The following is a 72,089-nucleotide window of genomic DNA, read 5'->3' on the forward strand; positions in this document are numbered from 1 at the left end:
ACTGTCTCTATATGTTGCCGACTTGTACTTCCCAAGTGCTTAGTACAGTGCTCTGCACACAGTAAGCGCTCCATAAATATGATTGATGATGATGAAGTCACTTCACTTCTCTAGGCCTCAGTTCTCTCATCTGTCAAATGGGGATGAAGACTGTAAGCCCCCCAGTAGGACAACCTGATCACCTTGTAACCTCCCCAGCGCTTAGAACAGTGCTTTGCACATGGTAAGCACTTAATAAATGCCATTATTATTAAGTCACTTCACTTCTCTAGGCCTCAGTGACCTCATCTGTCAAATGGGGATGAAGACTGTGAGCCCCCCCGTGGGACAACCTGATCACCTTGTAAGTTGTAAGTTGTTAGTATATTTGGTTTTGTTCTCTGTCTCCCCCTTTTAGACTGTGAGCCCACTGTGGGGTAGGGACTGTCTCTATATGTTGCCAACTTGGACTTCCCAAGCGCTTAGTACAGTGCTCTGCACACAGTAAGCGCTCAATAAATACAATTGATTCCCCAGGGCTTAGAACAGTGCTTTGCACATGGTAAGTGCTTAAAAAATGCCATTATTATTATTAAGTCACTTCACTTCTCTAGACCTCAGTTCTCTCATCTGTCAAATGGGGATGAAGACTATGAGCCCTGCCATGGGACAACCTGATCACCTTGTAACCTCCCCAGCACTTAGAACAGTGCTTTGCCCATGGTAAGCGCTTAATAAATGCCATTATTATTAAGTCACTTCACTTCTCTCGGCCTCAGTGACCTCATCTGTCAAATGGGGATGAAGACTGTGAGCCCCCCCGTGGGACACCCTGATAATAATAATAATAATAATAATAATAATGATGGCATTTATTAAATGCTTACTATGTGCAAAGCACTGTTCTAAGCGCTGGGGAGGTTACAAGGTGATCAGGTTGTCCCACGGGGGGCTCAAAGTCTTCACCCCCATTTTACAGATGAGGTAACTGAGGCACAGAGAAGTTAATAATGATAATAATAATAATGATGATGGCATTTGTTAAGTGCTTACTATGATCTGCACATAGTAAGTGCTTAATAAATGCCATTATCATTAAGTCACTTCACTTCTCTCGGCCTCAGTGACCTCATCTGTCAAATGGGGATGAAGACGGTGAGCCCCCCCCGTGGGACAACCTGATAATAATAACAATGATAGCATTTATTAAACGCTTACTATGTGCAAAGCACTGTTCTAAGCGCTGGGGAGGTTACAAGGTGATCAGGTTGTCCCACGAGGGGCTCACAGTCTTCATCCCCATTTTCCAGATGAGGTAACTGAGGCACAGAAGTTAATAATGATAATAATAATAATGATGGCATTTGTTAAGTGCTTACTATGATCACCTTGTAACCTCCCCAGCGCTTAGAACAGTGCTTTGCACATAGTAAGCACTTAATAAATGCCATTATTATTAAGTCACTTCACTTCTCTCGGCCTCAGTGACCTCATCTGTCAAATGGGGATGAAGATGGTGAGCCCCCCCCATGGGACAACCTAATTATAATAATAATGGCATTTATTAAGCACTTACTATGTGCAAAGCACTGTTCTAAGCGCTGGGGAGGTTACAAGGTGATCAGGTTGTCCCTCGGGGGACTCACAGTCTTCATCCCCATTTTACAGATGAGGGAATTTAGGCACAGATAAGTTAATAATGATGATAATAATAATAATAATAATGATGGTATTTGTTAAGTGCTTACTATGATCACCTTGTAACCACCCCAGCGCTTAGAACAGTGCTTTGCACATAGTAAGCGCTTAATAAATGCCATTATTATTAAGTCACTTCACTTCTCTTGGCCTCAGTGACCTCATCTGTCAAATGGGGATGAAGATGGTGAGCCCCCTGTGGGACAACCTGATAATAATAATGGCATTTATGAAGCGTTTACTATGCGCCAAGCACTGTTCTAAGCGCTGGGGAGGTTACAAGGTGATCAGGTTGTCCCTCGGGGGGCTCACAGTCTTCATCCCCATTTTACAGATGAGGTAACTGAGGCACAGAAGTTAATCATGATAATAATAATAATGATGGCATTTGTTAAGCGCTTACTATGATCACCTTGCAACCTCCCCAGCGCTTAGAACAGCGCTTTGCACATAGTAAGCGCTTAATAAATGCCATTATTATTAAGTCACTTCACTTCTCCCGGCCTCAGTGACCTCATCTGTCAAATGGGGATGAAGATGGTTAGCACCCTGTGGGACAACCTGATAATAATAATGGCATTCATTAAATGCTTACTATGTGCAAAGCACTGTTCTAAGCGCTGGTGAGGTTACAAGGTGATCAGGTTGTCCCTCGGGGGGGGGGGCTCACAGTCTTCATCCCCATTTTCCAGATGAGGTAACTGAGGCACAGAAGTTAATAATGATAATAATAATAATGATGGCATTTGTTAAGCGCTTACTATGATCACCTTGTAACCTCCCCAGCGCTTAGAACAGCGCTTTGCACATAGTAAGCGCTTAATAAATGCCATTATTATTAAGTCACTTCACTTCTCCCGGCCTCAGTGACCTCATCTGTCAAATGGGGATGAAGATGGTTAGCACCCTGTGGGACAACCTGATAATAATAATAATGATAGCATTTATTAAATGCTTACTATGTGCAAAGCACTGTTCTAAGCACTTGGGAGGTTACAAGGTGATCAGGTTGTCCCATGAGGGGCTCACAGTCTTAATCCCCATTTTCCAGATGAGGTAACTGAGGCACAGAAGTTAATCATGATGATAATAATAATAATGATGGCATTTGTTAAGCGCTTACTATGATCACCTTGTAACCTCCCCAGCGCTTAGAACAGTGCTTTGCACATAGTAAGCGCTTAACAAATGCCATCATTATTATTTTTAGACTGTGAGCCCACTGTTGGGTAGGGACCGTCTGTATATGTTGCCAACTTGGACTTCCCAAGCGCTTAGTACAGCGCTCTGCACACAGTAAGCGCTCAATCAATACGATTGATTGATTATTAAAAAGCTAGTCAGGGTTGCGGGCCTAACCAAGATGGCGCCGTCAGCCTCCCTGAGGGGGCCGGAAGAGAAGGCCTTCCACTTCCGGTTGCCGCGAGCCCGCCCCCCCCCGCCCCGCGCCGTTTCTATGGAAACGGCCTCCCCCGCCGCCGAGATCTCGCGATACTCGGGCGGCCGGAAGTGACGTCCGGCGGGAGCTGGCGCGGCCGTGCGGTCGGTCACCGTCGCCTCCCGCCTTTCCCGCTGGAGGAGCCGCCGCCGCCGCCGGGGAGGCCATGGCTTCCGCCCTGGAGCAGTTCGTCAACAGCGTCCGGCAGCTCTCCGCTCAAGGTGAGGGACGACAACACCGCCACCGCCGCCCCTCGGGCGCATGGCCGGTCGGGGCCCGCCTCAGCGGGGAGAGGGAGGCCCCGGCCTGAGGGGACGGGGACAGGGAGGAGCGGGCCCGCCTCACGCCGCCTCACCTCGCCTCAGGGCCGCTTGACAGTTGGCGCGGCCGCGTCTTCCGCTCTGCCGGCGCCCCGCGCTCCCATTGGCCGAGGCCTCCCCACGCCCCGCGCTGATTGGCCGGTCCCTCTGTCCATCACTCCGCCCCCCCCCCCCCCCCAGTTCATTCCCTCATGATGGCATTTAACATCAGCATCATCATCCGTCGTATTGATTGAGCGCTTACTATGTGCAGAGCACTGTGCTAAGCGCTTGGGAAGTCCAAATTGGCAACATCTAGAGACGATCAATCAATCAATCGTATGTATTGAGCGCTTACTATGCGCAGAGCACTGTACTAAGCGCTTGGGAAGTACAAGTTGGCATCACATAGAGACGGTCCCTACCCCACAGTGGGCTCACAGTCTAAAAAGGGGGAGCCAGAGAACAGAACCAAACATACCAACAAAATAAAATAAGTAGGACAGAAATGTACAAGTAAAATAAATAAATAGAGTAATAAATATGTACAACCATATATGCATATATACAGGTGCTGTGGGGAAGGTCAGCATCAGCATCATCATCCATCGTATTGATTGAGCGCTTACTATGTGCCGAGCACTGTGCTAAGCGCTTGGGAAGTACAGGTTGGCAACATCTAGAGACGGTCAATCAATCAATCAGTCGTATTTATTGAGCGCTTACTGTGTGCAGAGCACTGTACTAAGCGCTTGGGAAGTACAAGTTGGCAACATATAGAGACGGTCCCTACCCCACAGTGGGCTCACAGTCTGAAAAGGGGGAGACAGAGAACAGAACCAAACATACCAACAAAATAAAATAAGTAGGATAGAAATGTACAAGTAAAATAAATAAATAGAGTAATAAATATGTACAACCATATATACATATATACAGGTGCTGTGGGGAAGGTCAACATCAGCATCATCATCCATCGTATTGATTGAGCGCTTACTATGTGCCGAGCACTGTGCTAAGCGCTTGGGAAGTACAGGTTGGCAACATCTAGAGACGGTCAATCAATCAATCAGTCGTATTTATTGAGCGCTTACTGTGTGCAGAGCACTGTACTAAGCGCTTGGGAAGTACAAGTTGGCAACATATAGAGACGGTCCCTACCCCACAGTGGGCTCACAGTCTGAAAAGGGGGAGACAGAGAACAGAACCAAACATACCAACAAAATAAAATAAGTAGGATAGAAATGTACAAGTAAAATAAATAAATAGAGTAATAAATATGTACAACCATATATACATATATACAGGTGCTGTGGGGAAGGTCAACATCAGCATCATCATCCATCGTATTGATTGAGCGCTTACTATGTGCCGAGCACTGTGCTAAGCGCTTGGGAAGTACAGGTTGGCAACATCTAGAGACGGTCAATCAATCAATCAGTCGTATTTATTGAGCGCTTACTGTGTGCAGAGCACTGTACTAAGCGCTTGGGAAGTACAAGTTGGCAACATATAGAGACGGTCCCTACCCCACAGTGGGCTCACAGTCTGAAAAGGGGGAGACAGAGAACAGAACCAAACATACCAACAAAATAAAATAAGTAGGATAGAAATGTACAAGTAAAATAAATAAATAGAGTAATAAATATGTACAACCATATAGACATATATACAGGTGCTGTGGGGAAGGTCAACATCAGCATCATCATCCATCGTATTGATTGAGCGCTTACTATGTGCCGAGCACTGTGCTAAGCGCTTGGGAAGTACAAATTGGCAACATCTAGAGACGGTCAATCAATCAATCAGTCGTATTTATTGAGCGCTTACTGTGTGCAGAGCACTGTGCTAAGCGCTTGGGAAGTACAAATTGGCAACATCTGGAGACGGTCAATCAATCAATCAATCAATCGTATGTATTGAGCGCTTACTATGCGCAGAGCACTGTACTAAGCGCTTGGGAAGTACAAGTTGGCATCACATAGAGACGGTCCCTACCCCACAGTGGGCTCACAGTCTAAAAAGGGGGAGACAGAGAACAGAACCAAACATACCAACAAAATAAAATAAGTAGGACAGAAATGTACAAGTAAAATAAATAAATAGAGTAATAAATATGTACAACCATATAGACATATATACAGGTGCTGTGGGGAAGGTCAACATCAGCATCATCATCCATCGTATTGATTGAGCGCTTACTATGTGCAGAGCACTGTGCTAAGCGCTTGGGAAGTACAAATTGGCAACATCTAGAGACGGTCAATCAATCAATCAATCAATCGTATGTATTGAGCGCTTACTATGCGCAGAGCACTGTACTAAGCGCTTGGGAAGTACAAGTTGGCATCACATAGAGACGGTCCCTACCCCACAGTGGGCTCACAGTCTAAAAAGGGGGAGACAGAGAACAGAACCAAACATACCAACAAAATAAAATAAGTAGGATAGAAATGTACAAGTAAAATAAATAAATAGAGTAATAAATATGTACAACCATATATACATATATACAGGTGCTGTGGGGAAGGTCAACATCAGCATCATCATCCATCGTATTGATTGAGCGCTTACTATGTGCCGAGCACTGTGCTAAGCGCTTGGGAAGTACAGGTTGGCAACATCTAGAGACGGTCAATCAATCAATCAGTCGTATTTATTGAGCGCTTACTGTGTGCAGAGCACTGTACTAAGCGCTTGGGAAGTACAAGTTGGCAACATATAGAGACGGTCCCTACCCCACAGTGGGCTCACAGTCTGAAAAGGGGGAGACAGAGAACAGAACCAAACATACCAACAAAATAAAATAAGTAGGATAGAAATGTACAAGTAAAATAAATAAATAGAGTAATAAATATGTACAACCATATATACATATATACAGGTGCTGTGGGGAAGGTCAGCATCAGCATCATCATCCATCGTATTGATTGAGCGCTTACTATGTGCCGAGCACTGTGCTAAGCGCTTGGGAAGTACAGGTTGGCAACATCTGGAGACGGTCAATCAATCAATCGATCATATTTGTTGAGCGCTTACTATGTGCAGAGCACTGTACTAAGCGCTTGGGAAGTACAAATTGGCAACACATAGAGACAGTCCCTACCCAACAGTGGGCTCACAGTCTAAAAGGGGGAGACAGAGAACAGAACCAAACATACCAACAAAATAAAATAAGTAGGATAGAAATGTACAAGTAAAATAAATAAATAAATAAATAAACAGAGTAATAAATATGTACAACCATATAGACATATATACAGGTGCTGTGGGGAAGGTCCCTACCCAACAGCGGGCTCACAGTCTAAAACCGTAATTTAGCATTAACAGTAACATTTAACAGTAATAATGATGAGGCTGTTTGTGCATTCATTCATTCCCTCCTCATCATCCTAATGCTTGTTCGTTCATTCATTCCGTAATTAGAATAATGACGATGGCATTTAATAATGATGATGGCATTTAGACTGTGAGCCCGCTGTTGGGTAGGGACCGTCTCTAGATGTTGCCAATTTGTACTTCCCAAGTGCTCAGTACAGTGCTCTGCACACAGTAAGCGCTCAATAAGTACGATTGATGATGATGATGGTGATGGTGTTTGTTCATTCATTCATTCCGTAATTAGAATAATAACGATGGCATTTAATAATGATGATGGCATTTAGACTGTGAGCCCACAGTTGGGTAGGGAACGTCTCTGTATGTTGCCAATTTGTACTTCCCAAGCGCTTAGTAAAGTGCTCTGCACATAGTAAGTGCTCAATAAATATGATTGATGATGATGATGATGGTGTTCATTCATTCCATAATAATAATGATTGCATTTAACAATAATAATGGTGATGGCATTTGTTCATTCATTCCATCATAATGATAATGGTGATGGTGCTTGTTCATTCATTCATTCCGTAATTAGAATAATGACGATGGCATTTAATAATGATGATGGCATTTAGACTGTGAGCCCACTGGTGGGTAGGGACTGTCTCTATGTATTGACAATTTGTACTTCCTAAGCACTTAGTACAGTGCTCTGCACACAGTGCTAAGTAAGCGCTTAGTACTGTACACAGTAAGCGCTCAATAAATACGATAAATACGATTGATGATGATGATGATGATTTTGTTCATTCATTCCGTAATAATAATGATGGCATTTAACAATAATAATGGTGATGGCATTTGTTCATTCATTCATTCCATCATAATGATAATGGTGATGGTGTTTGTCCATTCATTCATTCTGTAATTAGAATGATAATGATGGCATTTAATAATGATGATGGCATTTAGACCGTGAGCCCGCTGTTGGGTAGGGACCATCTCTATATGTTGCCAATTTGCACTTCCCAAGCGCTTAGTACAGTGCTCTGCACACAGTAAGCGCTCAATAAATACGATTGATGATGATGGTGATGATGATGGTGTTCATTTATTCCGTAATAATAATGATGGCGTTTAACAATAATAATGTTGATGGCATTTGTTCATTCATTCATTCCATCATAGTAATAATGCTTATGGTGTTTGTTCATTCATTCCGTAATTAGAATGATAACGGTGGCATTTAATGGTGATGGCATTTGTTCATTCATTCATTCCATCATAATGATAATGGTGATGGTGTTTGTTCACTCATTCATTCCATAATTAGAATGATAACGGTGGCATTTAATAATAATAATGATGATGGTGTTCATTCCATGATAATAATGATGGCATTTAACAATAATAATGGTGATGGCATTTAACAATAATAATGGTGATGGCATTTGTTCATTCCATCATAATAATAATGGTGGTGGTGTTTGTTCATTCATTCATTCCGTAATTAGAATAATAACGATGGCATTTAATAATAATGATGATGGTGTTCATTCCATAATAATTATGATGGTATTTAACAGTAATAATGGTGATGGCATTTGTTCATTCCATCATAATAATAATGGTGATGGTATTTGTTCACTCATTCGTTCTGTAATTAGAATAATAATGATGGCATTTAATAATAATAATAATAATGATGATGGTGTTCATTCCATAATAATGATGATGGCATTTAACAATAATGTGATGGCATTTGCTCATTCATTCATTCCATCATAATGATAATGGTGATGGTGTTTGTTCACTCATTCATTCCATAATTAGAATGATAACGGTGGCATTTAATAATAATAATGATGATGGTGTTCATTCCATGATAATAATGATGGCATTTAACAATAATAATGGTGATGGCATTTAACAATAATAATGGTGATGGCATTTGTTCATTCCATCATAATAATAATGGTGGTGGTGTTTGTTCATTCATTCATTCCGTAATTAGAGTAATAACGATGGCATTTAATAATAATGATGATGATGGTGTTCATTCCGTAACAATAATGATGGCATTTAACAATAGTAATGGTGATGGCATTTGTTCATTCCATCGTAATAATAATGGTGATGGTGTTTGTTCACTCATTCATTCCGTAATTAGAATAATAATGATGGCATTTAATAATAATAATGATGATGGTGTTCATTCCATAATAATAATGATGGCATTTAACAATAATAATGGTGATGGCATTTGTTCATTCCATCATAATAATAATGGTGATGGTATTTGTTCACTCATTCATTCTGTAATTAGAATAATAACGATGGCATTTAATAATAATAATGATGATGGTGGTCATTCTGTAATAATAATGATGGCATTTAACAATAATAATGGTGATGGCATTTGTTCATTCCATCATAATAGTAATGGTGATGGTGTTTGTTCATTCATTCATTCCGTAATTAGAATAGTAATGATGGCATTTAATAATAATAATAATAATGATGATGGTGTTCATTCCATAATAATGATGATGGCATTTAACAATAATGTGATGGCATTTGCTCATTCATTCATTCCATCATAATAATAATGGTGACGGTGTTTGTTCACTCATTCATTCCGTAATTAGAATAATAATGATGGCATTTAATAATGATAATGATGATGGTGTTCATTCCATAATAATAATGATGGTATTTAACAATAGTAATGGTGATGGCATTTGTTCATTCATTCATTCCATAATAATAATGGCATTTAATAATAATAATGATGGTACTCATTCCATCATAATAATAATGATGGCATTTAACAATAATAATGATGGTATTTGTTCATTCATTCATTCCATAATAATAATAATAATAATAATGGCTTTTAATAATAATGATGATGGTGTTCATTCATTCCGTAATAATAATAATGATGATGGCATTTAATAATGATGGTGTTCATTCATTCCGTAATAATAATAGTGATGGCATTTAATAGTAATAATGATGGTGCTGTTTGTTCATTCATTCATTCCATAATAACAATAATGATGATGGTATTTGTTCATTTATTCATTCCATAATTAGAATAATAATGATGGCATTTAATGATAATAATGATGATGGGGTTCATTCATTGCATAATAATAATAATGATGGCATTTAACAATAATAATGATAGTGCTTGTTCATTCATTCATTCCATAATAATAATAATAATAATAATAATAATGATGGCTTTTAATAATAACGATGATGGTGTTCATTCATTACATAATAGTAATAGCGATGGCATTTAATAATGGTAATGATGATGTGAGTTGTTCATTCATTCCGTAATAATAATAATGATGTCATTTAATAGTAATAATGATGATGGTGTTTGTTCATTCATTCCATAATAATAATAATGATGATGGCATTTGTTCATTCATTCGTTCCATAATAATAATAATGATGGCATTTAATGATAATAATGATGATGGTGTTCATTCATTCCTTAATAATAATAATGATGGTATTTAACAATAATAATGATATTTGTTCATCCATTCCATAATAATAATAATTATGGCTTTTAATAATAATGATGATGGTGTTCATTCCATAATAATAATAATGATGGCATTTAATAATGATAATGATGTGGGGTTTGTTCATTCATTCCATAATAATAATAACGATGGCATTTAATACTAATAATGATGATGGGGTTTGTTCATTCATTCATTCCGTAATAATAATAATGATGGCATTTAATAATAATAATTGATGTTGGTGTTCATTCATTCATTCCATAATAATAATATTGATGGCATTTAATAATAATAATAATGATGATGGTATTTGTTCATTCATTCCATAATAGTAATGAGGGCATTTAGTAATGATAATAATAATAATGGCATTTATTAAGCGCTTACTATGTGCAAAGCACTGTTCTAAGCGCTGGAGAGGTGACAGCGGGATCAAGGTTGTCCCACGGTGGACTCACAGTCTTCATCCCCATTTTACAGATGAGGGAACTGAGGCACAGAGAAGCTAATAATAATGATGATGGCATTTATTATGTTCGTATGTATTTATTACTCTATTTTACTTGTACATATTTATTCTATCTCTTTTATTTTGTTAATATGTTTCGTTTCGTTCTCTGTCTCCCCCTTCTAGACTGCGAGCCCGCTGTTGGGTAGGGACCGGCTCTAGATGTCGCCAGCTGGGACTTCCCAAGCGCTTACTACAGTGCTCTGCACACAGGAAGCGCGCAATAAATACGATTGGATGAATGAATGAACAGTCCCTGTCCCACATGGTCACTGGGGTAGATACAAGCCGATCACGTTGTCCCACGTGGGGCTCACAGTCTTCATCCCCATTTTATAATAATGATGGTATTTATTAAGCGCTTACTATGGGCCAAGCACTGCTCCAAGCGCTAGGGTAGCTACAAGGTCATCAGGTTCGACAACAGTCCCTGTCTCTCGTGAGCAGTGGGATAGATACAGGGTTAATCAGGTTGTCCCACCGTCTTAATCCCCATTTTACAGGCGAGGCAACTGAGGCACAGAGAAGTGACGCCACACAGCAGCCCAGTGGCCGAGCCAGGATTAGAACTCGTGACCTCTGACTCGCAAGCCCGGGCCCTTTCCATGGAGCGCTTCCGGCGTGCAGAGCACTGTACTAAGCGCTTGGAAAGGCCAATTCGGCCGCAGGCAGGGACGGTTCCTACCCAACAACGGGCTCGCAGTCCAGAAGGGGAGAGGAAACAAAACAAGACGAGCGGCGTGGTCGTTGCTGAGGACGATGTCCTCGGAGAAGCAGCGTGGCTCGGTGGAAAGAGCCTGGGCTTTGGAGTCAGAGGTCATGGGTTCGAATCCCGGCTCCACCACAAATCAGCTGTGTGACTTTGGGCAAGTCACTTCACTTCCCTGAGCCTCAGTTGCCTCCTCTCTAAAAATGGGGATTAAGACTGTGAGCCCCACATGGGACAACTTGATCACATTGTATCCCCCCCAGCACTTAGAACAGTGCTTTGCACATAGTAAGCGCTTAACAAATGCCATTATTATTATTATTATTATTATTATTATGTCGATGCCGGGCGCCCAGCTTTGCCCCCCACTGCTGCTGCTGATCACAGCCCCCGGCCCCCGCTGCCGTAGTCGCAAGGTAGATTGAGTGGCTCCGCCACTTAGCAGCTCTGTGACTTTGGGCAAGTCACCTCTCTGTGCCTTAATCAGCATCATCAATCGTATTTGTTGAGCGCTTACTGTGTGCCTTAATGTAAAATGGAGATCAATAATAATAATAATTATGGTATTTGTTAAGCGCTTACTATGCGCCAAGCACTGTTCTAAGCACGGGGGGGGGGGGGATACAAGGTGATCAGGTTGTCCCACGTGGGGTTCACAGTCTTAATCCCCATTTTACAGATGAGGGAACTGAGGCCCAGGGAAGTGAAGTGGCTTGCCCATGGTCACACAGCAGACATAATAATAATAATAATAATGGCATTTTATTAAGCGCTTACTATGTGCAAAGCACTGTTCTAAGCGCTGGGGGAGGTTACAAGGTGATCAGGTTGTCCCACTGGGGGCTCACAGTCTTAATCCCCATTTTACAGATGAGGTCACTGAGGCCCAGAGAATTTAAGTCACACAGCTGGCAATCGGCAGAGCCCGGGATTTGAACCCACGGCCACCGCCTCCCGAGCCCGGGCTCTTTCCACTAAGCCACGCTGCTTCTCGTCATTCATTCGTTCATTCAGTCGTATCTATTGAGCGCTTACTGTGTGCAGAGCACTGTACTAAGCGCTTGGGAAGTCCAAGTTGGTAACATAGAGATGGTCCCTACCCAAACAGTGGGCTCACAGTCTAGAAGGTTTCTTGTTACCATACATTCTCCAAAAGCACAACTTCTCTCATTCATTCTCCTCCCGCAGCCCTCCCCGAAGTGTTGAAACACATGCTCAGAACAGTGCTTGGCACATAGTAAGCGCTTTACAAATACCGTCATTATTACTTAAAGAGGGCAGGAAGTAGTGAACACGTAACGCACACCATTCAAAAAAAAAATACCCCACGGGTATTGAGTAAGCGCTCAATAAATACGATTGATTGAATCCCCATTTTTGCAGAGGCGTGGAGAGGTGAAGCGACTTGCCCAAGGTCACGCGGCAGGCGAGTGGCCGGAGCCGGAGATCCGAACCCGGGTCCTCCGACTCCCAAGGCCGTGCCCTTTTCGTCAAGCCACGCAGCTTCCCTTGGGCAGGTCGCGAGCCCGGGCTTTGGAGTCAGCGGTCATGGGTTCAAATGCCGGCTCCGACACCTGTCAGCTGTGTGACTTTGGGCAAGTCACTTCACTTTTCTGGGCTTCAGTTCCCTCACCTGGAAAACGGGGATGAAGACTGGGAGCCCCCCGTGGGACAACCTCATCACCTTGTAACCTCCCCAGCGCTTAGAACAGTGCTTTGCACAGAGTAAGCGCTTAATAAATGCCATCATTATTATTATTATTATTATTATTATTAAGCATTTGATTGTAAACTCCCTTGAGGTCAAGGACCGTGTCTGTTATTTCTGTTGTACTCAGCTAAGTGCTTAGTACAGTGTTTGGCACACAGCAGATACTCAGTAATGTGTAACTGATTGATTGATTATTTATACCCTGCCAGTTCCCCTTTCTGTAATTTTGTTTAATGTCTGTCTGTCTGTCTCGTATGTATATATGTTTGTACGTATTTATTACTCTATTTATTTATTTTACTTGTACCTATCTATTCTATTTATTTTATTTTGTTAGTATGTTTGGTTTTGTTGTCTGTCTCCCCCTTTTAGACTGTGAGCCCACTGTTGGGTAGGGACTGTCTCTAGATGTTGCCAACTTGGACTTCCCAAGTGCTTAGTACAGTGCTCTGCACACAGTAAGCGCTCAGTAAATACGATTGATTGATTCCCCTACTCCTCCCAGCCCCACCACACTTCTGTACATGAGAAGCAGGATGGGCTAGTGGATGGAAATCCCATCAATCAACCAATCAATCGTATTTATTGAGCGCTTACTGTGTGCAGAGCACTGTACTAAGCGCTTGGGAAGTCCAAGTTGGCCACATCTCGAGGCGGTCCCTACCCAACAGCGGGCTCACAGGCTAGAAGGCTAGAAATTCAGCCGGGGAGTCAGAGGACGTGGGTTCCAATTCTGACGCTGCCACTTGCCTGCTGTGTGATCTTGGATAATCAATCAATCGTATTTATTGAGCGCTTACCGCGTGCAGAGCACTGTACTGTAAGTCACTTCGCTTCTCGGTGCCTCGGTTTCCTTGTGTGTAAAGGGGGCGTTCAGTACCTATGTTTCCTCCTGCTTAGATTTTGAGCCCCATGTGGCACAGGGACGGTGCCCAACCTGATTATTTTGCAGTTCTTGGCATATTCATTCATTCAGGCGTATTTATTGAGCGCTTCCTGTGTGCAGAGCACTGTACTAAGGGCTTGGGACGTACATGTTGGTCATTCATTCAGTCATATTTATTGGGCGCTTACTGTGTGCAGAGCACTGTACTAAGCGCTTGGGACGTACAAGTTGGTCATTCGTTCAGTCGTATTTATTGAGCGCTAACTGCAGAGCACTGTACTAAGCGCTTGGGACGTACAAGTTGGTCATTCGTTCAGTTGTATTTAGTGAGCGCTTCCTGTGTGCAGAGCACCGTACTAAGCGCTTGGGACGTACAAGTTGGTCATTCGTTCAGTTGTATTTACTGAGCGCTTCCTGTGTGCAGAGCACTGTACTAAGCGCTTGAGATGTACAAGTTGGTCATTCGTTCAGTCGTATTTATTGAGCGCTTCCTGTGTGCAGAGCACTGTACTAAGTGCTTGGGACGTACATGTTGGTCATTCATTCAGTCGTATTGAGCGATTCCTGTGTGCAGAGCACTGTACTGAGCACTTGGGATGTACGAGTTGGTCATTCGTTCAGTCATATTTATTGAGTGCTTACTGTGTGCAGAGCACTGGACTAAGCGCTTGGGGCGTACAAGTTGGTCATTCATTCAATCGTATTTATTGAGCGCTTCCTGTGTGCAGAGCACTGTACTAAGCGCTTGAGATGTACAAGTTGGTCATTCGTTCAGTTGTATTTATTGAGCGCTTACTGTGTGCAGAGCACTGTACTAAGAGCTTTGGACGTACAAGTTGGTCATTCAATCGTATTGAGCGCTTCCTGTGTGCAGAGCACTGTACTAAGCACTTGGGACGTACAAGTTGGTCATTCATTCAGTCATATTTATTGAGCGCTTACTGTGTGCAGAGCACTGTACTAAGCGCTTGGGATGTACAAGTTGGTCATTCGTTCAGTTCTATTTATTGAGCGCTTCCTGTGTGCAGAGCACTGTACTAAGCGCTTGGGATGTACAAGTTGGTCATTCATTCAGTCATATTTAGTGAGCGCTTACTGTGTGCAGAGCACTGTACTAAGCGCTTGGGCAAGTTTGCAACATATAGAGACGGTCCCTACCGAACAGCGGGCTCACAGCCTAGAAGGGGGAGACAGACAACAAAAGAAAACATGTGGACGAGTGTCAAGTCATCAGAATAAATAGAAATAAAGCTAGATGCACATCATTAACAAAATAAATAGAATGGTAAATATGGACAAGTCAAATAAGTAGAGTAATCAATCTGTACAAACATATATACAGGTTCTGTGGGGAGGGGAAGGAGGTAGGGCGGGGAGGAGGAGAGGAAAAAGGGGCTGAGTGTGGGAAGGCCTCCTGGAGGAGGTGAGCGCTCAGTAGGGCTTTGAAGGGAGGAAGAGAGCGAGCTTGGCGGATGGGCAGAGGGAGGGCACTTAAAAATCGCAGTTATTATCACACAACTTTATACTCTGCTGCTTCTGCAGAGAAGCAGCGTGGCTCAGTGGAAAAGAGCCCGGGCTTTGGAGTCAGAGGTCATGGGTTCCAATCCCGGCTCCGCCAGTTGTCAGCTGGGTGACTTCGGGCCAGTCACTTCACTTCTCTGGGCCTCAGTTCTCTCATCTGGAAAATGGGGATGAAGACTGTGAGTCCCCCGAGGGACAACCTGATTGCCTTGTAACCCCCCCTGTGCTTAGAACAGTGCTTTGCACATAGTAAGCGCTTAATAAATGCCATCATTATTATTATTACATTCTGCTACCTGTAATTTATTTTAATGCCTGCCTTCCCCACTAGATTGTTAGCTCCTATAGGATAGGAATTAGAGTAGGCGCTCAGTAAATACCATTGATTGATTGTAGTGTACTCTCCCAAGCAGGCAGTACTGCGCTGTACGCACAGTGAGCGCTCAGTAAGTACCATTGATTGATAACTCACCTTTGCATTGACTGACGGTTGGAAAGCCGCCTAACGTTTTGGACTTCTCTCTTTCCCGCTTACAGAGTAATGTTTCTTTTCTTTGCTCCCGGGGTTCAAAAGGGGAAGAAGTTAGCAATTTAAGGAGAAATTAGCTAGAAATCCAATCCAAATTAATTAAGCTTAGAAGAACATTCTTTTTTTTCCCGTGTTTCTCAGTTAAACTGTAAAGTCTGGAACTCTAAAGTCCGGTATGTGCTGATGTGGAGAACACAGAGGTTTTCCCCCCGAGGTGCAGATTATTGGGTATGGGATATTTTATCTATGTCCTGTTACTGGTAAAGTAAGATCAGTCAATCAATCAGTGGTATTTATTGAGCGCTCAGTACAGAGCACTTTACCAAGCATTTAGGGACAGTACAAAGCTCACAGTCTATGGTGGCGGGAGGAGATAATAAAGTAAATTACAGATATAATGTATAATCAGTTCCAGTCAAACGCTTCGTTGCAACCACAGTGAGCCATTACTAAGGGCAGCGTCACATAAAGTCTATTAAGGAAGATAATTGTGACTAAATCAATCAGTCAATCAATCAGTCATATTTATTGAATGCTTACTGTGTGCAGAGCACTGTACTAAGCACTTGGGAAGTACAAACTGGCAACATAAATGATTTTGAGGCTTAAATAATCAGCATAAAGGAGCCTAGTCATTGGAGCAGATTGATGGGGAATGAAGTCTTACGAATATAATCCCCTATTAGAAAATAGTGAAACTAAAATATTTTCCACTGAATTAGAAAGTTTAGGAGGCTCCAGAGACATAGAGGAAGAGAGACTCCATAAGCATTCATTGTCACTTTCAAAATAGACATAGTAGTGCCCTAGGGCCCGTTGTTGGGTAGGGACCGTCTCTATATGTTGCCAACTTGTACTTCCCAAGCGCTTAGTACAGTGCTCCGCACACAGTAAGCGCTCAATAAATACGATTGATGATGATGATGATGATTCACCAAGCCACGCTGCTTCTCAACTGGTAAAACTTCTCAACCGGTAGGCTCAACTGATGAAAGCGACGATATGAAAAAGCTAGATGCGCATCATTCATTCTTTCATTCATTCATTCAATCATATTTATTGAGCGCCTCAATAAATACAGTTGAATGAATGAATGAATGGGGATGAAGACTGTGAGCCCCCCGTGGGACAACCTGATCACCTTGTATCCCCCCCAGCGCTTTTAGAACAGAGCTTTGCACATAGTAAGCGCTTAACAAATGCCATTATCAATATGATTTTATTATTTAATACTTCCAATAGTCCAAAATGTTGGACTGGTTTCAACACTTTTTTTTTTTCCCCTCCCGAATAAGGGTAATTCTAAAGTGCGCCGCACTTCCGTCTAGTAGGCAGGCGGTTATAACCTAGCAGTCTTGATCTAGTTTCTTACAACACTTTAAGAAAATGTTGGAAATCGAAGAGCCTTTTCGTCTCTATTTATTTTTTCTTGTGGTCGGAAGCCTGCGAGCACTTGCTGTTTGCATTCCCGCTTCAGAGCTCCCTTCTTATGATCTGCTCTTTTCAGGTCGGGTGACGGGCTAATCGAACGCACTGGTATTTCATATTTTCCAGGGCAGATGACCCAGCTGTGCGAATTGATCAACAAAAGCGGGGAGCTGCTAGCGAAAAACCTGTCCCACCTGGATACCGTGCTTGGTGCTCTGGATGTTCAAGAACACTCCCTGGGGGTCCTTGCCGTTCTGTAAGTGACGCGCCATTTCTTCCGAGAGAGCCGTGATGTTAACGTTCAGCGTCGGTTAGCGTGTTTAAATGCCAGAAAACATCAAGGGCTCAAAGTCCAGGGAAAACGCACGCGCCCGGTGACGGTACTTTCCGTGCAGAATGATCTTGTTGAGGCGCAGGGGAGCGTGTCCTGGTACTTTTATTTGCCGGTTGTGTTTTCACTGGGGCGTGGAGACCGTCGAGTGGGTGGACTGTGGCTTTTAGACTGTGAGCCCACGGTTGGGTAGGGACTGTTGCCAACTTGGACTTCCCAAGCGCTTAGTACAGTTCTCTGCACGCAGTAAGCGCTCAATAAGTACGACTGATTGATTGATTGATTGGACTGGCGGTGAGGCAGCACACGGGGTGGAGGGCACAAAGATTTTTGCAGCGCAGGACCCGTCTACAGCCGTAGCAGCGGGGCCCAGGAGATAGAGCGGGGGCTTGGAAGGCAGGAGGACCGGATTCCTATCCCGGCCGGGAGACCCTGCGCAGGTCACTTCCCTTCTTTGTGCCTCAGTTCCTTCATCTGAAAAATGGGGATTAGGACTGTGAGGCCCATGTGGGACAACCCGATTGAGTACCTTGTATCTTCCCCAGCACTTGGAACGGTGCTTGGCACATTGGAAGTGCTTAACAAATGCTGGAATCACTATTATTATTATTATTATATTATATTAGCAATATAATTATTATTAATTATAATATTATTAATATTAATATTATATTAATATTATCAACAATAATTATTATTAGCTCTCCCGGTTTCCGGAACTGTGCTATATCTACAACAGCAGCGCTGCTGATGACAGGATAGCGAATGACCCTGTAACGTGGCAATAGTATTCAATCGTATTTATTCCGTCGTATTTATTGAGCGCTTACTGTGTGCAGAGCAATAATAATAATAATGATGGCATTTGTCAAGCGCTTACTATGTGCAAAGCACTGTTCTAAGCGCGGGGGGGGGGGATACAATGTGATCAAGTTGTCCCACGTGGGGCTCACAGTCTTAATCCCCATTTTTACAGACGAGGTAACTGAGGCTCAGAGAAGTTAAGTGACTTGCCCAAGGTCACACAGCAGGCTTGTGGTGGAGTCGGCATTCGAACCCGTGACCTCTGACTCCAAAGCCCGGGCTCTTTCCACTGAGCCAATAGTCGCACGTAGTCTGGGAATTCCATCACTTGAGGTGGACAGACTGTGAAGAAAATGTTAGAATCGTCAAGGGGAGGAGGAGCCGTGGATTAAAAATGTTGGTAGTGGAAGAGTCCGTGTTATCGTTACGGGCAGTTAACATTACGTAAGCGGCAGTAGTTAGAATGGAGAAGCAGCGTGGCACAGTGGAAAGAGCCCGGGCTTTGGAGTCAGAGGTCATGAGTTCAAATCCCGGTTCCGCCAATTGTCAGCGGGGTGACTTTGGGCAAGTCACTTCACTGGGCCTCAGTTACCTTATCTGGAAAATGGGGGTTAAGACTGAGCCCCCCGTGGGACGACCTGATCACCTTGTAACCTCCCCAGCGCTTACAACAGTGCTTTGCACCTAGTAAGCGCTTAATAAATGCCATTATTAAAATAGATTTAAACCTCTCTCTCTTCATCCCTCCCATGCTAGCTGTCTTAATCGGCATCTCACGTTGGCTCTCCTGTCCAGCGTTCACGCCTGCCTGGAATTCCCCTTCAGATCTGCCATCCCGTGCTTCAAAGACGTCCTCAAAGCTCGTCTCCTTGGGCCCTCCCAACTAATTTCCACCACTGTTAGTCTCGTCATTGCGACGACCCCCCCCCCCCCCCCGTAGCATTTGTATATATATCAGTGTGTATATGGCACATATTCACTTTTTCATATCGTCGCTTTCATCAGTTGAGCCTAGCGGTTGAGAAGTTTTACCAGTTGAGAAGCAGCGTGGCTTGGTGAATCATCGTCGTCAATCGTATTTATTGAGCGCTTACTGTGTGCAGAGCACTGTACTAAGCGCTTGGGAAGTCCAAGTTGGCAACATATAGAGACGGTCCCTACCCAACAGTGGGCTCACAGTCTAAAAGGGGGAGACAGAGAACAAAACCAAACATACTAACAAAATAAAATAAATAGAATAGATATGGACAAGTAAAATAAATAAATAAATGAGTAACAGATATGTACAAACATATATACATATATATGCATATATGAATGGAGCAAGGGCCTAATCCCGGCTCCACCACTTGGCTACCGTGTGACCTTGGGCAAGTCACTTAATAATAATAATAATAATGGCATTTGTTAAGCGCTTACTATGTGCAAAGTTCTGTTCTAAGCGCTGTGAGCGCTTAGTACAGTGCTCTGCACATAGTAAGCGCTCAATAAATATGATTGATGATGATGATGGGGGGATACAAGCTGATCAGGTTGTCTCACGGGGGGCTCACAGTCATCATCCCCATTTTACAGATGAGGGAACTGAGGCTTCCAAGAAGTTAAGTGACTTGCCCAAGGTCACACAGCAGACACTTAACTTCTCTGTGCTTGTTATCTCGTCTGTAAAATGGGGACTCAAAGTGTGAGCCCCATGTGGGACAGGGACTGGGTCTAACCTGATTACCTTGTATCTACCCCAGTGCTTAGAGCAGTGCTTGGCACATAGTAAGCGCTTAACAAGTGCTATAATTGTTATTATCATGATATTTTCCCTCCTCCTACTGAGCAAGCACTGCGTATGCCTTCCAGTCATCCCCGTTAGATGGTAGAATCCTCAAGGCCGGCATTACGGCTTTTTACTTTTGTTGTATTCTCCTAAATGCCTAGTACACAGTAGGCGCTCAGTAAGTACCGCTGAATAAATTTAATGATGCAGGTTTTCGGGTCCTAGCATCTTCAGAAGTAAGTTGTACCGTAAGTTGTACCAACCCAGTTTTTACAATGAGCTGTCCCCCCCAAAATGCGCCGAGTACCTAAAACCATTTCTTCAATCCGATTGGCAAAATCCCATGTTGACCGTGAGTGGATGGCCTTGATATTTGGTCGTATTTAGTGGTTGCGTTGTTTTGAAATTTTGTTATTTAAAGCAGTCACGGTGCTGTACACGTAGCTCGACTCATTTTTCTACATGTGAGCCCGCTGTTGGGTAGGGACTGTCTCTGTGTTGCCGACTTGTACTTCCCAGGCGCTTAGTACAGTGCTCTGCACACAGTAAGCGCCCAATAAATACGATTGATTTGTTCAGTGCATATCAGGTACCTTACGGAGCCAGGAATGCGTCTTAGTGTATAGGACTTTTGAAAGCTCAAAGTAGTTTTAAAATGTGTTTTAGGGGCCTACTTTTAGTATAGATTGCCCTTGCAAATGCATCTTTTCTAGGTCTCTTCACAGGAGTAGTAAAAGTAATTATTATTGCTTTTGTCTCTTTCCTCTAGGTTCGTGAAGTTTTCTATGCCCAGCGTCCCTGACTTTGAAACGTTATTCTCACAGGTTCAGCTTTTTATCAGCACTTGTAATGGGGAACACATCAGATATGCAACAGACACCTGTAAGCTAAATATGAATTTGGGATTTCATGTGGGGTTTTTATTACATTTACTGTCTTCTTTTGGAATGTTTACCTGTTTATTATTATTACCTAGTTGCTGGCCTTTGTCACCAGTTAACAAACGCTCTTGTGGAAAGAAAACAGGTAAGAGATTACTATTTAGTTCGAAGTTTCATGTTAGATTATTTTTTAAAAAAAACAACCCACAACTAACTCGATTAAATTCAAGAGTAGAACTAATAATATCACCTTCTTATATTTGTGCTGTACTTCCTTCTGAGCAGCTTTAAGTGCTTTATAGAGCATTTCCCCTAGCTTCACATAGCCTGTGAGAATAGGAAAGTTATTGTTTATTGTTTATGTTGCCAATTTGTACTTCCCAAGCGCTTAGTCCAGTGCTCTGCACACAGTAAGCGCTCAATAAATACGATTGATGATGATGATGATGATGATGGGGGTGTTCATTCATTCCATAATAATAATGATGGCATTTAACAATGATAATGGTGGTGGCATTTGTTCATTCATTCATTCCATCATAATAATAATGCTGATGGTGTTTGTCCATTCATTCATTCCGTAATTAGAATAATAACGATGGCATTTAATAATGATGATGGCATTTAGACTGTGAGCCCACTGTTGGGTAGGGACCGTCTCTGTATGTTGCCAATTTGTACTTCCCAAGCGCTTAGTACAGTGCTCTGCACACAGTAAGCGCTCAGTAAATACGATTGATGATGATGATGATGATTGTTTATGGAAGTGGAACAGAGAGGTTGGCTGATTTACCCAGTGTTTCGCAGGTAGGAACAGGAACAGGACTTGTGTCTCCTGATTTTTCTCCCTTGCCCTTTCCCCTGGCTGCCTGTCTGTCTGCTCTTAACGTGCTTTAAAAGTTAACGGACTTGTAGATTTTAAAAGTGATTGAGCGAGCTTGAGAATAAAACCTGCTAAACAACGCATGATTTTATAAGAAAAATATTCACAAAATCAATCGTGCTAGGAGAGTGTGGGTCATTGAAGTGGAACGCTAATGATGCGTAGTACAACAGTGCTACTGGTCTAGTCTAGTGCTTCTAGACTGTGAGCCCACCGTTGGGTAGGGACTGTCTCTATATGTTGCCAACTTGGACTTCCCAAGCGCTTAGTACAGTGCTCTGCACACAGTAAGCGCTCAATCAATACGATTGATAATAATAAATAACCGTTTATGTTCATGACACGTGATGTTGGTTGTAATCTCATCCCATGAGATGTGAAATACTGGAAACTAATTTAGATGGGCTATTGTTTTTAATTAATCAATCAATCAATCAATCGTATTTATTGAGCACTTACAGCGTGCAGAGCACTGTACTAAGCGCTTGGGAAGTACAAGTTGGCAACATATAGAGACGGTCCCTACCCAACAGTGGGCTCACAGTCTAAAAGGGGGAGACAGAGAACAAAACCAAACATACTAACAAAATAAAATAAATAGAATAGATATGCACAAGCAAAATAAATAAATAAATAGAGTAATAAATATGTACAAACATACATATGAGATCTGAAATATCGAAAACTGATTTAGACGGGCTCTTGTTTTTAATTAGACTAACCAAAGAAAAAGTCAGCTCCCCTTTCGGGAATTTTATCATCTTAGCAATTTAATTTCCTTTTAGTTTGTGAGCCCCACCTTGGGTCCGGGTGTCCGCTTCCCATTCTTTCCCAGTGCTTAGTATAGTGCTCAGCACCCAGTTAGCTCGTAACGAACAGTATTAACACTACTACTTTAACTGAATTAGTCTTTGTTGTGTGAAAATGGCGTGAGGTGCAAGGATCTTTTTAAACTAATAATTGCCAATACAAATCATTGAAGATTAGGAAGAGAGAGAAAAAGGAGACAGAAAGTGACAGCTGTGTGCAAGCATATTTGTCTCTGTGTTTTTTATTTGAGTGCGTGTTGGTGTATGTTCTTTCTAGAAGTGTGTGTGTTTGTGAGAGAGAGGAGAGTCTTGAGTGGGAGTGAGAGGGAGAGAAGAGACTTGAGTGGGAAGGTCATCATCATCATCAATCGTATTTATTGAGCGCTTACTGTGTGCAGAGCACTGTACTAAGCGCTTGGGAAGGACAAATTGGCAACATATAGAGACAGTCCCTACCCAACAGTGGGCTCACAGTCTCAGATGAATTTGTATGTGTGGGAGGGAGTAATCTGTATATCGATAGTTTGTAAGTGTGTGTCCGTAGGTATACACTCATGTGGGTGTTGATTTGGAAGAGGGAACGAGTGGGTGATGATTTGGGAGTGGCTGACGGGGAGGGGACTGGGATTTTCCTCCCACCTGTCGAGTCGGAGAGATTGGTGAAATAGTCTTTTCTCTGCCTGGAGGCAGTTCAAGCCCTGGCCAGAAATCCTATTTCGCCATAGTCCCGTGGTCTTCCAGGGTAGTATGGATTCTTGTGCCTGGTCTACGTGCCCCCTCTCCAAAGAACGTCCTCTCTGGGCAGGGGGAGAGAGTCCAAACTCCCTTCTAGGCCCTGTCTGCCCTGCAATTTCTATTTTTATAAGTATAAACGGCAGGCTTTTGAAGAGTTCCCACGGCTTTTGAAACCTGGAACTATTCTGCCGCTTCGTAGAAGCGATTTCAGTGGTCCGAAACCAAGAGCACAAGATTGTCAAAAGAGTTGAATCGAGTAATGGGTAAATTGAGGCCTTCTGTTTGGGAGAGAGAGCAGTTTTCCCGAACTCAGATTAATTGTTATTTAAAGGAACCTATCAATTAGTGTTATTTTTTATTTGTAAGTGACAACCTAAGATCCAATGTGCTGCCATCTATGAGAACTTATCTGAAAGAGATGTCATTTCCGACAGCCCCTGCGAGGAATTGGCATTCTCAGACAAGCCATAGACAAGATGCAGATGAACACAAACCAGCTGACCTCAATACATGCAGATCTCTGCCAGGTAAGAGGCAGTGGGGCTGTTGATTTATGAAGCCAATTTAAAGACTGCGAGATGCGGGCATTTCACTTGTATTTCGGTTGTGTGGTGGGTAAAAGGGTTGGGTACTGTCGTAGCAGATAGTGATGCTTTTTTTTATTAGGGAGCTGTTTGTATCGAGTAATAAAAAACGTGCTAACGACCGAATATAATTGATCAGACTCCCAGAAAATGTACAATACACGTAGGACCGAGAGAAGGGCTTAGACACGTGGAGTACATCCCCCCACACGGCACGTGTAGCTTTTTAGAAACTGCACAATTGGGTAAATATGCAGTGTTCGAATAACTCTGATTCTCCGTTTTTTAACAGTAGGACCGGAGAAACCCTTCTCAATACTTCCGTGCTAGTTACTAAGACTCTAATTTCCACCGATGCACCTCCTTTAGAAGGAAGGCATCCACTCTTTCGGCTGTGAGCCAGATGGGTTTTCAGAGTAGAAACTAGCAAGTTTTAGCAAATGACCAGCTGCTCAACTTTAAAACTCAATTAAGGTGCCAGTTGCCGCCTTTTCTGAGTTTTTTTTTAATGATATTAATAATAATAATAATGATGATGGCATTTATTAAGCGCTTGCTGTGTGCCAAGCACTGTACTCTGGGGCAGATACAATCTAATCAGGTCGTACACAGTTCCTGGCCCACGAGGGGCTCACAGTCTTAATCCCCATTTTACAGAGGAGATAACTGAGACACGGCGAAGTTTTGGGACTTGCCTAAGGTCTCGCAGCAGACAAGCAGCGGAGCTGGGATTAGAACCCATGTCCTCTGATTGCCAGGCCCGTGCTCCATCCCACTACATCATGCTGCTTCTGAATTGTAGCAGCTCAACCGGCTAGCCTCCTGATCCCACCGTCTTTAAAGGGAAAACTCAAACGTTTTTCTTTAGCGGCTAATTTCGTGCCTCTCCTTTTTGGACCAAGACGTGCGTTACGTTTAGCTTCTTAAATCAGGGTACGCTTGAATCTTTTTTTTAATGTCTACACCGTGAGTTTTCTGTTTTAACCCAGTGATTTAAACCATGTACTTATAACGCTTTGGTTTGATTTGCTTGTAGCTCTGTTTGCTGGCCAAATGCTTTAAGCCTGCTCTCCCATATCTGGATGTGGATATGATGGACATCTGTAAGGAAAACGGGGCCTATGATGCAAAGCACTTTTTATGTTATTACTACTATGGTGGGATGATCTACACTGGGCTAAAGAACTTTGAAAGAGCACTCTACTTTTATGAGCAGGTAATTATTTCCTCCAAGGTAACAGTCGTAGTGAGGGTCACTTTTTACCTCCTTAGAAGAAGAACACAATAATTACGGTATTTATGCACTTACTCTGTGCCAGGCACTGTAATAATGATAATAATAATAATGGCATTTATTAAGCGCTTACTATCATCATCAATCGTATTTATTGAGCGCTTACTGTGTGCAGAGCACTGTTCTAAGCGCTTGGGAAGTACAAGTTGGCAACATATAGAGACAGTCCCTACCCAACAGTGGGCTCACAGTCTAAAAGGGGGAGACAGAGAACAAAACCAAACATACTAATAAAATAAATAGAATAGATATGTACAAGTAAAATAAATAGAGTAACAAATATGTACAAACATATATGTTATGATATGAGCACTGTTCTAAGCACTGTACTAAGCGCCGGATGAATGGGGCCACACGCTAGTGTTCCCAGAACTTTGATTTTTGGCAGATTGACTTTTGGAATTGTATTGTCGAAGCCTGTTTCTGAAGCAACCACATTTTTCATGATTGAAAAAGTGAATGGTTGGATTTATTGTATTTTTTGGTCCTTTTCAGTATGATGGGTTTTCATTCCAATTTTGAGTGTCGGCGCGCTTAAGGCCATAAACCGTTTAGCAGACAAGCCCACTGTTGGGTAGGGACCGTCTTTATATGTTGCCAACTTGTACTTCCCAAGCGCCTAGTCCAGTGCTCTGCACACAGTAAGCGCTCAATAAATACGATTGATTGATTGAAACTGGAGCTTCTCTGACCTCATCCCGTCTTTATAGGTCTTGTTATTTAAATGCATCTAATGTGTTGTGGGATTTCCTGAACAGGTTAGGTTCGGGAGGTTTTACTAAGGGTGCTAGAGCTCAAGAAGAAGTTTTAACTGTGTGAATCCATTTTGGTGGAAGGTTAGGACAGCTTCGGTGGCACCTGTCTTTTGACAATTTTAGGTGGGTGTAGTATTCAAGATGACTTTGTGGCAGTGACTATTAGTCTTCATGTTCATGTTCATTTTGACAAATCCTGGCTTACTTTCAGCCGGTCAGATTTAGGCATTTGATCCTCTTCATCATCATCAATCGTATTTATTGAGCGCTTACTGTGTGCAGAGCACTGTACTAAGCGCTTGGGAAGTACAGATTGGCAACATATAGAGACGGTCCCTACCCAATAGTGGGCTCACAGTCTAAAAGGGGGAGACAGAGAATTTTTGTGGGTGAATGAGTAAGCTTACACTCTCATTGTAACTGCAAAGGTGATGTTAATCAATCACCTTTGATTAATTGAGTGCTTACTATGTGCAAAGCACTGTTCTAAGTGCTGGGGAGGTTACAAAGTGATCAGGTTGTCCCATGGTGGGCTCAGAGTCTTAATCCCCATTTTCCAGATGAGGGAACTGAGCGGCCCAGAGAAGTGAAGTGACTTGCCCAATAACTTCTCTGGGCCTCAGTTACCTCATCTGTCAAATGGGGATGAAGACTGTGAGCCCCAAGTGGGACAACCTGATCACCTTGTAACCTCCCCAATGCTTAGAACAGTGCTTTGCACATAGTAAGCGCTTAATACGTCATTATTATTATTATTATTATTATTGATTAATTGAATGCTCACTATACTAAGTGCATGGCAAAGTATGATACAACAGTTGACAGATGGGGTCCCTGCCCATAGCAAGCTTTCAGTCTACTGCAGCGTGGCTCAGTGGAATGAGACTGGGCTCGGGAGTCAGAGGTCATGGGTTCAAATCCTGGCTTCACCACTTGTCAGCTGTGTGACTTTGGGCAAGTCACTTCACTTCTCTGTGCCTCAGTTCCCTCGTCTGTAAAATGGGGAACGATACTGTGAGCCCCACGTGGGACAACCTGATCACCTGGTATCCTCCCCAGCGCTTAGAACAGTGCTTTGCACTTAGCGCTGAACAAATGCCATCATTATTATTACTATTATTACTGATACAGCGTGGCTCAGTGGAACGAGCACGGGCTTTGGAGTCAGAGGTCATGGGTTCAAATCCTGGCTCCACCAATTGCCAGCTGGGTGACTTTGGGCAAGTCACTTCACTTCTCTGGGCCTCAGTTCCCTCATCTGGAAAATGGGGATGAAGACTGTGAGCCCCAAGTGGGACAACCTGATCACCTTGTAACCTCCCTAATGCTTAGAATAGTGCTTTGCACATAGTAAGCGCTTAATAAATGTCATTATTATTATTATTATTGAAATATGTGTATCCTCTAATGTAGCTGTCCATGCTTTTTCTCAGTGTGTGTAACTGACTGATTAAGCTCATGTCTGACCTGCATTATCCTAGTTACCAAGTGTCCATAAATTGCCCCTCTCATCCTTGTCGTCTTTGCTACCTCAGCAACTGTCCCTCTTTAATAGTAGCAGTAATAATTGTGGTATTTGTTCACTCATTCATTTATTCAATCGTATTTATTGAGCGCTTACCGTGTGCAGAGCACTGGACTAAGCGCTTGGGAAGTCCAAGTCGGCAGCATCTAGAGACGGTCCCTGCCCAACAGCGGGCTCACAGTCTAGAAGTGAATCTGTAGCGTAGCCTGGGAGGCTGAGAACCTGGCTTCTAATCCCGTTTCTGCCGTGTGTCTGCTGTGCGACCTTGGGCATGTCACCTAACTTCTCTGTGCCTCAGTTCCAGCATCTGTAAAATGGGGACTAAATCCTCCTCCTTCCTACTGAGACTGAGTCCCGTGTGGCACAGGGATTACATCTGACCTGATTAACCTGCCTCTAACCCAGTGCTTAGAACAGCGTTTGGCACGTAGTTCAAGCGCTTAACAAGTACTGTAGCTATAATTAATAATAATAATAATAATGATAGCATTTATTAAGCACTTACTACAGGCAAAGCACTGTTCTAAGCGCTGGGCGGGTACAAGGTAATCAGGTTGTCCCACGTGGGGCTCATCCCCATTTTACAGATGAGGGAACTGAGGCCCGGAGAAGTGAAGTGACCTGCCCAAAGTCACACAGCTGACAAGTGGCGGAGCCGGGATTTGAACCCATGACCTCTGACTCCAAAGCCCGGGCTCTTTCCACTGAGCCACGCTGCTTCTCCTCCGTTTGTTAAGCACTTACTATTCGCCCAGCACTACAGTAAGCACTGGGGTGGATACAAGCAAACTGCAATGGACACATTCCCTGTCCCACTTGGGGCTACTAGTTTCAATCCCCGTTTTTCGCTGAGGTGACTGAGGCCCAGAGAAGTGAAGTGACTTACCCAAGGTCACACAGCAGGCGTGACAGAGCTGGGATTAGAACCCATGACCTTCTAATTCCCAGGCCTGTGCTTTATCCACTGTGCCATGCTGCTTCTTTAGCTTTTTCCTTCTCTGTACCGTGATCTTCTTAAAGCATCTCTTCCAAGAGAGTGACCCCGGTTTCATATTGGGGTGCTCCCTTGGGCTGGCTCCCTGCCGTCCATAGCCAAAGCACGTGATTTAAGCGTTTGCTTCACTCTCTTTCCACAATCCTGGATGGGTCTTGCCGTTTCTGCTCACCTAAAATGGTCAGAGAAGGTATTTGGCTCCCATCCATTCTCCTTGATGATGATGATGATGGCATTTACTAAGCGCTTACTATGTGCAAAGCACTGTTCTAAGTGCTGGGGAGGTTACAGCAGAAGCAGTTTTGCTCAGTGGAAAGAGCCCGGGCTTTGGAGTCAGAGGGCATGGGTTCGAATCCCGGCTCCGCCACATGTCTGCTGTGTGACATTGGGCAAGTCACTTAACTTCTCTGGGCCTCAGTGACCTCATCTGTAAAATGGGGAGGATGACTGTGAGCCCCACGCGGGACAACCTGATCAACTTGTATCCCCCAGCGCTTAGAACAGTGCTTTGCACATAGTAAGCGCTTAACAAATGCCATTATTATTATTATTATTATTATTATTATTATTATTACAAAGTGATCAGGTTGTCCCATGGTGGGCTCACAGTCTTAATCCCCATTTTCCAGATGAGGGAACTGAGGCCCAGTGAAGTGACTTGCCCAAAGCCACACAGCAGACAAGCGGCGGAGCCGGGATTTGAACCCATGACCTCTGCCTCCAAAGCCCGGGCTCTTTCCCCTGAGCCACACTGCTCCTTGTGTGTCTCGCTCAGCGAAAGCGGGCCGCAATAGGCATCACCTCGGTGCAGTCGGACTGATGTTATATGTATATAACATGTATATATGTTATATACATATATACATATGTATATATGTTATATACATGTATACATATGTATATATGTTATATACATGTATACATATGTATATATGTCCTGTATATATGTTTGTACATATTTATTACTCTATTTATTTATTTATTTTGCTTGTGCATATCTAGTCTATTTTATTTTGTTAGTGTGTTTGGTTTAGTTCTCTGTCTCCCCCTTTTAGACTGTGAGCCCACTGTTGGGTAGGGACCGTCTCTATATGTTGCCAATTTGTACTTCCCAAGCGCTTAGTACAGTGCTCTGCACATAGTAAGCGCTCAGTACGACTGATGATGATGATGATGTTATCGAAGTTCGATGGCACTTCAGATCAGATGGGGACACTGTGGTAGGATTGGATAGCGACAGAAGGTTGGATGCCAAAGTTGGGGCTTCATAGTATTGTAGCACTTTGTGAGCCTCCTAAGTGGCATTCATTCATTCATTCAATTGTATTTATTGAGCGCTTACTGTGTGCACAGCACTGGACGAAGCGCTTGGGAAGTATAAGTTGGCAACATGTAGAGACAGTCCCTACCCAACAATCAATCAATCAATCATATTTATTGAGCGCTTACTGTGTGCAGAACACTGTACTAAGCACTTGGGAAGTACAAGTTGGCAACGTATAGAGACAGTCCCTACCCAACAGTGGGCTCACAGTCTAGAAGGGGGAGACAGAGAACAAAACCAAACATACTAACAAAATAAAATAAATAGAATAGATATGTACAAGTAAAATAAATTGAGTAATAAATATGTACAAACATATATACATATATACAGGTGCTGTGGGGAAGGGAAGGAGGTAGGACGGGGGGATGGAGGGGGGAGGAGGGGGAGAGGAAGGAAGGGGCTCAGTGTGGGAAGGCCTCCTGGAGGAGGTGAGCTCTCAGTAGGGCCTTGAAGAGAGGAAGAGAGCGAGCTGGGCGGATGGGCAGAGGGAGGGCATTCCAGGCCCGGGGGAGGACGTGGGCCGGGGTTCAACGGCGGGACAGGCGAGAACGAGGCACGGTGAGGAGATTAGCAGCGGAGGAGCGGAGGGTGCGGGCTGGGCTGGAGAAGGAGAGAAGGGAGGGGAGGTAGGAGGGGGCGAGGGGATGGATGGACAGCCTGGAAGCCCAGGGTGAGGAGTTTCTGCCTGATGCGCAGATTGATTGGTAGCCACTGGAGATTTTTGAGGAGGGGAGTGACATGCCCCGAGCGTTTCTGGACAAAGACAATCCGGGCAGCAGCTTGAAGTATGGATTGAAGTGGGGAGAGACACGAGGATGGGAGATCAGAGAGGAGGCTGATGCAGTAGTCCAGACGGGATAGGATGAGAGATTGAACCAGCAGGGTAGCGGTATGGATGGAGAGGAAAGGGCGGAGCTTGGCAATGTTGCGGAGCTGAGACCGGCAGGTTTTGGTGACAGCTTGGATGTGAGGGGTGAATGAGAGAGTGGAGTCGAGGATGACACCAAGGTTGCGGGCTTGTGAGACGGGAAGGATGGTAGTGCCGTCAACAGAGATGGGAAAGTCAGGGAGAGGGTAAGGTTTGGGAGGGAAGACAAGGAGTTCAGTCTTGGACATGTTGAGTTTTAGGTGGCGGGCAGACATCCAGATGGAGATGTCCTGAAGGCAGGAGGAGATGCGAGCCTGGAGGGAGGGAGAGAGAGCAGGGGCAGAGATGGAGATCTGGGTGTCATCAGCGTAGAGATGATAGTTGAAGCCGTGGGAGCGAATGAGGTCACCAAGGGAGTGCGTGTAGATCGAGAACAGAAGGGGACCAAGCCACCTTGGACTTCCCAAGCACTTAGTCCAGTGGTCTGCACACAGTAAGCCCTCAATAAATACGATTGAATGAATGAATGAACGAGTAGGATTTATTCCCCATTTTACAGTTGCGGGACCTGAGGCGCGGAGAAGGGAAGCGACTTGCCCAAGGTCACACCGCAGACGTGTGGCAGAGCCTGGGAGCAGAACCTGGGTTCCGTGGCTCCCCAGCCCACTTGCCCACTCTGCTTCTCTAGTCCTCCTCCCTTTCGTTCGGAAGATGTCGATGGTGGCTTTTTGGGGAACGTTGTGGCATTTCCTCGGCATGCCGTAAGTTGAGGAAGAGGATGTGCAGGGGCCTGAACAGGACATCTCAGCCAGGGTGCCGTCAGATCGGCTAGTTGTTACCATCTTTCTTGGCTCAGACGGCACCGGTGACATCATAAAATGTCGGTGTGAAAGCTGTGTCTTCACCCACTGGCCGATGAACTATTCTTGGAGCGGTGGAATGTGGGTTGAGGAGATATTGGAAGTGTTGTTTCCATCTCTTTATGGTTCCTTTCGTGTCTCTGTTGGCAGGCAGTTATTTCTACTCTTCAGGGGTGCGGTGAGGACGGCCGTTGTTCAGGAAAGCCCTTGGTAGGGTCTGCCTCGCCTTGAAGCTCCTTAGCCTTGGTTTATTTCTTAACTAATTTCGCAAGTAGGATCTCTGATGGTTAGGGTCTTGGCGCCGCAGGATGGTGTTGACGTGATGCTCTCGGGGCCATTCACATTAAATCAGGTCTAACGACGACTGCCTTACTGGACCTCCTCCAGGAGGCCTTCCCAGACTGAGCCCCTTCCTTCCTCTCCCCCTCGCCCCCCTCTCCATCCCCCCATCTTACCTCCCTCCCTTCCCCACAGCACCTGTATATATGTTTGTACAGATTTTTTCACTCTATTTATTTATTTATTTAATTTATTTGTACATATCTATTCTATTTATTTTATTTTGTTAGTATGTTTGGTTTCGTTCTCTGTCTCCTCCTTTTAGACTGGGAGCCCACTGTTGGGTAGGGACTGTCTCTATACGTTGCCAATTTGTACTTCCCAAGCGCTTAGTACAGTGCCCTGCACATAGTAAGCGCTCAATAAATACGATTGATGATGAAGACTGCCAGCAGAACCCAGAGCCTCGCCGTTTGCTTGGTTGGCATTGCTCCCTCTTCTCTTAGTAAAGCGCTCAATAAATGCCATCGACGATGATGGGCGGTGATGACAGCCATTCATAGGTCCCATTGGTAGAGGCAATCAATCAATCAATCAATCGTATTTATTGAGCGCTTACTATGTGCAGAGCACTGGACTAAGCGCTTGGGAAGTACAAGTTGACAACATATAGAGACGGTCCCTACCCAACAGTGGGCTCACAGTCTAAAAGGGGAAGAAAACAGTCATGGTTTCTTACCCTGAGGCTACTTCACGTCAGCTTGCTGTGGGCAGGGAACGTGTCTGTTGATTGTATCTGTGTATCGTACTCTCCCAAGCACTTAGGACAGTGCTCTGCACACAGTAAGCGCTCAATAAATACAACTGAACGATTGAATGTATGCACTCACATCTGCATCGACATACACGCTTATCCAATTTCAGTAAGTATGAATTGTGCACTTTGGTTTTGTTCTCTGTCTCCCCCTTTTAGACTGTGAGCCCACTGTTGGGTAGGGACTGTCTCTATATGTTGCCAATTTGTACTTCCCAAGCGCTTAGTACAGTGCTGTGCACATAGTAAGCGCTCAATAAATACGATTGATGATGATGATGATGATGATGCACTTATTTTTCGAAAGCCCCGTCAAATATGATTTAGAAGTGTTGGACTGATTTTTGTGACGATCGGATCCTTTGGTTATGGGTTCTCAAACTGAGTTTTATATCGTGATTAAGATGCTTTTGATGCTTCTGGTTATTTCTGATGCCGAGCCCGTATCAGTCTGTTCTTATAACGTTTTTGTTTTATTCAGGCTATTACGACTCCGGCCATGGCAGTCAGTCATATTATGTTGGAATCATATAAAAAATATATTCTAGTTTCTTTGATATTACTCGGCAAAGTTCAACAGCTACCGAAGTACACTTCACAAATTGTGGGTAGATTTATTAAGGTGAGTCTTTATTTTGCTATTCTTTTCTCATTAAGAAAATGCATTTCTCCTCATCTGTCAAAATGTAGCACTAGATCAATCAATCAGTCGTATTTATTGAGCGCTTACTGTGTGCAGAGCACTGTACTAAGCGCTTGGGAAGTACAAGTTGGCAACATATAGAGGCGGTCCCTACCCAACAGTGGGCTCACAGTCTAGAAGGGGTATTTGTTAAGTGCTTACTATGCGCCAAGCACTGTTCTAAGTGCTGGGGAACATACAAGGTAATCAGGTTGTCCCACGTGGGGGTCACAGTCTTAATCCCCATTTGACAGATGAGGTAGCTGAGGAACAGAGAAGTAAAGTGACTTGCCCAAAGTCGCACAGCAGACAAGCAGCATGGCTCAGTGGGAAGAGCCCGCGCTTTGGAGTCAGAGGTCATGGGTTCAAATCCCGGCTACGCCAATTGTCAGCTGTGTGACTTCGGGCAAGTCACTTCACTTCTCTGTTCCTCAGCTACCTCATCTGTCAAATGGGGATTAAGACTGCGAGCCCCCCGTGGGACAACCTGATCACCTTGTATCCCCCCAGTGCTTAGAACAGTGCTTTGCACATAGTAAGCGCTTAACAAATACCATCATTATTATTATTAAGTGGCGGAGCTGGGATTAGAGAAGCAGTGTGGCTCAGTGGAAGAAGCCCAGGCTTTGGAGCCAGAGGTCATGGGTTCAAATCCCGGCTCCACCACTTGTCAACTGTGTGACTTTGGGCAAGTCACTTAACTTCTCTGGGCCTCAGTTCCCTCATTTGTGAAATGGGGATGAAGACTGTGAGCCCCCCGTGGGACAACCTGATCACCTTGTAAATTCCCCAGCGCTTAGAACAGTGCTCTGCACATAGTAAGCGCTTAATAAATGCCATTATTATTATTATTATTATTCTTAGAACCCGCGACCTCTGGACTCCCAAGCCTGGACTCTTCCCACTGAGCCACGCTGCTTCTCTTCTGTATCAGACTCTCCCAAACACTTAGTATAGTGCGCTGCATCCAATAAGTGCCCCAATTCCACTGATTGATTGATATGTACCTAAGTGCTGTGAGGTTAGGGGGGACATCAAAGTGTTTAAGGGGCACAGACCCAAGCTCACGGGCAACACAGAAAGGAGGGCAAACAGGGGAACTGGGGGCTTCGTTGTTCTTGGAGAACAACAAACCGATCAGTGGTATTTATTGAGCACTTAGTGTGTGCAGAGCACTGCACTAAGTGCTAGGGAGAGTACAGCCCAGCAGAGTTGGTAGACGTGTTCCCTGCCCATAACGAGCTTTCAGTCAAGAGGGCATATGATTTTAACAGCGCGAATGTCACTAGCATCTCTCGCCTCAACTCAACCCGTCGGTTCTCAAAAGCACCGACGTAAGCCGATGTAAATAATAATAATAATAATAGCATTTATTAAGCGCTTACTATGTGCCAAGCACAGTTCTCAGCGCCGGGGAGGTTACAGGGTGATGAGGTTGTCCCACGGGGGGCTCGCAGTCTTAACCCCCATTTTCCAGATGAGGGAACTGAGGCCCAGAGACGTGAAGAGACTTGCCCAAAGCCACCCAGCTGACAAGTGGCGGAGCCGGGATTTGAACCCGTGACCTCCAGAGCCCGGGCTCTTTCCACCGAGCCACGCTGCTTCTCTAATAACATCAGTAACAGATCTGTATGGTGGGATTGCATCCTCGTGTATGTTTGGCCGCTCTTCTGCAAGTGGGGTCCCCTCTTAATCAATCAGTCGTATTTATTGAGCGCTTACTGTGTGCAGAGCACTGTACTAAGCGCCTGGGAAGTACAAGCGGGCAACATATAGAGACAGTCCCTAGGGGCTCACAGTCTAGAAGACGTCCCGGGACTCTGCTAATGAGACTCAGCGGGTCGCAGTGAGGTGGGGATAATGGCCCGGCCCCGGAAAGGCCCTCCTGGCCGATAAGCTGATGTCGGGGTTCCTGAGCCCCTGTGAAGGCTACCTCAGCGCCAGAAGGGCTAACAACGGTCTCTGTCGGCCTCTCTCATGCTCAATCCCGATTTTCTCATCCTAAAATCGAGGTTTAGTCCTCAGCTCTCTTCCCTGTTCTCCCTCCTGCGGTGGGCTGCACGGTCCAGTGAAAACTGCCAGTCAGTCGTATTTACTGAGCGCTTACCGAGTGCAGAGGACTGTACTAAGTGCTTGGGAGAGTACAGCAGAGGCCTTCCCAGACTGAGCCCCTTCCTTCCTCTCCCCCTCATCCCCGTCTCCATCCCCCTCATCTTACCTCCTTCCCTTCCCCACAGCACCTGTATGTGTGTATATATGTTTGTACGTATTTATTACTCTATTAATTTTACTCGTACATATCTAGTCTATTTATTTTATTTTGTTAGTATGTTTGGTTTTGTTGTCTGTCTCCCCCTTTAAGACTGTGAGCCCACTGTTGGGTAGGGACCGTCTCTAGCTGTTGCCAACTTGTACTTCCCAAGCACTTAGTCCAGTGCTCTGCACACAGTAAGCGCTCAATAAATACGATTGATTGGTTGATTGATATAATAGGCCCATTCCCTGCCCACAGTGAGCTTACAGTCTAGAGGGGGGAGACGGAATACGATTGATTGATTGATTGATATAGTAGGCCCATTCCCTGCCCACAGTGAGCTTACAGTCTAGAGGGGGAGACGGACATTAATATAAATAAATCAAGTACGGATATTTACGTAAGTGCGGTGGGGCTGGGAGCGGGGATGAATAAAGGAAACAAGCCAGGGCAACGTGGAATGGAGTTGCAGAAAATCAATCAATCAATCGTATTTATTGAGCACTTACAGTGTGCAGAGCCTGTACTAAGCGCTTGGGAAGGACAAGTTGGCAACATATAGAGACGGTCCCTACCCAACAGTGGGCTCACAGTCTAAAAGGGGGAGACAGAGAACAAAACCAAATATACTAACAAAATAAAATAAATAGAATAGATATGCACAAGTAAAATAAATAATTAAATAAATAGAGTAATAAATATGTACAATAATATGTACAAATATATATATATATATATATATAAGTAAAAGAGGGCTTAGTCCAGGAAGACCTCTTGGAGGAGATGTCACTAAGGCTGTGAAAATGGGGAGAGTAATTTCTGTCGGTTAGGAGGAGGGAGGACACGGGCGAGTGGTCGGCAGTGAGATAGATGAGATGGGGGTACAGTGCGACTCCAGGTAGTCTGTTAGGTGCCACTAATAATTTATAGTAGGCTGGTAGTAATATTGAGGGAATGCGGCCACTCGTGACAAATTAAAATGGAACTAAATGTATATGTAGGCACACTGTGTAATATAGGGTCAGATTCCTTTGTAAACTGTCCTTTACGCATTCAGTACACTGTATTTTGTTCTTTCTTTTTTGTCCTTTCTAATTGCAGCCTCTTAGCAATGCTTACCATGAATTAGCACAAGTTTATTCAACTAATAACCCTTCAGAACTCCGAAATCTGGTGAACAAACATAATGAAACATTCACCAGAGATAATAATATGGGTCTGGTTAAGCAGTGTTTGTCATCTCTGTATAAAAAGAATATCCAAAGGCTAACAAAGGTAAGATTTTTTTTTTCTCCCCCTTTCTAATTGCTATCTAGATCAGGGTTGTCGAGTTGCAAGCCAGATTGCGAGTGAATGAGTTTCTACCTTGTGAAAACTACATTTTTGACGTAGTAGTGTAATTTTAGCTGTTTTATATTTTTCTACCAGCTACTTCAAAGTATGTAAGTTTCACTCTTGGCTCCATATTAGCGTGTTTAATTAAGAAGGGTAGATATAGCCCACAAAATAGACGTGGGCCGTAGAAGTTGTAATATGCTAAGATCTAAATGTGCACGTTTTAAAAAAAAGTTGTGATTTGGAGTACCGATGGAATTCTGTTAAAGGAGTATGTCAGTCTTCAGCCTTTGGAAGAGAGCCATGGAATTCAAAATATGGAACTTATAAAATTTACGTTTTGTTTTTCGCCCCGGTCGAAAGAAAAGCCTATGATAGCGTTTTTTATTCAAGAAACAAGCCGCACCTTTCAATGATACATCTTAACTAATTGAGGTCGCATCACCAGCGATGCAGAGGACGGCACGAGTCGTTTTCGATTTTGCCCACGTGCTCTTTTTGAATTTCAGACTTTTTTAACCCTGTCATTACAAGATATGGCGAGTCGTGTGCAGTTATCAGGACCTCAGGAGGCAGAAAAATACGTCCTTCACATGGTAAGCGGGGCCTTGGCGTCCCTCGGTCACTGAGACACGTTCAGTGGAATAAAGATGAGCTCCTTACGGGGTTTCTTTAGATTGTTATAGTGGCGAAACTGTAGTGATCTTCAAAGCAGTGAAGCAAGCCTTGTTCAGCTTCCTATGACCCTGGGTTCCCCCAATCCAATTGGGTCATCAGCAACATGTACTGAGCACCTAATTGTGCACGGAGCAGCTTTCTGGAAGTCACAGATACTTGCTGACATCCTTGAGGAGCACACAGTCTGATGAGTCAAGGCAGCCGTGCGTGCCTTGACTCGCCCTTGATTAGCCGATGTCCCTGCGATGGTTTTAGCCTCGGGACTGGGGCGTTCAGCAGCTGTTGGCACCCCTGGAGGTATCGTACCAAGCGTTGGGGTAGAGAAGCTAATCAGAACACAACCCTTGTCCCATGTGGGGCTCATGGCCCTAATCCCCACTTTACAGATGAGGTAACCGAGGCACAGAGAAGTTAAGTGACCCGCCACAGGTCACAGAGCAGACAAGTGGCAGCGCTGGGACTAGAACCCAGGTCCCGAGCACTGACCGGTGCCATTCAGCGGCAGAACTGGAGCCAACTCCGGTGGGCTTGGAGACTTGTAGAATGAAAACTGAACCACTCAACGTTTTCCCGATGGGAAGAGACCCCACTCTCTCTCCCCCCACCCGTTCAAGGAAGGACCCGGAAGACCAGGTCTGAGCTAATTCTCAGGTATCCAGAGAAAACAGGATCAGGTTTGAGGCTGCTGTGAGCCTCCCTAATAGAGGGCAAGCAAGTGCTCGGTTTCCTGAATATGATGTCTTTCGGTCGGAAAGGGGTACGGACGCAGACTAAAGCTTTTTCAACCTTGTTTCATGCGTTTTGCAGTGTCCGACCCTTTTTCTGACCGCTACCAGTGGTCATTAGCACCTCAGGGGAACCCATTTTTAAATAGTTATAACCGGTACCTTTTGCAGCGCTGGTGGACTTCGGAAAAGGCGTTGCTTGGCGATCCCGTCATGTAGCTTGAAGTAAGTTCTAGAAGGCCTTCCAGCTGTGAAATGATGTCCCCCGTTCTTCCACCGTGTTTTATCCAAATCGCCGTATAAGACATCATATTCTGGCAGCAATACCTGGTTTTGACTCTGCACTTAATGGGTGCCAAAATCACCGTGGTCATTCTGCTAAAATTAATCCGACAAGGGAACACCAGTTCATTTCACAAAGCCCCCAAATGAGATTGACATTTAAATACGATAGCTTCAAATATCCCACTTCCAGGTTTCCTTCTAGAAAGGCTTCTACTTTGCCCCCCACAGCCTCGGTATGTCAGAGCGAAATAGGTCACCTTGGTAGCACCTTCGGAGAAATGTTTTGGGATTTAAAGCTTTCCGAGAAGAAAGTCAGAACTGGCCATCAAGGCCTTGGCTAGTGTGATTAGTCGAAAAGACAAGTCAACATGGGGTAAAACCGGTGTTCATTTGAAGTAAAAAAAAAAAAAATCCAAATCCACATCGGCTCTTAGCAGCACGTTGACCATCAAGGCCTTGGCTAGTGTGATTAGTTGAAAAGACAAGTCAACATGAGGTAAAACCAGTGTTCATTTGATGTAAAAAAAAAAAAATAAATAAATCCAAATCCACACCGGCTCTTGGCAGCACGAAGAAGAGCGCCTTATTTTCAATCCAGTGAAAGAGGAATTTACAGAGAATGGGTGAAGGCTCTTTGAGTTCATGCAGGCATGCATTTTGGCCGGGTCATCTTGCGCTCAGGTGCCTTTCTGACACCCACTCGGCTGTCAGCTACTCCAGGGGATTCTTCAGGGGATATTTTCTCTCTGTCTCTCCCCCTCTCTCCCCCTCTCTCCCCCTCTCTCCCCCTCTCTCCCCCTCTCTCCCCCCCTCTCTCCCCCTCTCTCCCCCTCTCTCCCCCTCTCTCCCCCTCTCTCCCCCTCTCTCCCCCCCTCTCCCCCCCTCTCCCCCCCTCTCCCCCCCTCTCTCCCCCTCTCTCCCCCTCTCTTCCCCTCTCTCCCCCTCTCTCCCCCTCTCTCCCCCTCTCTCCCCCCTCTCTCCCCCTCTCTCCCCCTCTCCCTCCCTCCCTCCCTCTCCCTCTCCCCCTCTCTCCCTCTATCTCCCGCTCTCCCTCTCTTTCCCTCTCTCCCTCTCTTTCCCTTTCTCTCCCTCTCTGTCCCTCTCTTTCCCTCTTCCCTCTCTCCCTCTCTTTCCCTCTCTCCCTCTCTTTCCCTCCGTCCCTCTCTCTCCCTTTCTCTCCCTCTCTTTCCCTCTCTGTCCCTCTCTTTCCCCCTCTCTCCCCCTCTCTCCTCCTCTCTCCCTCTCTTTCCATCTTTCCCTCTCTTTCCCTCTCTTTCCCTTTCTCTCCCTCTCTCTTCCTCTCTTTCTGGCTCTCCCCCTCTCCCCCCCTCTCTCCCCCTCTCTCCCCCTCTCTCCCCCTCTCTCCCCCTCTCTCCCCCTCTCTCCCCCTCTCTCCCCCTCTCTCCCCCTCTCTCCCCCTCTCTCCCCCTCTCTCTCTCTCTCTCCCCCTCTCTCCCCCTCTCTCCCCCTCTCTCCCCCTCTCTCCCTCTCCCTCTTTCCCTCTTTCCCTCTCTCTCTCTCTCTCCCCCTCTCTCCCCCTCTCTCCCCCTCTCTCCCCCTCTCTCCCTCTCTCTCCCTCTCTTTCCATCTTTCCCTCTCCCTCTCTCCCTCTCTTTCCCTTTCTCTCCCTCTCTCTCCCTCTCTGTCCCTCTCTTTCCCTCTCTTTCCCTCTCTCCCTCTCTTTCCCTCTCTCCCTCTCTTTCCCTCTCTCCCTCTTTCCCTTTCTCACCTTCTCTCTCCCTCTCTCTCCCTCTCTCTGCCTTTCTCTCCCCCCCACCCCTCACACCCCAGACAGCAACAGTAAAAAGCTGGTGCTTAGAGGAGCCCGAATTGCTTTCTAGCAAGCAGATACATCGATGGCTGATTCCAAGGGAGGTACCAGGGGCCTGTGGCTGCACAAATGTTACCCAGAACTGCCTGGACCTCCCTGCAGTCACCGCTTTGGCGTGTAGTGTTAATCCACCCGGTGGAGATGTCGAATCAAAGCGAAAAATCCTCTCCAAAAACCCTTGCCTCTTGTAGAAGTTGCATCAGGGACCGTCGGGCCCCGCGTTCCGGAATTAGGCTTTCTCGGATAAACTGTGATTCCTCTTCCAGATAGAAGATGGTGAAATCTTTGCCAGTATTAATCAGAAGGATGGTATGGTCAGTTTCCATGATAACCCTGAAAAATATAACAACCCGGCTATGCTTCATAACATTGATCAGGAGGTAAGTGCGTGCGCGCTGGATTTTAGACTGTAAACGTGCCGTGGGCAGGCAGTGTGTTTGCCAATTCTGTTGGAATGGCCTCTCCCAAGTGCTTATTACAGTTCTCCGTACATAGTAAATGCTCAATCAATCAGTCAATCGTATTTATTGAGCGCCTACTTTGTGCAGAGAACTGTACTAAGCGCTTGGGCAGTACAAGTCAGCATATAGAGACGGTCCCTACCCAACAGTGGGCTCACAGTCTAGTAAATATCACCGATGATTGATGGCGGTTGCACTGTTGCAGCATGGCCTAGTCGCAGGAGCGGGGGCTTGGGAGTCAGAGGATGTAGGTTCCACCACTTGTCTACTGTGTGACCTTGGGCAAGCCACTTAACTTCTCTGTGCCTCAGTTACCTGATACGTGAAACGGGGATTAAGACTGTGAGCCCCACATGGGACAACCTGATTACCCTGCATTTACCCCAGCAATAGAACAGTGCTTGGCACATAGTAAGCCCTTAACAAATACTTTTATTATTGTTGTTATTATGATGTTTTTAAATCGATAACTAAATATCCGAAGTCTTCCCTGACTCCAGCTTCCTCTGTGCCGCCTTTTTCTCTGCTTTGCTTCGGCCCCAGTGATGCTAATGTCGTCAGGGTTTCTGGCCTCAATGACCGGATTAACCACACGTTAATTTAGCTCTTTAAATCGGTACAGCGCCCGTAGTTGCTGACGTTTCAGACTGGGTGGTGGTTGCTTTCTGAAAGGCATTGGAAGGAAACAATCCCCAATCAATCAATCAATCGTATTTATTGAGCGCTTACTATGTGCAGAGCACTGTACTAAGCGCTTGGGAAGTACAAATTGGCAACATATATTGGCAACATAGGGCAAGTCACCTAACTTCTCTGTGACTCAGTTTCCTCAGTTAAGACTGGGATCCCCACGGGGGACAGGGTCTGCATCACAACCTGATTATCTTGTACTCACCCCAGCGCTTAGTACAGTGCCTGGTACATCGTAAGTGCTTAACAAATACCATTTAAAAAATAGGCTTGAATTATGTGGAGGGGGGAGGAGGGAATGGAGCGGTACACATTTTCCTTTCTGCTTAAATCCAAATAAGAAGCTGTGGGCCCTAAGCCTATTTCCCTCCCCCCACCCACAGTCCATTGCCCACTGTTGGGTAGGGACCGTCTCTATATGTTGCCAACTTGTACTTCCCAAGCGCTTAGTACAGTGCTCTGCACACAGTAAGCGCTCAATAAATACGATTGATTGATTGATAGTAGGCAAAATTTGATTTACACATTTTCCTTTCTGCTTAAATCCAAAGAAGAAGCTGTGGGCCCTAAGCCTATCTCTCTCCCTCCACCCACAATCCATTGCCTTTTAGGCAGTAGGCAATATTTGATTGATTTACACATTTTCCTTTCTGCTTAAATCCAAATAAGAAGCTGCGGGCCCTAAGCCTATCTCTCTCCCTCCACCCGCAATCCATTGCCTTTTAGGTAGTAGGCAAAATTTGATTGATTTAAGCCATGTTTCTTTTCATCACATTAAATATTCATGTATTTTAGATGCTGAAATGTATAGAGCTTGATGAGCGGCTGAAAGCCATGGATCAAGAAATCACAGTGAATCCTCAGTTTGTGCAGAAGGTATTTGCTTTGTGTTTTGATTTATCGGCTAGGAGACCATTGTGTTTTTCTGCTACAAGAGGAACCGTATTGCCTTCTCTGCCAATTGCTGCAATGAAAAATAAGGACGTTGACTTGAAATATTAGCGCCCTTCTGTGCTGTCATGTCCTGTGTGAAACGAAATAATTCAAGCTTTGGGAACTGTGTCAGTTCTTTAGATGTTAATATTTGGCAGGGGACTGGAGGCTTTCATTTCTGGAGTGTACAGAATGAATCCCAGTTGTAAAGAAAGTGACATTTATGTAAATGCTTTGGACCAGAAAAGAAATAATCCAAGGAAGGGGTGTGTGTTTTGCGCGTGTGTTGGGGTGGGGAAACAAGAGATGTAGGGGGGAAAGTTAAAGGATGTTCCCTGTAACATGAGGATTGATGTTGAGGCCGCATGAGACAAATCTTCCAGTGTCTTACCGCGACTGTCAGGGAGAGAATGCCGGGCTGGACGGATCATTGGTCTGACTTAGTAAATGCTATTTCTTATATTCTTTTAGTTGGGGAGAAAAAAAGTAACTCTTCCTTTTCCCTTTTACAGAGTATGGGGTCACAAGAAGATGATTCAGGAAGCAAACCATCCAGTTATTCTTGAAACTAACATTATTGGTTATTTTGTGCTTTAAAACAAAAGCTAAAAAGAACCACCGCTTTCTGGATTGGCCACTGGAAAGTTTTAGGAAAGCAGAGAGGACTGTGACTTGTTTCACCCGGACATTAAGAAATTAAAATTTTGTTTTGTCATCATCAGGCCCATAAGCTTTCAAAACTATTCCCTCTGCAGAGAAAGGAAAAAAAAAAATCTAAAATTTTAAAGTCTGTTGTGGATTTATTTATCTTCAGATTAACATCAATAAGGCATTAAATAATCTACCTTTTGTTTTAAATGGCTTGAATGTTACTGTGTTCCTGCAGCATTTTTTTTTCTTTCTGCAAAGGATTTCAAAGATGCGTTTTTGTTGAGAACGAAGGGAGGGTACAGGTTATTATTTGAAAGCTCTTTCTCTGTCTCCTTAAAACTGGTGTTTGGTTTATTAAAAAAATACGGGTTTGCCTAGAGGGAAATGTTATTTAAGGATTTAACTTTCTTTGTAGACTTGGAAATGTATGCCCAGGGGATTTGACAGAATTCACTTTCAGTTCTAGAGGGTTCTTAATGTTTATACAGTAATTTCAGTGCTGGTGAGGAGTTGGAAAGCAAACGGGCACTGTCAAACAGTTTAAGCACTTTTTATAAATGTCCTTCCTTGCAGTCCCTGTTGTAGCCTTAGAAATAACATTTTCTCCTCACAATTTTATTGTCTTCATTTGGCAAATGACAGGGATCACTGCTCCAGATTCCACTGTTGTGTGTTTTCAGTCAGTCTGTTGTTTGGTTATTTGTTTTTAAGTGCATCTATTAGATGAGTCCTAATATGACTTGACTTGCCCTGCAGTATAGCCCGAAGCATTGGAGGGCTGTTTTAAATCATGGTTATTTTTAATTTTGCTAACCCAGGAAGGTAAAGTTCAGCATTAAAACATCTGAAGATTTTTGAGGGGGTGGAAGGGGTGGGGAATCCCAAGCTAACAGACTCTGAAAGTGGAGTTATATTTTTTGTGAACCTTGTTTAGAAAAGGTTGTGTGAGAATCAATCTTGCAATGCCAAATATATATATATTTGTATATATATATATATATATATATATGTACAAGCGCTTAGTACAGTGCTCTGCACACAGTAAGCGCTCAATAAATACGATTGATTTTATATATATATATATATATGTATATATATATATAGCGCATCCTAATCGCAATGCAGTATTACTTGCTCGGAGGAATTTTTAAAGGCAACTTAGACATTTTCAGGATTTCCCAATTGCAGTTTAACCCAACTGTCATTAACCAGGATATGCTCTCACTTCCCTTCAGCCTTAAAAAAAAGAATCACCTGTATTTATTGTTCTAAAGTAAGCTTAAATGAGTGGGAAATTTTTGTTGGAGTACAGTGACTTAATTATTAATGAGAAGGCCATAACTCACTGGGCACTGGAACTGGTAAGCATTATTAGTAAGGTGACGGTTATCAACGGTAGCAGAAGACTGCAGTATGTGAGATCTTCCTCTCCAATCATCATCAATCGTATGTATTGAGCGCTTACTATGTGCAGAGCACTGTACTAAGCTCTTGGGAAGTACAAATTGGCAACAATCGAACTTGTCATCCGTATGACAGATTTTGGAATCACGAGTAAGTGATCCGTTTCTATATAGTTTCGCTCATCTGTGGTTTCCACTGCTTGTACTCCCGCGGAGAGGAATGCTTGATGCCTTAGCTTAGCAAAGCCTTTTAGGATGAGTGTGTGCTTTTTCCGGTGAAGAAGGAAATGTCTGATGGAAGTGATATCCATATGATAGTAGTGAGAATGGATGACACTCGATACTATCCTTTTCTGAAATCCAGCTCCGAATCCACTCCAGTTTCCAGGGATCTGAACAGAAAGCGATAAGAAACCGGGAGACTTAGTGCCGCTGCGGTGGCACCAGGTAGGTTAGAAAGTGCTAGAGGATTAGAAAGTTCTTCTCCCGCTGATCAATCAATCAATCGTATTTATTGAGCGCTTACTGTGTGCAGAGCACTGTACTAAGCGCTTGGGAAGTACAAGTTGGCAACATATAGAGACAGTCCCTACCCAACAGTGGGCTCACAGTCTAAATGCTGATATCGATGTGGAGGAAATTCATCCTTTCCCAGGGTGGATGCAAGAAAATACCATGCTGCCCTTCTTCCTCTACCACATCACACTGTCTCCAAACACACAATGTTGAGAAAATGTTCCCTATTTCTGCCATCATGTCCCGTCCAAAACGTGTAGCGGAAGCACATTTTGGAAAAGCCAAGCACACCAACTTCCATTCTGTAGTCTCAAGAATCATCCGCCTTTACTTTTTCAGCCAAGAATCCCGGCATCTCCAGACTAGGTTGATAAACAGAACGTTATTTAGGATTGCCCTAAAAGCTGATTTGGAGGTTTTAAAATCAATCAATCAATCAATCGTATTTATTGAGCGCTTACTGTGTGCAGAGCACTGTACTAAGGGCTTGGGAAGTACAAGTCGGCAACACATAAAAGGTAAAGCAGCAGCATTTGTCACTAAGGGGAAGATATTGAGCATAATGCATTTCTGTTTCATGACTTTATTTACTTCAAGGAGTGCGTTTGAGTAGGTGGGCGAAGACTTGATTAAAAACACACGCACACAAACAGCAGCTTCTGTCGTCATTATTAGGGTACGGTTCTTCTACTGGCTGCAATTAGCCAGCAAGAGTCATCAATGTGATGATTCTGGTCTGTATTCACCTGAAGTAGCAGTTTCTAAGATAGAAGATGGAAAGTTTCTGGGTAGAGCGTAAGGTATTTTCTAATTTGATCAAGGTGGTGATACAATGGTGAGTCAGTGTGTCATTATTGGGCAGTTAATGGGATTTGTCTGCTCCGTGAAGGTGGCATTTTTAAAATCAAAATATTTTTATTTCATTAAGTATACCCTGATATTGAGCATCCCAATAAAGGGCAGGCAAAAGTAGCTGCAAAGAAACAGCATTTGTTAAAAACCATCTCAAACAACCATGAATTTGCCTTCAGAGGATTTTGATTTTCCCCCTTTTAGACTGTGAGCCCACTTTTGGGTAGGGACTGTCTCTATATGTTGCCAACTTGTACTTCCCAAGCGCTTAGTACAGTGCTCTGCACACAGTAAGCGCTCAATAAATGCGATTGATGATGATGATGAAGAGTTCTTTAGGCGTTGCTTTTGAAATGAGCTCTTTCGCTCCTTAATAGTCTCACTAAAATGCTAAGCTCTGTATTTGTGTCTGTCCGTGGCCTTCCTCCTGCAGACCAGTTTTCCTTTCCATTAAATCTTCTGGTGAAGTTGTAATCCCGGATATGTTATATTTGCTCTTAGTAATGGTAGTAAGGTGTGTAAATCCAATATTATGCATTCCCGGCGATCCAGAGTATGAACTGGTGTATGAGGAAAGGAGCTTGTAAAACGCACATAAAACCGAGCTATTGGAACGGCCAGCTAGAAAATGATCGGCAATCAGGTATTTCTGAAAGTTTTCTGTTGAATATTTCAATATTTATGATCAAATTAGGAGGCCAGTCCGCAGCCAATATCTTAAATCAGGGCAGACATTTGCTAATTGCCTTACTGGAAGCCAGAAACAAACAGACTGAATTCTGTTAGAATAATTGAACAACTGATTGTATTTACTAAACATTTACTATGCACCAAGAGAAGCAGATCGGGTACAGCCGCCGGCCCACAGGGCCCACCGCCTAAGCAGGAGGCAGAGCGGGTATTTTATTCCCATTTTACGGATTAGGAAACCGTGGTCCAGAGAAGTCAAGTTACCTGCCAAAGCTCGTGCGGTGGGCACAGGTGTTGCTGGGACTAGAAACAAATTCTCCTGGGTTCTGTGCTCTTTTCACTAGGAAGGAGCAGCCTCGGCTATCGCTGAAAATGGGTGCTCGTCCTTCCCAAGCGCTTAGTACAGTGCTCTGCACACAGCGCTCAATAAATATGATTGATTGATTGATTGCTCGGCCTAATCTGTTGAGGTACAAACGCAAAAACAGCGCTTTCACATGAAAAGAGTGAGTAGACGAACGTCTAATTTCTGTTTCAGCATTTGTCATAAGTCTTCTGTGCAACTCCTGAAGGAGACCGTGTCTGGAAACGTTCAGCCGGATTTTGTGGTACGTATTCCTTGCCTGTCAATGGGTCAGTCGTATTTATTGAGCACCTACTGTGTGCTCTGTCTCCCCCTTTTAGACTGTGAGCCCACTGTTGGGTAGGGACTGTCTCTATATGTTGCCAATTTGTACTTCCCAAGCGCTTAGTACAGTGCTCTGCACATAGTAAGCGCTCAATAAATACGATTGATGATGATGATGATGCAGAGCACTGAACTGAGCGTTTGGGAGAAGCAGGGTGGCTTAGTGGAAGGAGCCCGGGCTTGGGAATCAGAGGTCACGGGTTCTAATCCCAGCTCTGTCACTTCTAGACTGTGAGCCCACTGTTGGGTAGGGACTCTCTATATCAATCAATCAATCAATCAATCATATTTATTGAGCGCTTACTGTGTGCAGAGCACTGTACTAAGCGCTTGGGAAGTACAAGTTGGCAACATATAGAGACAGTCCCTACCCAACAGCAGGCTCACAGTCTAAAAGGGGGAGACAGAGAACAAAACCAAACATACTAACAAAATAAAATAAATAGAACAGATATGTACAAGTAAGATAAATAGAGTAATAAGATAAATAGAGTAATAGAGTAATAAGATAAATAGAGTAATAAGATAGAGTAATAGATAAATAGAGTACAGAGAACAAAACCAAGCATACTAACAAAATAAAATAAATAGAATAGATATGTACAAGTAAAATAAATAGAGTAATAAATATGTATAAACATATATACAGGATGTACATATACAGATATATACAAACATATATACATCTATATGTTGCCAACTTGTACTTCCCAAGCGCTTAGTACAGTGCTCTGCACACAGTAAGTGCTCAATAAATACAATTGATTGATTGTCAGCTGTGTGACTTTGGGCAAGTCACTTCACTTCTCTGTGCCTCAGTTACCTTATGTGTAAAATGGGGATTAAGACTGTGAGCCCCATGTGGGACAACCTGATGACCTTGTATCCCCCCAGCGATTAGAACAGTGCTTGGCACATAGTAAGCGCTTAACAAATGCCATTATTATTATTATTATTATCATCACAGCACAACAATTGCCTAGTGCACAACACAATTGCCTAGTGGAAAGAACACAAACCTGGGATTACGAAGGACCTGGATTCTAATCCCAGCTCTGTCACTTGTCTGCTGTGTGACCTTGGACAAGTCACTTAATTTCTCTGGACCTCAGTTACCTCATCGGTGAAATGGGGATTAAGATTGTAAACTCCTTGTGGGACACAGGCTGTGCCAACGTGATTATTTTAAATCTACCCCAGTGCTTAGTACGGTGCCTGGCATGTAGCGTTTAACAAATACCTTTTAAAAAACTCAGTGCCATTTTTAGGAAAATTTTAAATCTGCTGATTTACCAACTCATACGTCATCATCATCATCATCAATCGTATTGAGCGCTTACTGTGTGCAGAGCACTGTACTAAGCGCTTGGGAAGTACAAGTTGGCAAAATATAGAGACGGTCCCTACCCAACAGTGGGCTCACTACTAGTCAGTAAAACTAGTAAAAACCAGTAAAACCTACTAGTAAAACTAAAAAATCACACACAAAAAATCTTTTCTGAAAGAGTTTTGGTCAGAAAGATGAAAGCTTAGTATCAGGTTGGTCTTGGAAAGAGGACTAGGACCAAGCGCTTAGTACAGTGCTCTGCACATAGTAAGCGCTAAATAAATACGATTGATTGATTGATTGACTATTGTAAGAAAGGGAGGGGAATATCGTGATGGTCAACTTGGAAATTAATAAATTACGTTCATTTTTATCAGTTTACTGAGTTAATTATAATGGAATATTCCCTTTGTGCGTTTACGTTCATTTTTATTAGTTTACTGAGTTAATTATAATGGAATATTCCCTTTCTCTGTGCGTGGCCGTTTGGGGGATCAGGCACCTGCGAGGTTTTATGGACTAGAACTGCATAAATGAATAAAGAACGAATGATATGGATTAACACCTCTCCAGCTGAACTTTGAAATGTGATGTCCCTTCCTTTGTCACTTTCCTCAGTAGTCTTAGCAGGCATTAGTGGTTTCTGTTTAAGCAGGCATTAAGCAACTGGATTTGTGATGAACATGAAGCTATAGCAGAAGAAATATGAAAGCCTTCACTTCCTTATACCCTTCAGCCTAGTTATGAAAAAAATGTTATCCCAATAAAGCATCAAGCAATCCCAATTCCAATCTAACATACTTATTCCTGACTGCAGGTCTATGCATTTCCAAGGATTTTGAATTCTTCGGAATTTAAATGATGTATACATGCTGTACACATTTAGACTGTGAGCCCACTGTTGGGTAGGGACTGTACTGTCTCTACATGTTGCCAATTTGTACTTCCCAAGCGCTTAGTACAGTGCTCTGCACATAGTAAGCGCTCAATAAATACGATTGATGATGATCCTAGGATTAGAGTGTTTTATTTCAGGTGCTGTGAGCCCACTGTGGGGTAGGGACTGTCTCTATATGTTGCCAACTTGTACTTCCCAAGCGCTTAGTACAGTGCTCTGCACACAGTAAGCGCTCAATAAATACGATTGATTGATTGTTTTTTACTAATCAATCAATCATATTTATAAGGAATTTCCTAGAGGAATTAAGTCTCAGGAGTTACATCAACTGCTCATGTTTTAATTACAGTAAATAGTCGTGTATGAGATAAAGATATTTGTTTAAGAGAAGTATTCTCATCACTGTGTATGGCTGTCTGATCAATCAATCATATTGAGCGCTTACTGTGTGCAGAGCACTGTACTAAGCGCTTGGGAAGTCCAAGTTGGCAACATATAGAGACGGTCCCTACCCAACAGTGGGCTCACAGTCTAGAGGGGGGAGACAGAGAACAAAACAAAACATAGTAACAAAATAAAATAAATAGAATAGATAAGTACAAGTAAAAAAAAGTCTGGCTTTTTTGTGCACTTTTGAAGTTACAACGTGAGCCTAAATGCACTAATCAATCAATCTGTATTTATGGAGCATTTACTGTGTGCAGAGCAGTGTAGTAAAATTTAGGATTTCCATCTTTAGCTAGAGGGTGTGGGGGCGGCTCTACAGCTGTTTCCCATATTGGTTTGTTTGGGAAACCTTGCCGGAGGTTAGTGCCACAGGAGGGGAATACAAAAGATAGTTGATTTCTGGAAGCCCAGTCTGCCAGTTTGGCAAGTTGGAAAGCATAATTTGGGCCAGCCGGGGCCGATGAGGTTAGTTTTTAGCCTGGCAGTTAAAGTCTTCAGGCTTAGGACACAATTGAGTCCTTAAAACTGTGTCATCAAAAAGTTGTAATGCACCACCAATTTTTCCTAGGAATCGTGTTCCTGGGATTAGAATCCAGGTCCTTTGTAATCCCAGGTTTGCACTCTCTCCACTAGGCAGTTGTGTTGTCCACTAGGCAATAGTTGTGCTGATAATAATAATAATAATAATAATGGCATTTGTTAAGCGCTTACTATGTGCCAAGCACTGTTTTAAGCGCTGGGGGGATGGATACAAGGTGGGTTCCCGATTAAGGCCAGATACCCCCACTTCCCGCCTTCCTCAGCTCCCACCCCATCCCGTCTCCTTTGTCTCCTCACTCCTTCCCCTAAGGAGTTTGTGTTCTGTATTTGGCTTTGGCCGCTTGTCCACTGGGACAGTGAAACCAAAGGCCTGGGCAAGTGCTTAGTACAGTGCTCTGCACACAGTAAGCGCTCAATAAATACAATTGATGACGGTGACAGTGGAGGAGATAAGCAGAAAAGTGGCAGCACACTCTTTCGATCAGTCGGTCGTGTTTATTGAGCGCTTACGGTGTGCCGAGCACTGTACTAAACGCTCGGGAGACAAGCAGCATGGCCTAAGGGATAAAGCATGGGCCTGCGAGTCTAAAGGACCTGAGTTCCACCCCTGACTCTGCCACTTGTCTGTTGCGTGTCCTTGGACAAGTCACTTAACTCCTCTATGCCTGTTACCTCATCTGTAAAATGGGGATTAATAATATTAATATTATTAATTAGTAATTAATATTAATATTATAATGATATTTGTTAAGCGCCAAGCACTGTTCTAAGCGCTGGGGGGGATATAAGGTAGATTGTCCCACGCGGGGCTCGCAGTCATAATCCTCATTTTACAGATGAGGGAACTGAGGCACAGAGAAGTTGTGACTTGCCCAAAGTCACGCAGCTGACAAGTGGCGGCGCCGGGATTAGAACCCAAGACCTCTGACTCCCAAACCCGGGCTCTTTCCGCTGAGCCACGCTGCTTCTCATAAAACTAAGATTAAGATAAGGTTAAGATTTTGAGACCCTTGTGGGACATGGGCTATGTCCAACCTGATTACTTTGTATCTACCCCAGCGCTTAGAACAGTGCCGGGAACATAGTAAGCATATAAATACCGGAAAAAAACGGAAAAAACCTCTCCATCAACTGGTTCTTTTCTCCATGGCCTTTGCATAACCAAAGATTAAAAGGTCTTTTAAAGATTAAAAGGTCTTTTAATCCCAGCTTTAGCTTTCCAGGGCAAACTGAAGCAGCAGGTGCATATGTGTACCCCCTTTCCCATTTTTCCAGGGAAAAGGAAGGAAAGCATTGAGGCTCTTGATATATATGTGTATATATATATATATAAAATTCAAATATATTTGAACATATTGAATATATTATATTCAATATAATATAATTATATATCAATTAATATATATTAATTGATATATATTTGAATATATTGAATATATTATATTCAATATATAATTATATATCAATTTATATATATATATATAAATTGGCTTGTGTGCCTGGAAGTGGAGCTAGGCAGGAATAGCTGGTGAGTTGTGGACTGGGATTTGAACCCACGACCTGTGACTCCAAAGCCCGTGCTCTTTCCACTGAGCCACGCTGCTTCCCTTTATGTGAAGCACGCTTCTTCACTTCTGTATATATCTGGAATGTATTTATTTATTCATTCACTTATTTATGTATGTATATTAATATCTGTCTCCCCCTCTAGACTGTGGACTTGTTGTGGGCAGGGAATATGTCTGTTGATTTTTATATTGCGCTCTCCCAAGCGCTTAGTACACTGGACACCTGTCCACATGTTTTGTTTTGTTGTCTGTCTCCCCCTTCTAGACTGTGAGCCCGTTGGTGGGTAGGGACCGTCTCTAGATGTTGCCAACTTGTACTTCCCAAGCGCTTAGTACAGTGCTCTGCACACAGTAAGCGCTCAATAAATACGATTGAATGAATGAATGACTGCCACATAAATTCTAAAAGGCTCTTTTAACCCATATTGGTTTAGATCCCATGTGCTTTAATGTGTTGATCAATCGTATTTATTGAGCGCTTACTTTGTGCAGAGCACTGTACTAAGCGCTTGGGAAGTCCAAGTTGGCAACATATAGAGACGGCCCCTACCCAACAGCGGGCTCATGGTCTAGAAGAGACTTACTCAGAGACTTACTCATCAGGACAGATCAGAAACCTTATAGACAGCAAAATTAATCAGTCAATCAATCAATCAGTCGTATTTATTGAGCGCTTACTGTGTGCAGAGCACTGTACTAAGCGCTTGGGAAGTCCAAGTTGGCAACATATAGAGACGGCCCCTACCCAACAGCGGGCTCACGGTCTAGAAGAGACTTACTCAGAGACTTACTCATCAGGACAGATCAGAAACCTTATAGACAGCAAAATTAATCAGTCAATCAATCAATCAATCGCATTTATTGAGCGCTTACCGTGTGCAGAGCACTGTACTAAGCGCTTGGGAAGTCCAAGGCAGCTGTTGTATGAAGAGCACCGAACTAAGTGCTTGCATTTGCCCCCCAAGGAATTTACAATCTGGTGGGTATTTTCTATTCTATCTCTTCAGGGCAGTCGATGTCCCTATAACGTCTTTTGGGTCTCCCTTCAAAACAGAAAAGGAAATAGTACAAAGTTAAGAATAAGGCCAATTCTGTAAGCACTTTCCACCTAGTTTATCGAACCACTTTATCCATCTAAAAATATAAAATTCATGAGCCTAATAAGTAAGGTTTTTTACTCTGGATTGAAAAAGACCTCAGATCTTTCACTTCTTACCTTTATACGATTTTTCCGTTGATTCCTATCTGTCTTATATGCATCATGCTGTAGTTTTGCTGGAGTCTATGCTCAGGGATATTCAGCTATCTGTACATATTTATTACTCTATTTATTTTACTTGTACATATCTATTCTATTTATTTTATTTTGTTAGTATGTTTGGTTTTGTTCTCTGTCTCCCTCTTTTAGACTGCGAGCCCATTGTTGGGTAGGGGCTGTCTCTAGATGTTGCCAACTTGTACTTCCCAAGCGCTTAGAACAGTGCTCTGCACACAGTAAGCGCTCAATAAATACGATTGATTGATTGATTGATTGATTTGTGATGCTGAGAGAAACTGCTTGGGTCTCTGAAATCCAGCCCACTCATTTTCTCCGGTAGTTCCAGCTACCTTTTCCCTGACATTTTTTTTTTTTTACCGGAGTTAAGACCCAAAACAGGTTAGAATTTCAGCTCCTCCCTGACTTTTAGTGGCGTAGTGAATTAAATGAAGAGAACGAGCGTCATGCCTCAGGAGAAACAAAGGGCAAAGACTCAAATCCTGTTTCGGTGGAGTCTCCCATCTAGAATAACTGTCAGAAGTCTTGTGGCGTCCTTAAAATCCTTGTGTCCTTTGACAGAGAAAACATGGTCTCCTCATTGTGAAAAGGAGAAATGTTCTTGCTGCAAAATTCTCCCCTGTACTTTGCCACCAAAGGCTTCCAAATCCTTTTCATTAGGAAAGAAAAGAAAATATCTGGGACAAAAGGAAAAGGTAGAACTTGCTTCGTGCAAACAACCTCCTGTGAGCCCACTGTTGGGTAGGGACAGCCTCTATATGTTGCCAACTTGGACTTCCCAAGCGCTTAGTCCAGTGCTCTGCACACAGTAAGCGCTCAATAAATACGATTGAATGAATGGAAGAGCACGGGCTTGGGAGTCAGAGGTCATGGGTTCAAAACCCGGCTCCGCCGCTTGTCAGCTGTGTGACTTTGGGCAAGTCACTTCACTTCTCTGGGCCTCAGTTCCCTCATCTGGAAAATGGGGATTAAGATTGTGAGCCCCCCGTGGGACAACCTGATTGCTTTGTATCCTCCACAGTGCTTTGCACATAGTAAGCGCTTAACACATACCACAGTTATTATTATTATTATTATTGGAAACCTGCGAGAAGGAATTGATTAAAGAAAAAAAAAGTGGTGTGCACGTAGTAGAGTGCACCACTCACTCTCAACTTCCAGGCTGTCCATCCCCTGGCCCCCTCCTACCTCACCTCCCTTCTGTCCTTCTGCAGCCCAGCCCGCACCCTCCGCTCCTCTGCCGCTAACCTCCTCACTGGGCCTCGTTGTCGCCCGTCCCGCCGTCGACCCCCGGCCCACGTCCTCCCCCGGGCCCGGAATGCCCTCTCTCCGCCCATCCGCCAAGCTCGCTCTCTTCTTCCCTTCAAAGCCCTACTGAGCGCTCACCTCCTCCAGGAGGCCTTCCCACACTCAACCCCCTCCTTCCTCTCCCACTCCTCCTCCTCCCCATCCCCCTCACCCTATCTCCTTCCCCTCCCCACAGCACCGGTATATATGTTTGTACAGATCTATTACTCTATTTTACTTGTACATATTTACTATTCTATTTATTTTGTTAGTAATGTGCGTTTAGCTTTAATTCTATTTGTTCTGACGACTTGACACCTGACCACGTGTTTTGTTTTGCTGTCTGTCTCCCCGCTTCTAGACTGTGAGCCTGTTGTTGGCTTTATGTTACCAACTTGTACTTCCCAGGTGCTTAGTACAGTGCTCTGCACACAGTAAGTGCTCAATAAATACGATTGAATGAATGAATGAATGTATGAATACGAATGAATGAATGAATAAATAAATACGATTGAATGAATTGTGAATGAATGAATGTGATTGAATGAATGTGATTGAATGAATGAATGAATACTATTGAATGAATGAATGAATAAATACGATTGAATGAATATGAATGAATGAATACGATTGAATGAATGAATATGATTGAATGAATGTATGAATGCGATTGAATGAATGAATAAATAAATACGATTGAATGAATGAATGTGAATGAATGAATACGATTGAATGAATGAATACGATTGAATGAATGTATGAATACGATTGAATGAATAAATAAATTTGATAGAATGAATATGAATGAATAAGATTGAATGAATACGATTGAATGAATGAATAAATAAATATGATTGAATGAATGAATAAATAAATGCGATGAATGAATGAATATGAATGAATGAATATGATTGAATGAATAAATAAATATGATTGAATGAATGAATAAATAAATGCGATTGAATGAATGAATATGAATGAATGAATATGATTGAATGAATGAATATGATTGAATGAATAAATATGATTGAATGAATGAATAAATATGATTGAATGAATGAATATGAATGAATGAATATGAATGAATGAATACGATTGAATGAATGTATGAATAAATATGATTGAATGAATGAATATGAATGAATGAATGAATATGATTGAATGAATGAATGTATGAATTAATTATTAATCAATGAATGAATAAATAGATACGTTTGAATGAATGAATGAATACGAATGAATGAATACGATTGAATGAATGAATAAATAAATACGATTGAATGAATGAATACGAATGAATGAATGCGATTGAATGAACGAATACTATTGAATGAATGTATGAATACGATTGAATGAATGAATGATAAATACGGTTGAATGAATGAATAAATACGATTGAATGAAAAGGGGGCGCTGCATCGCTTTAGACGGGGCGAACGTAGGCGCCAGCTAGGCGCATGCGCGCGCGCTCCCCCCCTCCACCCAATCACGAGTTGCGGAACCTCCTGACCCGCGACCTCAGCAGCGTCACGTGACGGGGGCGACTCCCCTTTTTCCCTCCCCCCTCCCTCCGGCTCATACCACCTCGCCCACCCGACAGGAGGCGCGCCCCTCCCTTCGATCCGCCACAATAAACGATAGGCGCCAAAGACATCCGCCACCCCCGTCGTAGTCCCCAACCTTTCTCTATTAATCTTTCAAATGAGGCCCGATCCGGTTTTTTTTTTTCCCGGCCGCTTTTAAAAAGCGATCCCCCCCGCGACGTGACGTGGTTTGTTCCAGTCGCCAGCCTCCTCGGCGAGGGGTGGGCGACGCCACTGTTGCTTGGAGGGGGAGGGCGGAAGAAAGAAAGGGAGGGGACTGTTTTATTTGGAAGCAGGAGGTGCTTTGTGGTTGAGAGGGAGTTAAATTGGGAAAGGGGAGGAAGGATCTGAGTTTAAGGCGTCGTCGTGGGGAGGAGGAGGGGATCGGGGATGGTCCTATGAGGGTGGGTCCCCCCCCGAGCGTGCGAGAATGGTTTGTTCCGGGCCGTGTCAGGCGCCTCTGGCTCATGGCGGGGGTTGCCCGACCTGCTGGACCAGGGGGAGGAGGTGAGGCCTGCTGCCCGAGTGGGGGGCCGTCACGGGGGGCACAGGGGGCTCAAAAGGCCGGGAATTCCACCTGGAAAAATGGGAAAAGGTGGGAAAAGGGACTGGCAAGCCCCTTTTATCCATTCATTCATTCAGTCATTGATTGAGCGCTTACTGTGTGCAGACCACTGGACTAAGCTCTTGGGAAGTCCAAGTTGGCAACATCTAGAGACGATCAATCGTATTTATTGGGCGCTTACTGTGTGCAGAGCACTGGACTAGGCGCTTGGGAAGTCCAAGTTGGCACCATCTGGAGACGGTCAATCAATCAATCAATTAATCGTATTGAGCGCTTACTGTGTGCAGAGCACTGGACTAAGCTCTTGGGAAGTCCAAGTTGGCAACATCTAGAGACGGTCAATCAATCAGTCAGTCGTATTTATTGGGCGCTTACTGTGCGCAGAGCACTGGACTAAGCGCTTGGGAAGTCCAAGTTGGCAACATCTAGAGACGGTCAATCAATCAATCAATCGTATTTATTGAGCGCTTACTGTGTGCAGAGCACTGGACTAAGCGCTTGGGAAGTAAAAGTTGGCACCATCTGGAGACGGTCAATCAATCAATCATTTATTGGGCGCTTACTGTGTGCAGAGCACTGGACTAGGCGCTTGGGAAGTCCAAGTTGGCAACATCTACAGACGGTCAATCAATCAATCAATCGTATTTATCGGGCGCTTACTGTGTGCAGAGCACTGGACTAGGCGCTTGGGAAGTACAAGTTGGCAACATCTGGAGACGGTCAATCAATCGTATTTATTGGGCGCTTACTGTGTGCAGAGCACTGGACTAAGCGCTTGGGAAGTAAAAGTTGGCAACATCTAGAGATGGTCAATCAATCAATCAATCGTATTTATTGGGCGCTTACTGTGTGCAGAGCACTGGACTAAGCGCTTGGGAAGTACAAGTTGGCAACATCTAGAGACGGTCAATCAATCAGTCAGTCGTATTTATTGGGCGCTTACTGTGTGCAGGGCACTGGACTAGGCGCTTGGGAAGTACAAGTTGGCAACATCTAGAGACGGTCAATCAATCAATCGTATTTACTGGGCGCTTACTGTGTGCAGAGCACTGGACTAAGCGCTTGGGAAGTAAAAGTTGGCACCATCTGGAGACGGTCAATCAATCAATCATTTATTGGGCGCTTACTGTGTGCAGAGCACTGGACTAGGCGCTTGGGAAGTCCAAGTTGGCAACATCTACAGACGGTCAATCAATCAATCAATCGTATTTATCGGGCGCTTACTGTGTGCAGAGCACTGGACTAGGCGCTTGGGAAGTACAAGTTGGCAACATCTGGAGACGGTCAATCAATCGTATTTATTGGGCGCTTACTGTGTGCAGAGCACTGGACTAAGCGCTTGGGAAGTCAAAGTTGGCAACATCTAGAGATGGTCAATCAATCAATCAATCGTATTTATTGGGCGCTTACTGTGTGCAGGGCACTGGACTAGGCGCTTGGGAAGTACAAGTTGGCAACATCTAGAGACGGTCAATCAATCAATCGTATTTACTGGGCGCTTACTGTGTGCAGAGCACTGGACTAAGCGCTTGGGAAGTAAAAGTTGGCACCATCTGGAGACGGTCAATCAATCAATCATTTATTGGGCGCTTACTGTGTGCAGAGCACTGGACTAGGCGCTTGGGAAGTCCAAGTTGGCAACATCTACAGACGGTCAATCAATCAATCAATCGTATTTATCGGGCGCTTACTGTGTGCAGAGCACTGGACTAGGCGCTTGGGAAGTACAAGTTGGCAACATCTGGAGACGGTCAATCAATCGTATTTATTGGGCGCTTACTGTGTGCAGAGCACTGGACTAAGCGCTTGGGAAGTCAAAGTTGGCAACATCTAGAGATGGTCAATCAATCAATCAATCGTATTTATTGGGCGCTTACTGTGTGCAGAGCACTGGACTAAGCGCTTGGGAAGTAAAAGTTGGCAACATCTAGAGACGGTCAGTCAATCAATCAGTCGTATTTATTGAGCGCTTACTGTGTGCAGAGCACTGGACTAAGCGCTTGGGAAGTACAAGTTCGCAACACCTAGAGCCGGTCCCTCCCCAACAGCGGGCTCACAGGCTAGGAGGGGGAGACAGACAACAAAAAGCCCAGTGTTGGGTAGGGACTGTATATGTTGCCAACTTGGACTTCCCAAGCGCTTAGTACAGTGCTCTGCACACAGTAAGCGCTCAATAAATACGATTGATTGGTTGATTGATTGATTGAGAGGGCCAGGGAGGGCGGGGGAAGCCGGGCCCAGGGCCTGACGTCGAAGAGAGGGGGCCGAAGGCCCATCGAATAATAGTAATAATGACAATTATTTATTTATTGAGCGCTTACTGTGTGCAGAGCACTGGACTAAGTGCTTGGGAAGTCCAAGTTGGCCACATCTAGAGACGGTCCCTACCCAACAGCGGGCTCACAGTCTACAAGGGGGAGGCAGACAACAAAAAGCCCACTGTTGGGTAGGGACTGTTTCTAGATGTTGCCAACTTGGACTTCCCAAGCGCTTAGTACAGTGCTCTGCACACAGTAAGCGCTCAATAAATACGATTGATTGATTGATTGATTGAGAGGGCCGGGGAGGGCGGCGGAAGCCGGGTCCAGAGGCTGACGTCGAAGAGAGGGTGCCGAAGGCCCATCGAATAATAGTAATAATGACAATTATTCATTAATTCAATCGTATTTATTGAGCGCTTACTGTGTGCAGAGCACTGAACTAAGTGCTTGGGAAGACACGTTGGCAACATATAGAGGGCAGGCTGTGGAGGACTCACTCTGGCACCTGAGTATTCATTCAATCGTATTTATTGAGTGCTTACTGTGGGCAGAGCACTGGACTAAGCGCTTGGGAAGGACACGTTGGCAACATCTAGAGGGCAGGCTGTGGAGGACTCACTCTGGCACCTGAACATTCATTCATTCATTCATTCATTTAATCGTATTTATTCATTCATTCAATCGTATTTATTGAGCGCTTACTGTGTGCAGAGCACTGGACTAAGCGCTTGGGAAGGACAAGTTGGCAACATATCGAGGGCAGGCTGTGGAGGACTCACTCTGGCACCTGAGTATTCATTCATTCAATCGTATTTCTTGAGCGCTTCCTGTGTGCAGAGCACTGGACTAAGCGCTTGGGAAGGACACGTTGGCAACATCTAGAGGGCAGGCTGTGGAGGACTCACTCTGGCATCTGAGTATTCAGTCATTCATTCAATCGTATTCATTCATTCAATCGTATTTATTGAGCGCTTACTGTGTGCAGAGCACTGTACTAAGCGCTTGGGAAGGACACGTTGGCAACATCTAGAAGGCAGGCTGTGGAGGACTCTGGCACCTGAGTATTCATTCAATCGTATTTATTGAGTGCTTACTGTGTGCAGAGCACTGGACTAAGCGCTTGGGAAGGACAAGGTAGCAACATATAGAGGGCAGGATGTGGAGAACTCACTCTGGCATCTGAGTATTCATTCATTCATTCAATCGTATTCATTCATTCAGTCGTATTTATTGAGCGCTTACTGTGTGCAGAGCACTGGACTAAGAGCTTGGGAAGTACAAGTTGGCAACATAGAGAGGGCAGGCTGTGGAGAACTCACTCTGGCACCTGAGTATTCGTTCATTCAGTCGTATTTATTGAGCGCTTACTGTGTGCAGAGCACTGGACTAAGCGCTTGGGAAGTACAAGTTAGCAACATACAGAGGGCAGGCTGTGGAGAACTCACTCTGGCACCTGGGTATTCATTCAATCTTATTCATTCATTCAATCTTATTCATTCATTCAATCGTTTTTATCCAGCGCTTACTGTGTGCAGAGCACTGTACTAAGCGCTTGGGAAGTACACATTAACAGCATATAAAGGGCAGGCTGTGGAGAACTCTCTGGCACCTGAGTATTCATTCATTTATTCATTCAATTGTATTCAATCGTACTGAGTGCTTACTGTGTGCAGAGCACTGGACTAAGCGCCTGGGAAGTACAAGGTGGCAACGTAGAGAGACGGTCCCTACCCAACAGTGGGCTCACAGTCTATTTTTTGAGCACTTACTGTGTGCAGAGCACTGGACTAAGCGCTTGGGAAGTACAGGGTAGCAGCATCTGGAGGGCAGGCTGTGGAGAATTCACTCTGGCATCTGAGTATTCATTCATTCAATCGTATTTATTGAGCGCTTACTGTGTGCAGAGTACTGGACTAAGCGCTTGGGAAGTACAAGTTGGCAACATAGATGGTCCCTACCCAACAGTGGGCTCACAGTCTATTTATTGAGCGCTTACCATTTGCAGAACACTGTACTAAGTGCTTGGGAAGTACACGTTAGCAACATATAGAGGGCTGGCTGTGGAGAACTCACTCTGGCATCTGAGTATTCCGACTGCCAGGGTTATTTGGGAAATTGGCCCCCTTTTTCCCTCTCCTTCTCCCCATCCCCTCCCGCCCTACCTCCTTCCCCTCCCCACAGCACCTGTATATCTGTTTGTACAGATTTATTACTCTATTCTACCTGTACATATTTACTATTCCATTCATTTCGTTAATGATGTGCATCTAGCCTTATTTCCATTTATTCTGGCGACTTGACACCTGTCTGCATGTTTTGTTTTGTTGCCTTTCTCCCCCTTCTAGACTGTGAGCCCGCTGTTGGGTAGGGACCGTCTCTAGATGTTGCCAACTTGGACTTCCCAAGCGCTTAGTACAGTGCTGTGCACACAGTAAGCACTCAATACAATTGAATGAATGAATGAATTGGCACGCCCCGTGAAATGGTACAGTTATTGGCACAAAGGTTCCGTGTTTCAGCACAAGAAGGCTAAAAAACCCAAAGAGGGAGGCCTATGAAAGAGGAAATAGAGAAGTCGTAGTAAAATCTGCGTGACCCATTTGCTTACTTTGGGTGTGAACTTTCATGCACAGTACACACCAAACTGATCATATAAGCAACGTTTGGGTGCTGTATTTTACTGGTCAGATAGGACAAAACTGCTTTCTCCCCATTTCCCTCTAAGAGTTTATGTTCTGTATTTGATAATAATAATAATAATAATAATATTTATTAAGCAACGAAACTGCTTTCTCCCCATTTCCCTTTGAGTTTATGTTCTGTATTTGATGATAATAATGATAATAATATTTATTAAGCGCTTACCATGTGCCAAGCACTGTTCTAAGCACTGGGGAGGTTACAAGGTGACCAGGTTGTCCCACGTGGGGCTCACAGTCTTCATCCCCATTTTACAGATGAGGTAACTGAGGCCCAGAGAAGTGAAGTGACTTGCCCAAAGTCACATAGCTGACACATGGCAGAGCCGGAATTTGAACCCATGACCTCTGACTCCAGAGCCCGGGCTCTTTCCACTGAGCCACGCTACTTCTAATAAAACTTCGTTTTAGGTCAATAGGAATGTAATCAGGATGACTAAATCAGGTCCTCTAAGCATAATGTATTCAATTGACCTTACTATTAAAAAAAACAACTGAGCACTGATAATGAAGTTAACCTAATGGCAGGGGGGGTATTCTGACCACTCCAAGCATACATACAAACTGCCTTTGTTGTGATATCAATCAATCAATCGTATTTATTGAGCACTTACTGTGTGCAGAGCACTGTACTAAGCGCTTGGGAAGTACAAGTTGGCAACATATAGAGACGGTCCCTACCCAACAGCGGGCTCACAGGCTAGAAGGGGGAGGCAGAGAACAAAACAAAACATATTAACAAAATAAAATAAATAGAATAGATACGTACAAGTAAAATAAATAAATAAATAGAGTAATAAATAGAGTAATATCATGTTTGTTTTGCTGTTCTTGGCACCGCTTTCACTTTTGTCTCTATGGTTCCTGCTCCTCTTGAAACTTTTCAAAAAGAATCGGGCCTTTCTTGAGCGTCATGTTCAATGCTGACCTGTCTGGTGCAGTTTTCTTGCAGCTTTCAATTTATATGTCAGACCTTCTGCGCCTTAACTTTATTGCATACTTCCCCCTGCCCTCTTGTAATCAGTTACTGAATCTCAGCTGACTTTGGGTCACCTTCATTCTCTTCACATCCCCTTCCCAGATGAAGTCGCATGGAGGTGAACAAAACTTCAGTGGCAGGAGACAGTTTTCAGTTTATATGTCAGACCATCTGTGCCTTAACTTTATTGCATACTTCCCCCTGCCCCCTTGTTTTCGGTTACTGAATCTCATCTGACTTTGGGTCACCTTTATTCTCTTCACATCCCCTTCCCAGATGAAGTCGCATGGAGGTGAACAAAACTTCAGTGGCAGGAGACCGTTTTCAGTTTATATATCAGACCGTCTGCGCCTTAACTTTATTGCATACTTCCCCCTGTCCCCTTGTTTTCACTTACTGAATCTCAGCTGACTTTGGGTCACCTTCATCCTCTTCACATCCCCTTCCCAGATGAAGTCGCGTGGAGGTGAACAAAACTTCAGTGGCAGGAGACAGTTTTCAGTTTATGTGTCAGACCGTCTGCGCCTTAACTTTATTGCATACTTCCCCCTGCCCTCTTGTAATCAGTTACTGAATCTCAGCTGACTTTGGGTCACCTTCATCCTCTTCACATCCCCTTCCCAGATGAAGTCACATGGAGGTGAACAAAACTTCAGTGGCAGGAGACAGTTTTCAGTTTATAAGTCAGACCGTCTGCGCCTTAACTTTATTGCATACTTCCTCCTGCCCTCTTATCAGTTACTGAATCTCAGCTTACTTTGGGTCACCTTCATCCTCTTCACATCCCCTTCCCAGATGAAGTCGCATGGAGGTGAACAAAACTTCAGTGGCAGGAGACAGTTTTCAGTTTATATATCAGACCGTCTGCGCCTTAACTTTATTGCATACTTCCCCCTGTCCCCTTGTTTTCACTTACTGAATCTCAGCTGACTTTGGGTCACCTTTATTCTCTTCACATCCCCTTCCCAGATGAAGTCGCATGGAGGTGAACAAAACTTCAGTGGTAGGAGACAGTTTTCAGTTTATATGTCAGACCTTCTGCGCCTTAACTTTATTGCATACTTCCCCCTGCCCTCTTATCAGTTACTGAATCTCAGCTGACTTTGGGTCACCTTCATCCTCTTCACATCCCCTTCCCAGATGAAGTCACATGGAGGTGAACAAAACTTCAGTGGCAGGAGACAGTTTTCAGTTTGTATGTCAGACCATCTGCGCCTTAACTTTATTGCATACTTCCCCCTGCCCCCTTGTTTTCAGTTACTGAATCTCAGCTGACTTTGGGTCACCTTCATTCTCTTCACATCCCCTTCCCAGATGAAGTCGCATGGAGGTGAACAAAACTTCAGTGGCAGGAGACAGTTTTCAGTTTATATGTCAGACCATCTGTGCCTTAACTTTATTGCATACTTCCCCCTGCCCCCTTGTTTTCAGTTACTGAATCTCAGCTGACTTTGGGTCACCTTCATCCTCTTCACATCCCCTTCCCAGATGAAGTCGCATGGAGGTGAACAAAACGTCAGTGGCAGGAGACAGTTTTCAGTTTATAAGTCAGACCGTCTGCGCCTTAACTTTATTGCATACTTCCCCCTGCCCCCTTATTTTCAGTTACTGAATCTCAGCTGACTTTGTGTCACCTTCATTCTCTTCACATCCCCTTCCCAGATGAAGTCATGTGGAGGTGAATAAAACTTCAGTGGCAGGAGACATTTTCAGTTTATATGTCAGACTGTTTCAGTGGCAGGAGACAGTTTTCAGTTTATATGTCAGACCGTCTGCGCCTTAACTTTATTACATACTTCCCCCTTCGCCCCTGTTTTCAGTTACTGAATCTCAGCTTACTTTGGGTCACCTTCATCCTCTTCACATCCCCTTCCCAGATGAAGTCGCATGGAGGTGAACAAAACTTCAGTGGTAGGAGACAGTTTTCAGTTTATGTCAGACCGTCTGCGCCTTAACTTTATTGCATACTTCCCCCTTCCCCCCTGTTTTCAGTTACTGAATCTCAGCTGACTTTGGGTCACCTTTATTCTCTTCACATCCCCTTCCCAGATGAAGTCGCATGGAGGTGAACAAAACTTCAGTGGTAGGAGACAGTTTTCAGTTTATATGTCAGACCGTCTGCGCCTTAACTTTATTGCATACTTCCCCCTTCCCCCCTGTTTTCAGTTACTGAATCTCAGCTTACTTTGGGTCACCTTCATCCTCTTCACATCCCCTTCCCAGATGAAGTCGCATGGAGGTGAACAAAACTTCGGTGGTAGGAGACAGACTTCATTATTTCTGACTCTGTCTTTCCCCCTTGATATTCATTTTGATCTTTTAATTGGTGCCGGTGGAATTGTTCACAGAGTCAGGCTTGTCTTCTATATATCTCACAATCATAGAGGTTATTATTATGGTATTTGTGCAGCACTTACTATGTGCCAGGCACTGAACTAAGTGTTGCGATGGATACAAGCAAATCGGGTTGGACCCAGTCCTTGTCCCACGTGGGGCTCACAGTTTCAATCCCCGTTTTACAGACGAGGTAACTGAGGCACAGGGAAGTGAAGTGACTTGCCCAAGGGCACAAAGCAGACCAGTGGCGGAGCTGGGATTCGTACCCGTGACCCTTTTTGACTCCCGGGTTCGTGCTCTATCTACTAGCTCATGCTGCTTCTCCTAGACCACCACTTAGGATTGATGGTGGGATAATAGTGTAAATTAATTAATGTACGTATTGCACAATTTTGGGCCTAATTGCTTGGATAGCTGATGAGAAGGGCAGGAGGGTGGACACTTGGCCACTAACTGCCTGTGGTGTCTCTCATCTCTCCCTCAGTTGTCTCTCATCTCTCCCCCCAGCTCTGTCTCTCAACTGTCTCTCAAGTCTCCCCCCTCAGCTGTCTCTCTGGTGTCTCTCATCTCTCCCCGCTCAGCTCTGTCTCTCTGGTGCCTCTCATCTCTCCCCTCAGCTCTGTCTCTCAGCTGTCTCTCATCTCTCCCTCAGCTCTGTCTCTCTGGTGTCTCTCATCTCTCCCCTCAGCTCTGTCTCTCAGCTGTCTCTCATCTCTCCCCTCAGCTCTGTCTCTCAGCTGTCTCTCATCTCTTCCTCTACTCTGTCTCTCAGCTGTCTCTCAAGTCTCCCACCTCAGCTGTGTCTCTCTGGTGTCTCATCTCTCCCCTCAGCTGTGTCTCTCATCTCTCTCTCTGCTCTGTCTCTCATCTCTCCCCTCAGCTCTGTCTCTCAGCTGTCTCTCAAGTCTCCGCCCTCAGCTCTGTCTCTCTGGTGTCTCTCATCTCTCCCCTCAGCTCTGTCTCTCAGTTGTCTCTCATCTTGCCCTCTGCTCTGTCTCTCTGGTGTCTCTCATCTCTCCCCACTCAGCTCTGTCTCTCTGGTGTCTCTTATCTCTCCCCTCAGCTCTGTCTCTCAGCTGTCTCTCATCTCTCCCCTCAGCTCTGTCTCTCTGCTGTCTCTCAAGTCTCCCCCCTCAGCTCTGTCTCTCTGGTGTCTCTCATCTCTCCCCTCAGCTCTGTCTCTCATCTCTCCCTCAACTCTGTCTCTCAGCTGTCTCTCAAGTCTCTCCCCTCAGCTCTGTCTCTCTGGTGCCTCTCATCTCTCCCCCCTCAGCTCTGTCTCTCTGGCGTCTCTCATCTCTCCCCGCTCAGCTCTGTCTCTCTGGTGTCTCATCTCTCCCCCCTCAGCTCTGTCTCTCAGCTGTCTCTCTTCTCCCCCCTCAGCTCTGTCTCTCAGCTGTCTCTCATCTCTCCCTCTGCTCTGTCTCTCTGGTGTTTCTCATCTCTCCCCGCTCAGCTCTGTCTCTCTGGTGTCTCTCATCTCTCCCCTCAGCTCTGTCTCTCTGGTGTCTCTCATCTCTCCCCGCTCAGCTCTGTCTCTCTGGTGTCTCTCATCTCTCCCCCCTCAGCTCTGTCTCTCAGCTGTCTCTCATCTCTCCCTCTGCTCTGTCTCTCATCTCTCCTCCCTCAGCTCTGTCTCTCATCTGTCTCTCATCTCTCCCTCTGCTCTGTCTCTCTGGTGTCTCTCATCTCTCCCCCCTCAGCTCTGTCTCTCTGGTGTCTGTCATCTCTCCCCCTGCTCTGTCTCTCTGGTGTCTCTCATCTCTCCCCTCAGCTCTGTCTCTCTGGTGTCTCTCATCTCTCCCCTCAGCTCTGTCTCTCAGCTGTCTCTCAAGTCTCCCCCCTCAGCTCTTCTCTCTGGTGTCTCTCATCTCTCCCTGCTCAGCTTTGTCTCTCTGGTGTCTCATCTCTCCCCCCTCAGCTCTGTCTCTCAGCTGTCTCTCATATCTCTCTCAGCTCTGTCTCTCTGGTGTCTCTCATCCCTCCCCGCTCAGCTCTGTCTCTCAGCTGTCTCTCATCTCCCCCCTCAGCTGTGTCTCTCAGCTGTCTCTCATCCCTCCCTCAGCTCTGTCTCTCTGGTGTCTCTCATCTCTCCCCCCTCAGCTGTGTCTCTCAGCTGTCTCTCATCTCTCCCTCAGCTATGTCTCTCTGGTGTCTCTCATCTCTCCCCCCTCAGCTCTGTCTCTTTGGTGTCTCATCTCAATTTGTTCTGAAGACTTGACACCTGTCCGCATGTTTTGTTGTCTGTCTCCCCCTTCTAGACTGTGAGCCTGTTGTTGGGTAGGGACCGTCTCTATATCATAATAATAATAATGGCATTTGTTAAGCGCTTACTATGTGCAAAGCACTGTTCTAAGCGCTGAAGGGGATACAAGGTGATCAGGTTGTCCTACGGAGGGCTCACAGTCTTAATCCCCATTTTAAAAATGAGGTAACTGAGGCTCAGAGAAGTTAAGTGACTTGCCCTATATGTTGCCGACTTGTACTTCCCAAGAGCTTAGTACAGTGCCCTGCATACAGTAAGCGCTCAATAAATACGATTGAATGAATGAATTGAATGAATGCCTCTGAATAATTGGCTGCATTGCCCAGAGGAGCCTGAACTGCTTAGACCAAGACGTCAATCAATCAATCAATGTTATTTATCGAGCACTTATGTGCTGAGCAGTGTACTGAGAGCTTGGGAGAGTAATAATAATAATAATAATGATGGCATTTGTTAAGCACTTACTATATGCAAAGCACTGTTCTAAGCGCTGGGGAGGATACAAGGTGATCTAGTTATCCCATGTGGGGCTCACAGTCTTAATCCCCATTTGACAGATGAGGTAACTGAGGCCCAGAGAAGTGAAGTGACTTGCTGACAATTGGCGGAGCCGGGATTTGAACCCTCGACCATCACAGAATTAGCAGGCCCGTTCACTGCCCTTAATGAGTTTACTGTCTATAGTCTATAAGACTTTTGTCTCTTCCAGTGATAGCACAAGCTTATTGAAGTGAATTGGAGAATTGATGTGCACACACGATGATTGCTATTTTTCCCCCTGGGGAACCTTCAGATGGAAGTGTGAAAAAAGTGCGGGCTCTTGACAGCCATGCCCATTGCCTTTGTTTTAACTCCCTCCTCAAACCCCTTGGCCACCGGCCTCCCTTTCCCTTTCCCCTAATGACCTGGCTACCTACTTTATTGAGAAAATTGCGTCTATCAGATGTGATCTCCCTAAAATCTCCCCTGCTTCTCTCCAGTTCTTCCCTTGGCCTGCCCCCTCTTCAATTCTCCCATCCTTCCCAGCAGAATCTCTGCCACACTGAATCAGCGCAACGCCGAGCGGTACCAGTTCTTCCCTTCTGCTCGGTTTCCTCCCCTGCCGTCCGCGTCTCTTTGTCCCACTGTCTACGGAAGTGGCTCTGAATTGTCTGGGCTTTATTTTACCCAGCGATGGCGTGTCTGAGAGCCAGGGAATATCGTCGTTTGACTCGGAAAACTTGGAAATGAACTGAATGTAAAAGCCTTCGCCCGGGGAGAGTTGGAAACGCGGTTCTGCTGGAGCGAGGTAACGAAGAGAATAAAAATATTATGTCACGTACGTTGCGTTAAAGTTCTGTACTTGTTATGTTGATGGTATTCATTCATTCATTCATTCAGTCGTATTTATTGAGCGCTTACTGTGTGCAAAGCACTGTGCTAAGCGCTTGGGAAGTACAAATCAGCTACATATAGAGATGGTCCCTACTCAACAACGGGCTCACAGTTCATTCACTCATTCAGTCATATTTATTGAGCGCTTACTGTGTGCAGAGCACTGGACTAAGCACTTGGGAAGTACAAAACAGCTACATATAGGGACGGTCTGTACCCAACAACGAGCTCACAGTTCATTCATTCAGTCAGTCGTATTTATTGAGCGCTTACTGTGTGCAGAGCACTGTACTAAGCGCCTGGGAAGTCCAAGTCGGTAACATCTAGAGACGGTCCCTACCCAACAACGGGCTCACAGTCTAGAAGGGGGGAGACAGACAACAAAACAAAACATGCGGTCATCATCATCATCATCAATCGTATTTATTGAGCGCTTACTGTGTGCGGAGCACTGTACTAAGCGCTTGGGAAGTACAAGTCGTCAGAACAAATAGAATTAAAGCTAAATGCACATTACTGGCAAAATAAATAGAATAGTAAATATGTACAAGTAAAATAAATAGAGTAATCAAACTGTACAAACATATATACAGGGGCTGTGGGGAGGGGAAGGAGGTAGGGCGGGGGGGAGAGAAAGGAGGGGGCTCAGTCTGGGAAGGCCTCTTGGAGAAGGTGAGCTCTCAGTAGGGCTTTGTATGCTTTCTTCCTCTCTGCCCCGCAGGTGTCTTGCCAATTATATTGGCACCATGAATGCCATCGTCGCTCTCTGTCATTTCTGTGAGCTCCACGGGCCCCGCACCCTCTTTTGCACAGAGGTTCTACATTCACCCCTTCCTCAGGGGGCGGGGAGCGGAGACAGCCCAGGGCAAGGTGAACAGGCAGAGGAGGAGGAGGGCGGCATTCAGATGAGCAGTAGGATTCGTTCTCACAGCCCAGCGGAAGGTGCCAGTGCTGAATCCAGCAGCCCCGGGCCCAAGAAATCGGACATGTGTGAGGCAAGTATTCTTTTGTATTCTTGTATTCTTGTATTTGTATTCTTTAGTATTCAGCCTTCCCAGACTGAGCCCCTTCTTTCCTCTCCCCCTTGTCCCCCTCTCCATCCCCCGTCTTACCTCCTTCCCTTCCCCACAGCACCTGTATATATGTATATATGGTTGTACATATTTATTACTCTATTTATTTATTTATTTATTTATTTTACTTGTACATTTCTATCCTACTTATTTTATTTTGTTGGTATGTTTGGTTCTGTTCTCTGTCTCCCCCTTTTAGACTGTGAGCCCACTGTTGGGTAGGGACTGTCTCTATGTGATGCCAATTTGTACTTCCCAAGCGCTTAGTACAGTGCTCTGCACATAGTAAGCGCTCAATAAATGCGATTGATTGATTGATTGATTGATTGATTTTGTGGCGGGGAAAAGCGTACCTAAGTGTGTAGCGATCCGCCGAGTAATAATAATTGTAATACTAATGATGGCATTTATTAAGCGCTTACTATGTGCAAAGCTGGGGAGGTTGCAGGGTGGATCAGCGTGGCTCAGTGGAAAGAGCCCGGGCTTTGGAGTCAGAGGTCATGGGTTCAGATCCCGGCTCTGCCGATTGTCAGCTGTGTGACTCTGGGCAAGTCACTTCACTTCCCTGGGCCTCAGTTCCCTCGTCTGGAAAATGGGGATTAAGACTGTGAGCCCCACGTGGGACAACCTGATCACCTGATCACCCCCAGCGCTTAGAACAGTGCTTTGCACATAGTAAGCGCTTAACCAATGCCATCATCATCATCACATCCTTTCCCTGAGGAAGACATAGACCATCAAGGTCAGCCAGTTCGTTCCCCAGGTTGGCCCAGATCAACTCCAAGCCCTTCCCGCCTATTCTTTTCACCCATGGGCCCTGTGGTTACATACTCACCTTTGCCTCAGGTAATGTCGGGTCTAACGTCCCGCTTTGACGCTCATCGTGGACGTGACCGCTAATTCTCTTGCATCCTACTCTCCCAAGCACTCTGAGCACTGCACAAGATAAGCGCTCAATAAGTCTTCCAATTGACTGAATGACCACTGCACTTGCTGAAGGCAAAAATTAACCAGTAAGCACTCGGCAGCGATATTTTCTTGTCAAGCAAGGCTGAGGCTTGGAGCCGACGTCTTGGGTTTTGCACTCACCCCCTGCTCAATCAATCAATCAATCAATCGTATTTATTGAGCGCTTACTATGTGCAGAGCACTGTACTAAGCGCTTGGGAAGTACAGATTGGCATCACATAGAGACAGTCCCTACCCAACAGTGGGCTCACAGTCTAAAAGGGGGAGACAGAGAACAGAACCAAACATACCAACAAAATAAAATAAGTAGGATAGAAATGTACAAGTAAAATAAATACATAAATAAATAAATAGAGTAATAAATATGTACAACCATATATACATATATACAGGTGCTGTGGGGAAGGGAAGGAGGTAAGACGGGGGGATGGAGAGGGGGACGAGGGGGAGAGGAAAGAAGGGGCTCAGTCTGGGAAGGCCTCCTGGAGGAGGTGAGCTCTCAGCAGGGCCTTGAAGGGAGGAAGAGAGCTAGCTCACCACCGTATGATCTTGGGGACGATCAGTCAATCACCGTGCCCCCGTGCTTTTCGCCACAAAATGAAAACTATTCCGGGCAGAACTTTCAAATCACCTTGAGATGTCCAGGTCAAGTGTGTTTTCGAAATAGAAGTCATTCTCAGGGAAATAGCTAACCTCTCAGCAAGTTATTACATTGAATGAAAGCATAAGGATCCCTTCTGATTATATTATTGTTTTATCCTCCCAAGGCCGTAATATAGTGCTCTGTCCTCAGTCGGCACTCAGTAAACGCTATTGATTGATTGATCGATTGAGAAGAGAAAAAGGGAGGCCTTCTACAGCAAGGCTAGCTTCGTAGACT

The 72,089-nt window shown here is 44.5% G+C and overlaps 2 protein-coding genes across 5 annotated transcripts in view; both read left to right on the forward strand.

The window, feature by feature from the left end:
• Positions 1 to 3,204: 3,204 nt before the first annotated feature.
• COPS3 (COP9 signalosome subunit 3) lies at positions 3,205 to 43,747 on the forward strand. 2 transcript variants are annotated; one of them, XM_038763782.1, is made up of 12 exons: positions 3,205 to 3,336; positions 17,702 to 17,831; positions 21,248 to 21,360; positions 21,455 to 21,504; positions 24,221 to 24,313; positions 25,407 to 25,586; positions 33,568 to 33,708; positions 37,124 to 37,297; positions 37,867 to 37,953; positions 41,143 to 41,256; positions 42,823 to 42,903; positions 43,473 to 43,747. In XM_038763782.1, the coding sequence occupies exons 1-12, from the start codon at positions 3,282 to 3,284 to the stop codon at positions 43,524 to 43,526; spliced, it is 1,272 nt and encodes a 423-aa protein (XP_038619710.1). In that variant the 5' UTR covers positions 3,205 to 3,281; the 3' UTR covers positions 43,527 to 43,747. The 2 variants fall into 2 exon arrangements, with proteins under 2 accessions (XP_038619710.1, XP_038619712.1); XM_038763784.1 differs by lacking the exons at positions 41,143 to 41,256; positions 42,823 to 42,903; positions 43,473 to 43,747 and adding an exon at positions 38,932 to 38,985.
• Positions 43,748 to 57,158: 13,411 nt separating this feature from the next.
• FLCN (folliculin) overlaps positions 57,159 to 72,089 on the forward strand; it is a 48,000-nt gene continuing 33,069 nt past the window's right edge. Inside the window, exons 1-3 of one of the 3 annotated variants that reach the window (XM_038763044.1) lie at positions 57,159 to 57,193; positions 68,965 to 69,081; positions 69,889 to 70,162. In XM_038763044.1, coding sequence (XP_038618972.1) covers positions 69,914 to 70,162 — 249 coding nt within the window. In that variant the 5' untranslated portion in view covers positions 57,159 to 57,193; positions 68,965 to 69,081; positions 69,889 to 69,913. The other 2 variants (XM_038763045.1, XM_038763046.1) reach the window with 2 other exon arrangements.

Source organism: Tachyglossus aculeatus, chromosome 21 (genome assembly GCF_015852505.1).
Source record: "Tachyglossus aculeatus isolate mTacAcu1 chromosome 21, mTacAcu1.pri, whole genome shotgun sequence".
Taxonomy (NCBI): Eukaryota; Metazoa; Chordata; class Mammalia; order Monotremata; family Tachyglossidae; genus Tachyglossus; species Tachyglossus aculeatus.

Excerpts from the sequence above, each read along its gene's own strand:
- COPS3 (XM_038763782.1), top strand. The coding sequence starts at position 3,282 with ATGGCTTCCGCCCTGGAGCAGTTCGTCAACAGCGTCCGGCAGCTCTCC. Across the intron at positions 33,709-37,123 it reads TTGTGGGTAGATTTATTAAG|CCTCTTAGCAATGCTTACCA; the intron begins GTGAGTCTTTAT and ends TTCTAATTGCAG. Across the intron at positions 42,904-43,472 it reads ATCCTCAGTTTGTGCAGAAG|AGTATGGGGTCACAAGAAGA; the intron begins GTATTTGCTTTG and ends TCCCTTTTACAG.